The 72,089-nt window shown below is 47.2% G+C and overlaps 2 protein-coding genes across 3 annotated transcripts; one reads left to right on the plus strand and one right to left on the minus strand.

Moving 5' to 3' along the window:
* The first annotated feature begins 227 nt into the window (after positions 1–227).
* Positions 228–10,092, plus strand: LOC122921869 (palmitoyltransferase ZDHHC3-like). 2 transcript variants are annotated; one of them, XM_044272159.1, is made up of 9 exons: positions 228–462; positions 868–956; positions 3,034–3,107; positions 3,180–3,295; positions 3,371–3,432; positions 6,544–6,658; positions 6,728–6,800; positions 6,882–7,011; positions 8,804–10,092. In XM_044272159.1, the coding sequence occupies exons 1-9, from the start codon at positions 344–346 to the stop codon at positions 8,890–8,892; spliced, it is 867 nt and encodes a 288-aa protein (XP_044128094.1). In that variant the 5' UTR covers positions 228–343; the 3' UTR covers positions 8,893–10,092. The 2 variants fall into 2 exon arrangements, with proteins under 2 accessions (XP_044128094.1, XP_044128095.1); XM_044272160.1 differs by having other exon boundaries at positions 3,183–3,295.
* A 2,682-nt stretch (positions 10,093–12,774) lies between these two features.
* Positions 12,775–27,293, minus strand: ADAMTS4 (ADAM metallopeptidase with thrombospondin type 1 motif 4). Its single transcript, XM_044271904.1, has 9 exons — positions 26,147–27,293; positions 17,115–17,453; positions 16,735–16,867; positions 16,466–16,636; positions 16,036–16,322; positions 15,753–15,939; positions 15,466–15,641; positions 15,031–15,206; positions 12,775–14,904 (listed from the first exon to the last, which is right to left on the minus strand). The coding sequence occupies exons 1-9, from the start codon at positions 26,783–26,785 to the stop codon at positions 14,481–14,483; spliced, it is 2,532 nt and encodes an 843-aa protein (XP_044127839.1). The 5' UTR covers positions 26,786–27,293; the 3' UTR covers positions 12,775–14,480.
* Between the last annotated feature and the right edge of the window lie 44,796 nt (positions 27,294–72,089).

A 72,089-nucleotide genomic window follows, 5' to 3' on the forward strand; every position in this document is an offset into this window, starting at 1 on the left:
TTGTTACGTGCAGCGGCGGGAACGCCTCATTCCCGCCAAATTCTCCTCAGAGACACCCGCAGACCCCAACACTGCTGCTCGTGCGCCAAAAAACGACGCAGGACCCGAATATGGCGCAAGGATTTCTGTCAGAACACCGGCTATAAACCAACCCCAGAAATGACGCGCCTCAGACGGCTTCACGGTCTCCATAGCGACCACACACACCGGAAGTACGCCGCTCCTCGGTAACAGCTGGTCGCTCCTGTCAATCACCTGGGCGCGCAGCGCTCCCTGCGGCTCGTGATTGGAGCAGAGGCCGGCGGGGCGGAGCTTGGCACCCGGAAGTGTCTCCGCGCTGGCTATGGCGGGCTGTGTGCGGGACCCCTGCGGGCTCCTGTGTATCCTGCTCACCTACCTGAGCCTGGGCTACGCCGACTACGTCGTCCTGCGGCACATCCTGCTCCACAGCTTCTCCGGCAGGTGCGGGGAGGATGGGGGTTATGCATCCAGGCGTGTGAGGGTTATGATGAGGTATCCCAAGGGTGTGGTAGTCAGAGGGGGTCTCTGTTGTCAGGGCCCCCACCTGAGCTCTGTGGGATTAACAGGTGAGCGCTGCCCCCTCTGTGCTTCATTCATATGGGGGCCCGGGACCCCTGATCTGGTCATTGCTGGGGGCCCAGTGGTCAGGCACTTCATGAGAATGGGGGCAGCAAGTACCGCAGGGGACGTGAGGGGGGCACAAGGGGTTAATGTAGGGGGGGGGGGATTCTTGGGGGTGTAGATAGTTGGGGGTCATCAGGACGCTGGGAGATAACGGGAGGGTCATATAGACATTAGGGAGGGCGTGTCCTCTCACCGCATATTCTGTCCTTTATCTCTCCACAGCATTTGGTGTCCGCTCCACGCGGTCGGCTTCAATCTGGTGGTCTTCATTATGCTGGCCTGTCACACCCGCGCCGTCTTCTCAGACCCAGGTAACGCCCGCGCCCCTCCGCTGTGGTCAGACCCAGGTAACGCCCGCGCCTCTCCACTGTGGTCGGGCCGAGGGTGCCCGCACCCCTCCACTGTGGTCAGACCCAGGTAACGCCCGCGCCCCTCGGCTGTGGTCAGACCCAGGTAACGCCCGCGCCCCTCGGCTGTGGTCAGACCCAGGTAACGCCCGCGCCCCTCGGCTGTGGTCAGACCCAGGTAACGCCCGCGCCCCTCGGCTGTGGTCAGACCCAGGTAACGCCCGCGCCCCTCGGCTGTGGTCAGACCCAGGTAACGCCCGCGCCCCTCGGCTGTGGTCAGACCCAGGTAACGCCCGCGCCCCTCGGCTGTGGTCAGACCCAGGTAACGCCCGCGCCCCTCGGCTGTGGTCAGACCCAGGTAACGCCCGCGCCCCTCGGCTGTGGTCAGACCCAGGTAACGCCCGCGCCCCTCGGCTGTGGTCAGACCCAGGTAACGCCCGCGCCCCTCGGCTGTGGTCAGACCCAGGTAACGCCCGCGCCCCTCGGCTGTGGTCAGACCCAGGTAACGCCCGCGCCCCTCGGCTGTGGTCAGACCCAGGTAACGCCCGCGCCCCTCGGCTGTGGTCAGACCCAGGTAACGCCCGCGCCCCTCGGCTGTGGTCAGACCCAGGTAACGCCCGCGCCCCTCGGCTGTGGTCAGACCCAGGTAACGCCCGCGCCCCTCGGCTGTGGTCAGACCCAGGTAACGCCCGCGCCCCTCGGCTGTGGTCAGACCCAGGTAACGCCCGCGCCCCTCGGCTGTGGTCAGACCCAGGTAACGCCCGCGCCCCTCGGCTGTGGTCAGACCCAGGTAACGCCCGCGCCCCTCGGCTGTGGTCAGACCCAGGTAACGCCCGCGCCCCTCGGCTGTGGTCAGACCCAGGTAACGCCCGCGCCCCTCGGCTGTGGTCAGACCCAGGTAACGCCCGCGCCCCTCGGCTGTGGTCAGACCCAGGTAACGCCCGCGCCCCTCGGCTGTGGTCAGACCCAGGTAACGCCCGCGCCCCTCGGCTGTGGTCAGACCCAGGTAACGCCCGCGCCCCTCGGCTGTGGTCAGACCCAGGTAACGCCCGCGCCCCTCGGCTGTGGTCAGACCCAGGTAACGCCCGCGCCCCTCGGCTGTGGTCAGACCCAGGTAACGCCCGCGCCCCTCGGCTGTGGTCAGACCCAGGTAACGCCCGCGCCCCTCGGCTGTGGTCAGACCCAGGTAACGCCCGCGCCCCTCGGCTGTGGTCAGACCCAGGTAACGCCCGCGCCCCTCGGCTGTGGTCAGACCCAGGTAACGCCCGCGCCCCTCGGCTGTGGTCAGACCCAGGTAACGCCCGCGCCCCTCGGCTGTGGTCAGACCCAGGTAACGCCCGCGCCCCTCGGCTGTGGTCAGACCCAGGTAACGCCCGCGCCCCTCGGCTGTGGTCAGACCCAGGTAACGCCCGCGCCCCTCGGCTGTGGTCAGACCCAGGTAACGCCCGCGCCCCTCGGCTGTGGTCAGACCCAGGTAACGCCCGCGCCCCTCGGCTGTGGTCAGACCCAGGTAACGCCCGCGCCCCTCGGCTGTGGTCAGACCCAGGTAACGCCCGCGCCCCTCGGCTGTGGTCAGACCCAGGTAACGCCCGCGCCCCTCGGCTGTGGTCAGACCCAGGTAACGCCCGCGCCCCTCGGCTGTGGTCAGACCCAGGTAACGCCCGCGCCCCTCGGCTGTGGTCAGACCCAGGTAACGCCCGCGCCCCTCGGCTGTGGTCAGACCCAGGTAACGCCCGCGCCCCTCGGCTGTGGTCAGACCCAGGTAACGCCCGCGCCCCTCGGCTGTGGTCAGACCCAGGTAACGCCCGCGCCCCTCGGCTGTGGTCAGACCCAGGTAACGCCCGCGCCCCTCGGCTGTGGTCAGACCCAGGTAACGCCCGCGCCCCTCGGCTGTGGTCAGACCCAGGTAACGCCCGCGCCCCTCGGCTGTGGTCAGACCCAGGTATCGCCCGCGCCCCTCGGCTGTGGTCAGAGCCAGGTAACGCCCGCGCCCCACCGGGCGGAGAGCACTAATAACGCTGTGCATACTTTAATCTTCCAGGAATGGTCCCTTTACCGGAAACCGCCATTGACTTTTCAGACTTGCGCTCCAGCACGCCGCGCAAAAGTGACCGGGTGAGTATGAGAACGGGGGTGGTAACTCTGACCCCTGAGGATAGCCGTGTGATGACCAGTCCCCTCTCTCAGCAGGGTAACGAGGACTGGACCGTGTGCAACCGCTGCGAGACCTACCGCCCCCCGCGGGCTCACCACTGCCGCATCTGTCACCGCTGTGTGCGGAGGATGGACCACCACTGCCCCTGGTGCGCCCCCCGCACTGCTTGTTAGGGAATGTTATTCAGCTCCTCTTTTCTTATCATCTTTTATAATTTTTTTAGGATAAATAACTGTGTCGGGGAATTAAACCAGAAATATTTTATCCAGTTCCTGTTTTACACAGGTATGACCCCCTCCCCCGCAGTGAAGCCGCCATTATTACTATCCTTATATACTGAGGGATGCGCAACCGGTGCCGCCTGCAGGTGGTGCTGCCTCCATTAGTCCTGGTCTAGTATTATACACTAGTGATGGTATTACACGATGTGTCCAGCAGGTGGTGCTGCCCCCATTAGTCCTGGTCTAGTATTATACACTAGTGGTGGTATTACACGATGTGTCCAGCAGGTGGTGCTGCCCCCATTAGTCCTGGTCTAGTATTATACACTAGTGGTGGTATTACACCTTGTGTCCAGCAGGTGGTGCTGCCTCCATTAGTCTCCTGGTCTAGTATTATACACTAGTGGTGGTATTACACCTTGTGTCCAGCAGGTGGTGCTGCCTCCATTAGTCCTGGTCTAGTATTATACACTAGTGGAGGTATTACACGATGTGTCCAGCAGGTGGTGCTGCCCCCATTAGTCCTGGTCTAGTATTATACACTAGTAGTGGTATTACACGATGTGTCCAGCAGGTGGTGCTGCCCCCATTAGTCCTGGTCTAGTATTATACACTAGTGGTGGTATTACACCTTGTGTCCAGCAGGTGGTGCTGCCCCCATTAGTCCTGGTCTAGTGTCATACACTAGTGGAGGTATTACACGATGTGTCCAGCAGGTGGTGCTGCCCCCATTAGTCCTGGTCTAGTATTATACACTAGTGATGGTATTACACGATGTGTCCAGCAGGTGGTGCTGCCCCCATTAGTCCTGGTGTAGTATTATACACTAGTGGAGGTATTACACGATGTGTCCAGCAGGTGGTGCTGCCCCCATTAGTCCTGGTCTAGTGTCATACACTAGTGGAGGTATTACACGATGTGTCCAGCAGGTGGTGCTGCCCCTATTAGTCCTGGTCTAGTATTATACACTAGTGGAGGTATTACCCGTTGTGTCCGGCAGGTGGTGCTGCCTCCATTAGTCCTGGTCTAGTATTATACACTAGTGGTGGTATTACACGATGTGTCCAGCAGGTGGTGCTGCCTCCATTAGTCCTGGTCTAGTATTATACACTAGTGATGGTATTACACGATGTGTCCAGCAGGTGGTGCTGCCCCCATTAGTCCTGGTCTAATATTATACACTAGGTGTCCAGCAGGTGGTGCTGCCTCCATTAGTCCTGGTCTAGTATTATACACTAGTGATGGTATTACACGATGTGTCCAGCAGGTGGTGCTGCCCCCATTAGTCCTGGTCTAGTATTATACACTAGTGGAGGTATTACACGATGTGTCCAGCAGGTGGTGCTGCCCCCATTAGTCCTGGTCTAGTATTATACACTAGTGGAGGTATTACACGATGTGTCCAGCAGGTTGTGCTGCTCCCATTAGTCTCCTGGTCTAGTGTCATGCACTAGTGGAGGTATTACACGATGTGTCCTGCAGGTGGTGCTGCCCCCATTAGTCCTGGTCTAGTGTTATACACTAGTGATGGTATTACACGATGTGTCCAGCAGGTGGTGCTGCCCCCATTAGTCCTGGTGTAGTATTATACACTAGTGGAGGTATTACACGGTGTCCAGCAGGTGGTGCTGCCTCCATTAGTCCTGGTGTAGTATTATACACTAGTGGTGGTATTACACGATGTGTCCAGCAGGTGGTGCTGTCCCCATTAGTCATGGTGTAGTATTATACACTAGTGGAGGTATTACACGATGTGTCCAGCAGGTGGTGCTGCCCCCATTAGTCCTGGTCTAGTATTATACACTAGTGGAGGTATTACACCTTGTGTCCAGCAGGTGGTGCTGCCCCCATTAGTCCTGGTGTAGTATTATACACTAGTGGTGGTATTACACGGTGTCCAGCAGGTGGTGCTGTCCCCATTAGTCCTGGTGTAGTATTATACACTAGTGGAGGTATTACACGATGTGTCCAGCAGGTGGTGCTGCCCCCATTAGTCCTGGTGTAGTATTATACACTAGTGGTGGTATTACACCTTGTGTCCAGCAGGTGGTGCTGCCTCCATTAGTCCTGGTCTAGTGTCATGCACTAGTGGTGGTATTACACGATGTGTCCAGCAGGTGGTGCTGCCCCCATTAGTCTCCTGGTCTAGTGTCATGCACTAGTGGTGGTATTACACGATGTGTCCAGCAGGTGGTGCTGCCCCCATTAGTCCTGGTGTAGTATTATACACTAGTGGTGGTATTACACGGTGTCCAGCAGGTGGTGCTGCCCCCATTAGTCCTGATATAGTATTATACACTAGGTGTCCAGCAGGTGGTGCTGCCCCCATTAGTCCTGATCTAGTATTATACACTAGTGATGGTATTACATGATGTGTCCAGCAGGTGGTGCTGCCCCCATTAGTCTCCTGGTCTAGTGTCATGCACTAGTGGTGGTATTACACGGTGTCCAGCAGGTGGTGCTGACCCCATTAGTCCTGGTCTAGTATTATACACTAGTGGCGGTATTACACGATGTGTCCAGCAGGTGGTGCTGCCTCCATTAGTCCTGGTCTAGTATTATACACTAGTGGAGGTATTACACGATGTCCAGCAGGTGGTGCTGCCCCCATTAGTCCTGGTCTAGTATTATACACTAGTGATGGTATTACACGATGTGTCCAGCAGGTGGTGCTGCCCCCATTAGTCCTGGTCTAGTATTATACACTAGTGATGGTATTACACGATGTGTCCAGCAGGTGGTGCTGCCTCCATTAGTCCTGGTCTAGTATTATACACTAGTGATGGTATTACACGATGTCCAGCAGGTGGTGCTGTCCCCATTAGTCCTGGTCTAGTATTATACACTAGTGATGGTATTACACCTTGTGTCCAGCAGGTGGTGCTGCCCCCATTAGTCCTGGTCTAGTATTATACACTAGTGGAGGTATTACACGATGTCCAGCAGGTGGTGCTGCCCCCATTAGTCCTGGTGTAGTATTATACACTAGTGGTGGTATTACACGGTGTCCAGCAGGTGGTGCTGCCCCCATTAGTCCTGATATAGTATTATACACTAGGTGTCCAGCAGGTGGCGCTCCTCTCTATATAACGCTGTAGTTAGAGCTCATACTCGTCAGTGTTCCTCTCCTGCAGGAGGCGCTGTTCTGACTTCATTGTGTGATCGTTCTCTGCAGGGCTGACTAGTCTTTATGCTATGGGCTTAGTGCTGGCCACTTGGCTCCTGCCATCCAAGAAGGGATCAGTGGAGGATGCAGAGAAGGCGGCCCCTGCTCACAGCCACGTCCAGATGTAAGTTCCTGGTGGGAGGCTCAGTAGTCCACGGTTCTGCAGATCTTACATGAAATCTTCTCCCCTTAGAGTCCACTGCATCCTCCTCCTCGTGGAGTCCCTGCTGTTCGGCCTCTTTGTCACGGTGATCTTTTATGATCAGGTCAGTGTTATTGCGGCTGCCTCCAATCACAACGTGCTGTTGTCACAAGTGTGTTTCATACCCGGGTTGTTGTTTGTGCAGATTGTGTCGATCATCACAGACGAGACGCCCATCGAGCAGCTGAGGAACCGACTCCTGAAGGATGCAAACAAAGAGGTCCTGCACAGCCGCAAACCAAAGATGGCGCTGCTGAGGGAGGTGTTCGGCAGAGGTAGGTGACATCACCCAGATTCTGTCACTAGAGATCAGCGGTGGCATCACTGAGAATGCCGCCTATCCATCACTAGAGATCAGCGGTGACCTCACTGAGAATGGAGCCTATCCATCACTAGATATCAGCGGTGACATCACTGAGAATGCAGCCTATCCATCACTAGAGATCAGCGGTGACATCACTGAGAATGCAGCCTATCCATCACTAGAGAACAGCGGTGACATCACTGATAATGGAGCTTATCCATTCACTAGAGATCAGCGGTGACATCACTGAGAATGCAGCCTATCCATTCCTCTAGAGATCAGCGGTGACATCACTGAGAATGCAGCCTATCCATTCACTAGAGATCAGCGGTGACATCACTGAGAATGCAGCCTATCCATTCCTCTAGAGATCAGCAGTGACATCACTGAGAATGCAGCCTATCCATTCACTAGAGATCAGCGGTGACATCACTGAGAATGGAGCTTATCCATTCACTAGAGATCAGCGGTGACATCACTGAGAATGCAGCCTATCCATTCACTAGAGATCAGCGGTGACATCACTGAGAATGGAGCTTATCCATTCACTAGAGATCAGCGGTGACATCACTGAGAATGCAGCCTATCCATCAGTAGAGATCAGCGGTGACATCACTGAGAATGCCGCCTATCCATCACTAGAGATCAGCGGTGACATCTCTGAGAATGCCGCCTATCCATCACTAGAGATCAGCGGTGACATCACTGAGAATGCAGCCTATCCATTCACCAGAGATCAGCGGTGACATCACTGAGAATGCCGCCTATCCATCACTAGAGATCAGCGGTGACATCGCTGAGAATGCCGCCTATCCATCACTAGAGATCAGCAGTGACGTCACTGAGAATGCCGCTTATCCATCACTAGAGATCAGCGGTGACATCGCTGAGAATGCCGCCTATCCATCACTAGAGATCAGCGGTGACATCACTGAGAATGCAGCCTATCCATTCACCAGAGATCAGCAGTGACATCACTGAGAATGCCGCTTATCCATCACTAGAGATCAGCGCTGACATCACTGAGAATGCCGCCTATCCATCACTAGAGATCAGCGGTGACATCGCTGAGAATGCAGCCTATCCATCACTAGAGATCAGCGGTGACATCGCTGAGAATGCCGCTTATCCATCACTAGAGATCAGCGGTGACATCACTGAGAATGCAGCCTATCCATCACTAGAGATCAGCAGTGACATCACTGAGAATGGAGCCTATCCATCACTAGAGATCAGTGGTGACATCGCTGAGAATGCTGCCTATCCATCACTAGAGATCAGCAGTGACATCACTGAGAATGCAGCCTATCCATCACTAGAGATCAGCAGTGACATCACTGAGAATGCAGCCTATCCATCACTAGAGATCAGCGGTGACATCACTGAGAATGCAGCCTATCCATCACTAGAGATCAGCGGTGACATCACTGAGAATGCCGCTTATCCATCACTAGAGATCAGCGCTGACATCACTGAGAATGCCGCCTATCCATCACTAGAGATCAGCGGTGACATCGCTGAGAATGCAGCCTATCCATCACTAGAGATCAGCGGTGACATCGCTGAGAATGCCGCTTATCCATCACTAGAGATCAGCGGTGACATCACTGAGAATGCAGCCTATCCATCACTAGAGATCAGCAGTGACATCACTGAGAATGGAGCCTATCCATCACTAGAGATCAGCGGTGACATCTCTGAGAATGCCGCCTATCCATTCCTCCTTGGTCCCATGTAATGGTTCATTCCTTTCTCTCCCGCAGGGTATATGATCTGCTGGCTCTTCCCATGTAACACCCCCCCATCTCCCGGGGGTCCGGCGTACACCTACCTTCCTGACTATGACGTCTAGGTCTCTCTGGATGGAGTGTACCCTTTCTCTACATCTGAGGTTGTGTCCTGGGTTCTGTTGACCGGCGCCGCTGCTCTCCACACTTGGGGTTCAGAAGCTGCACTACGGATCATTGTTACATGTGCTCTGCTGCCCTCCTGTGGTCAGTGTGCAGAATGCACTGGTGACTTCTTTTATGACCTCCTGCTGTGGAGTGGATTTTCTACGTTTTCGGGCCTGACGGACGATTACTCGCTCATGCTTTCATTCTGTAATGACGACGCTCACCAGTAAGGGGCGCTCATATGCACTGGATTTTTTCTTTTTTATGTATGTGTTACTTCATTTTTCTAAATGTCCTCTGTTCGGACACATCTGTGGTCAGGTAGAGTCCAGGCGCCACCTTGTGGTTATTACAGGTCGGTGCTCTGTGCCTCCTCTATTCTTTACCCTGCAGCTCTGCTTTTTTTGCCCGTGAGGAGTAAAACAATAATTATGATCTGAGAGGAGGAGCCTTGTCAAGGGGGTGGGGCCTGGGCATGAGTTCGTATGGCAGTGCTATAATTATACGATGCCCTCCTTGATGCCAGGCTGCTTGGCCGGGTGTTATACTCTGTGGTCGCCTCTGTCCCCTTGGCTCTAACGGGTCATTAGGACCCTCCCCCGGTCTGTTTCTCCGGGTTCAGCCTGCAGGGTCTGATCTCTGCTGCCCCCTGCAGGCTCAGCGCTGTGGTGCAGTATTCTCTGCAGTGGCCAGCAGAGGGCGCTCCTTGTGCACTTTCACAATGCTGTAAGATTATCCCTTGTGAGAGCCACGTAACCCGTCTCCTGCGGGATAGATGAGGGGCAGGCCAGCCGCGCACTACAACTCCCACCCTCCTCTACCAACCACTACTGCACGTCCAATAGTCGTCTCTATATGTTATTTATGATTGAGGAGTTCATTGTTATGGGTGTGGCACCGGGCTCTTATTGTGCCAGTGCCATGTGGGGAATGGCACCGCATAGCAGAGCTGCTGCAGCGTTGTGACGATGTGGCAGTGAGGTGTTATCCCTTATGTTACTGCAGTATTACCAGCTTCTACACCAAAGTACCCCCATCATCCTCCTCGCTCGCTGTAAGATATATTTATTGCTGTCGTCTCTTTTTACACTGTACACCAGTAACGCCCCCACTGGAATTTTTGGGGTGATGTTAAATAAAACCAATGATCGTCTCTGTCTCCTGCTTCATGTCTCTCCGTCACTGTATGTAAGTGGAACTGCTCGAGACCTGGATTTAAAGGGCCAGTACATCAAATGTCAGGAGTATTACAAGAGGAGCTGCAGCACTGTGTATGATGTGTCTGCTTATGGAGGGTCTCCGCACCGGAGATGTGATGTAACTGTATTCATGTCACTGAACGACGCTACAGGGACCCTCTACTTGACTGATGGCGGGTTACAGGGAGCAATGCATTGTCTAGCCCTGTCCTATAGTATAATGAGGTAGGCACTGGTTGGCTGCTGGGGCCAATGGCTGGTCTCTGAGGCAGTTGTAGGACATTTGGGCTGCATATCATCAGATGGTTGTGTAGTTTAGGAGCGCTGGCCCTTTTATGGCCATTTCCAGGGAGTGGTGCGATGCATCTGTTTCCGTTATCTACAAGTCCAGATGTGAATCCTCATCATCCGCTCACATTTGTAAATAAGGAGAGATTTGGTTGTTTCCTGGCCCATCAGCCATTGCCCCCCAATGTGTGGCCCTATAGCGCTGAGCGGCCCCCGACCAGAACCTCCTGTGTACAGGCCGCCCATACCATATACTGCAGGACATGTGGAGGACATTACACAGCTAGTAACAACAACCCTCATTATGTACACACCAGCTGCAGCCGCACACATCGACAGCAGATTAACCCCGGCATTCCCAGAGCTGTAACTCCTCTCTACTGCGGATCAGCAAGTCTCGTATGTGACAACTCCCTGCCTGCAGGACTCTGGAGAGCTGGGTGACCTACTGGTAACCAGTCTGGATGTCACCACATCCCCAGACACTTAGAAGGTGTCATTGTTTGCCCCTTAGGTGATTCCCCACCGTCCTGTACTTTCCTGGCACTTGCACTATAGCTGCCGTCTAATTCTTCTCATTAATCCACAAAACAAAAGGAGCCCTGTCTGCCCTCTGTAACATCACTGGTCACGCCCGACAGGCCGCAGACACCGCAACTATCTACAGCGCATTCGGAAAGTCCTCAAACCCTTTCACTTTTTTCACATTTTATGTTCCTTGTGCTAAATTTTTTTGAAAAAATCCAGGGGCCGAAGACTTGTGTCCCCAGTGAAGGGGCCGAAGACTTGTGTCCCCAGTGAAGGGGCCGAAGACTTGTGTCCCCAGTGAAGGGGCCGAAGACTTGTGTCCCCAGTGAAGAGGCCGAAGACTTGTGTCCCCAGTGAAGGGGCCGAAGACTTGTGTCCCCAGTGAAGGGGCCGAAGACTTGTGTCCCCAGTGAAGGGGCCGAAGCCTTGTGTCCCCAGTGAAGGGGCCGAAGCCTTGTGTCCCCAGTGAAGGGGCCGAAGCCTTGTGTCCCCAGTGAAGGGGCCGAAGCCTTGTGTCCCCAGTGAAGGGGCCGAAGCCTTGTGTCCCCAGTGAAGGGGCCGAAGACTTGTGTCCCCAGTGAAGGGGCCGAAGCCTTGTGTCCCCAGTGAAGGGGCCGAAGCCCTGTGTCCCCAGTGAAGGGGCCGAAGCCCTGTGTCCCCAGTGAAGGGGCCGAAGCCCTGTGTCCCCAGTGAAGGGGCCGAAGCCCTGTGTCCCCAGTGAAGGGGCCGAAGCCCTGTGTCCCCAGTAAAGGGGCCGAAGCCCTGTGTCCCCAGTAAAGGGGCCGAAGCCCTGTGTCCCCAGTAAAGGGGCCGAAGCCCTGTGTCCCCAGTAAAGGGGCCGAAGCCCTGTGTCCCCAGTAAAGGGGCCGAAGCCCTGTGTCCCCAGTAAAGGGGCCGAAGCCCTGTGTCCCCAGTAAAGGGGCCGAAGCCCTGTGTCCCCAGTAAAGGGGCCGAAGCCCTGTGTCCCCAGTAAAGGGGCCGAAGCCCTGTGTCCCCAGTAAAGGGGCCGAAGCCCTGTGTCCCCAGTAAAGGGGCCGAAGCCCTGTGTCCCCAGTAAAGGGGCCGAAGCCCTGTGTCCCCAGTAAAGGGGCCGAAGCCCTGTGTCCCCAGTAAAGGGGCCGAAGCCCTGTGTCCCCAGTAAAGGGGCCGAAGCCCTGTGTCCCCAGTAAAGGGGCCGAAGCCCTGTGTCCCCAGTAAAGGGGCCGAAGCCCTGTGTCCCCAGTAAAGGGGCCGAAGCCCTGTGTCCCCAGTAAAGGGGCCGAAGCCCTGTGTCCCCAGTAAAGGGGCCGAAGCCCTGTGTCCCCAGTAAAGGGGCCGAAGCCCTGTGTCCCCAGTAAAGGGGCCGAAGCCCTGTGTCCCCAGTAAAGGGGCCGAAGCCCTGTGTCCCCAGTAAAGGGGCCGAAGCCCTGTGTCCCCAGTAAAGGGGCCGAAGCCCTGTGTCCCCAGTAAAGGGGCCGAAGCCCTGTGTCCCCAGTAAAGGGGCCGAAGCCCTGTGTCCCCAGTAAAGGGGCCGAAGCCCTGTGTCCCCAGTAAAGGGGCCGAAGACTTGTGTCCCCAGTAAAGGGGCCGAAGACTTTGTCAATGTGATATTTCAGTTTTCCCTTTTCAGAAAATTACTAAAGATTTCTCACCTTCTGTTCTCAATTTCTCATCATGGGGGATTGAGGCAGAATGATGGGGACTGATGGCACAAGAAGCGAGAGAACAAAATGTGAGGACAGTCGGAGGGTGTGAAGACTTTCTAAATGTACTGCATCTATCGATCGATCTCACATCTTTCCTCTATCTGAATAGGTACATTACATCACACAGGACACAATAAAGTGCGACTTTCTTATTTTATATAAATAGGTATTAAATAATTCTGTGCATTTTAACAATTAAAAAAAGTACGATAACAATTATATAAAAACATCATCACTATTAATCGCCGACTTGAGGATTGGTTTAACCCTTCCAGACCTGAGACTCCTAACTCTTTGATCGGAGGCTGTAATGTAGTCTGGTGGGCATTGGACCCACTAGGAGGGTTATGTCTGGACTGTGAATACTGACCATTGTGGGTCACTAAACCAAGACTTGTGATGGAGCATTTGTTGTGCAGAAGCCTTGGGGAGGAGATGGTGGTGGGCCTCTTTATTGTCATAGGTCATTTGTAAAATCCTAATTTTGGGCCAGGGCACTTTGTAAAACTTTATACTTCATTAGAGGAATGGTAATTGGTGGGTCCTATGGTTGAAAATATTCCATTAGGAGGTTGGTGTGTCCTTCATCACTATCTAGTTGACTGATGAGATCTAGGTTGGTTTCCAGAGCTCCTGGTTGGACCTGTAGCCATTAATACAATGTTTTGCAGTTTTCGGGCCATCTTGCACCATAAAAAGATAGCATAAGACAATAAATATATAAATACAATAGAATATTGTGCACAGGGGACTAAACTGTGCCAAGAGTCCATAAAAGAGGTCATGTTTTCCCCACTAGGGAGCCCTAGTTGGAGACACCCGTTTATACAGACATTTGGCTAAGTTGTGTGCCATTATGTGAATTCAGACCTTTCTAGCTACATACTGTGGTAATGATAGCACCATTGCAAGGCTTGGTGTTCCAAGGAGCAGGTTTGAACTGTATCCAGCTCTAGTCTTGATTACATAAAATTCTGTGCCCTCTCATGGGCTGGGATTGTGGTACAGGCATGCCCTATAGCACCAGAAAAGGCAATCTACAGTCTAATGGACACCTTCAGTGTGACCACCGCTATGTTTACTATGGTAGACATCATGAAGTCGGATGCTACAGTAGCAAAGCTTCTATCAAAATCTTTCTTGAAAGTTCACCTTCCATTGACCTATCACTGTTACCGCTTGACTAGGCACCTCCTAGGTTCCTCAAATCAACACCTTCCAGAGACCTGGCTGCACCTGCCTCAGTACTGTGTTTGCAGGGATAGCTACTTGCGCTGTCTGGGTTTTCCTCAAGATTTTGATATCAACATATTTATTATATATATTTAATGTTCATATTAAATAATTTCGGGTATCCAGACCCTACTTCTTAGTCCTGGATGGGAAATCATCTCCTCAAAAACAGCCATCATAGGTCTCCTCATTCTTTTGACCTTTAGAGTTCATAGAAGATGTAAGGAAATGTCCAGAAAAAGTAAAAGGCCAAGAGAAAGACGTTTCCGGAGATGCCACCAGTGGTGGACCAGCCATCATCACTGGCTTTTATTGTAGAAGTCTTTCTGTACAAAGCTCTTTCGAGATGTCCACTGTGAAGGGTCCGTACCACTGCTCATCACCCATTATTATAAGTCTTTGGATGATTAGGTGCTCTGTGAGCCAACAAGGTAGATGTAAGAATGACCATTACATGGCCAAGTTGCCTTCAGTTTGGACCAGGATACTTACGAAAACAAAGTTTATGTTTCCAGCTTGAAGACTGTCTCCATAACACCTTCATATCCAGCCAAAATAATAAGGCTAAAGTAAGTTTGTTTGGTTTTTCTCTGTCCTGTTCTTAAGTGTTTACTATTTTTGGTTATTTCTTGTTCTCAGAATCTCGAGAATCTGTGCTCTTCGTTTCATCCAGTCTTCTGCTGGTTTCTTTGATTGGCTTCTTTGTTTGGGAACAAAGAAAGTGTACTTGAGACGTGGGGCTCTCTGGTCACTTACGACCAAAGCTTGAATGGTCAAGGACTCTTTCAGGGGTCCTCGTCCTGCGATGGTCTCCATGGCCTTGGTGGCTCCGCTGTACCGCAAGGTCATCCCTCCTCCAACATTGACATCTATTTCGGATGGCACCAAGATGTAATTGCCATTAAGAGCAAAGGATCCATCCTGACGTTTTAAAGCCAGGTAGACTCCGTCACTGGTGGAGGATGAACCGCTGTTCTGACGAATCAGGATATTAGTTGCGCCAGCCGGGATGGTAACCACATCATTGTATCCATACCTGAAAATTTTATAATGAGGATAATTAATAAAACTTTGAAGGTGACCATAGGGTGCCCCATAAGTCCCTACGTAGCCATGACAAAAAAATTGGAGTAGTAGAGAAGACAGCAGCAGTAGTTCTTACCGGGGTTTTGTAAAAGATCCATAAGTCTTTGTACAGGCCGAATCATTTCCTCCACACACCATGCACTTGTCGAATTTCTTCTTGGACCCAATCATGCGGTCACACCCGGCATGGACACAGCGCCCCTGAACGCACACAGAGGTTGAGTCTGGAGAACATGGGGTACCATCTGCCACCTGGACAACAATCAGAAGCGTTAAAATTAAGGCGTGGTAATTTTGCAAATACATTTTTATGCCATGTCTTATTCTCCAGTTGCATCCATCGCAGCATTCACAGTTCTGCTTTCCAGTAGGTTAAGGATAAAGCTAAGCTATTAGTGTTGTGTCTGGAAGCTCAGGACTGACAGATTCTGAGCTGTGAATGCATCTCTGGATGATGTGGAAGAATACCTAATGTAGTAAAGAAAACTTTGTTCTTAGTCTTGGTACTCACTCTTGGCTCTAGGACATAGTAGTATCCCAATGGCCGGGACTGGCAGGTAAGTTTGCACTGATCTTTCTCAGCAATTCCGTTGTATCGTGGTACCCAGTCCATGGGGGAGGGGAAACCCTTGAAGAGGTCAACTCTGTGGTTGTATATGGCACACTGCTGCTCTCTGTAAGTCATAGCTGGAAGAAAAGATCGTTCACATTACCATCAATGGCTTGAAGTTTGGCACCATCTACATCGATGGATCTTGTGTTTTACCAAAGTCGTTGGGTAAGATAGGTTTGACTTACCGTTCCCAGTAGGGCATTCTTGGGTATTGCAGGATCGATACTGCGTCCTCTTCCCCTCACAATATTTGCCTCCATTCCGTGGAACGGGCTTGTTGCACTCTCTGTGAGAAAATTGCACTCCGCCCCCACATGTCCTGGAGCATTGTCCATAGGGCGCCCAAGATCCCCAACCTCCATTAACAGGTGTCTGTCGGGAGGAAACGGCAAATGTTTAGAGTTTGGTTTTGGACACTGTTGTTGATCATCACGTGACACTTGCTTACTAGGAGCCCAAAGAACTTACATCATAAGCTTTCATCTCCACCCGGTTGATACAGCGCCCATTCATGCAGGTCTTGCCCACTCCACATTGGGTACCATCTGCCCAAGGGAAGTGCTTTGTTTGGCACATGAAGTGACCATCTATCCTGCCAGTGCACCATAGAGATGAGCAGGGGGTGTGCAGGTTGGGGCAATGCTTAGAGTCTGGCCCAAAGGTCAACTGGCACTGACGATCAGAGTCGTAATCGTTACCCGGGAATGGGACTGGTAGACGGAGCGGAGCATGCGGTTTATCCAGAAGACAGTGACCTGGAGGAGGAGAATGTGTGTCAGCAATTGCCTCGGTAGATGTTTCACTATTTTAAGGTGATTGGGACCATAGAATCCCACAATTTGAGGAGAAACACCATGGATCATAGGCATTTGTGTACCTATGGTGTCATCGAACCTACCATTTCCATTGTCCAAGAAGTCTGTGATGAACTTGGCGCTGCAAGGTGACCACAGCTCCTCTGGGTCTACAAAGGACATGACCGGTGCCATCATGTGTCTAGTGTTGCTTGCCGGCCGGTTGAGATCAACACATGGTTTGGAGTTGTCATGAAGCATGTTAAACACGTGTCCTATGGCGAATAAGAGATGGTGTGTTACTATGGTGGCTCCTTAGAAGAAAATAGGATTTGGCAAACGTGTTACAAGTGACTGATCTTCATGAACTTACCAAGCTCGTGTGCAGCGGTAAACGCAGACTGCAAGCCGTCATCCTCCACGATAGAACAGCTGCGTGATGGATCACAAACCGTCCCGACATCGGCCATCCCCAGTGTATCGCAGGTAGACACTCCACAGAGGTTCTGTTAACACAACATGCAGTCAGTATCCATATGGGTCACAACCAGAGCTGCATTCACAATTCTGCTAATTTTGTACTAGCTCTCAGCCTGCAGGAGCTTCTCACTACTGCCCTCTGCTGGTTAAGGATGCACTGTGGAAGTAGTTGTGTCTGTTAGGGGTGTGACTGCTCAACCCCAAGTGGGAATCAGTAAAAATGAGACTGCAGCTTTGAGTGTAACTGGAGAATAAGACATGAGAACCGCTTACCTGTCTGGTGAAGAGTATGGCTGTGTCAAAGTGTTCAGAGTCAGAGTCATTCGGCTTGTTCAGACCTTTCTGCCACTCACAGAAGTTCCTCAGCATCTCGGCAGCATTGGTGGTCATCTTCAGCCCCCCGTAGGTTTTGGATTTCTCTGCCCGGCCTATTACCACGAGCCTCGTCACGACAACATTCACTGGGTTCTTCAAGCTTGGGTGGCGAAAGAATTTGGCTGCAGCTGCCATGACTGTCATCAGGTACCGTTTGAGGCCTGCACCGTGGAATGTCGCCATTTTCTCATCTGCCACCACCAGGGTCTCCACATAACGAGGGACAGATGCGAAACGCTACGGAAGACAAGAGAAAAAGAAAACCAATTAATGAAGTAACAACTGCGAGAAAAGAATGGGATCTTTATATGTATGATCTGTGGGATAGCTAGGTGACAACCTGGGGTAGACCTCCACGTGCCCCATACCAATACAAAGAAGACGGAATATCCCCAAAGATACGCCACAGAAAACCTCAACCTCAGACAGCAGAAACCTTGAGCTGGCCTCCCTTGTGCCTCTCCAGCAAGTCAAGGGTTGCAAGAACTTGGAAAATAGACAGATATTTAGAGAGCAGATAATAGGAACACAGTGTCGCAACGGAGAACACATGAGTTATGATTGTAGAAAGGCCTTAATCCCAAGAACTTGGGGGGAGGGGGTTCTCAGATTTACGATTGTCCTTTACATCTCCATCTGTAAGGATTACGTCACCGCTGACGTGTATCTGCTGATTCTCCGACATTGTGTAAGTCGTCACCAACGCTCAGCAGACACCCAAATAACAGCGGGCCGGGGTCTCCTAATACCAAATTATTCCCAATGTTTTTTTTACGATGACAGCTTCCTGGAAAAAGCTTCCGAACACTGCCTGCTGCTTATATCCACGTCTCTATGAGACTTGCGCAAATCCAGCGTTAATGGGATGTCCTCGCCATGCGTTACATAAACACTGCGTAATGTGTGGGATGGGAGGACAACTGATGGGTACGGGGTGTACTGGTCCTGCTGTAATCCCCAAAAATCTGCCTCTGGACGTTGCTGCTTTGATTTATAAGGCTATTTCTTGGAAGGAGACGTGTTTTGATACAGCCATTACCTGGAATGATCAGACGTCTCCTTTCAAGCTACAGCCAAGATTAAACGTAGACTGAGAAAATGTCGAAGACGCTGAAAGAAGCTTTGAGCGGCTGAGCTGGAGATCTTATCGATATGGTACGGTTACCTAGACAAAAGCCTAACAGGGACTTATTTCCTCTCCGACTCTCTTTCATTTCCTTGAAGGCTCCTTATCCCACTTATGCCCCATTGTCGCTCATCACAGGATTTTATGGGTCATTGGCCCTGGATGCTGTTCACCTATTGAGCATTGTACGGTAACCCTACCCCTTCCCTCAAGACATACAAAGAAAACATTCATTCATTCATCTTCTGGAGTGGAGGGGTATAGATTGACTGACTAAGCAATCATACATCGGAGCCTCATGTTTGGACCCCGTGATGAATGATGGCTGGCAAATCCCCCCTTGTTGTCTATATGCTCCCGTGTCAACACAAAAGAAAGTTCTACCATCATGCCGCCATGTCATGGAGCCCGTAGATGTGCCTGATCGTCATAAGCCTAACTCCTCTGCCATAGCTCCATTCACAAGATGTATGTTTATTACGACCCTTAATTTGTCTGTTCCTTGTGGTGCCTAGAAATGTTTTGTTTCGATGACCATTATTATACATGGGGCTACGTGTTCTGTCAGCTGTCCAAGTCACTGCCACTTCATGCCGTTCAGGCCTGGTTTATTCACTATACAGGAGACTGCCTCCTTGTATTACACAGACTTGTTATCTCTGCTCAATAGGAGACTGCTTCTTCATATTACCCAGGCATGTTCCCTGTGCTCTATAGGAGACTGCCTCTTCATATAACACAGACTTGTTATCTCTGCTATATAGGAGACTGCCTCTTCATATTACACAGACTTGTTATCTCTGCTATACAGGAGACTGCCTCTTCATATTACACAGACTTGTTATCTCTGCTATACAGGAGACTGCCTCTTTATATTACACAGACTTGTTTTCTCTGCTCAATAGGAGACTGCCTTTTCATGCCGTATAGGCTTGGTTTATACACTATACAGGAGACTCCCTCCTTATATTACACATACTTGTTATCTCTGCTATATAGGAGACTGCCTCTTCATGTTACACAGACTTGTTATCTCTGCTATATAGGAGACTGCCTCTTCATGTTACACAGACTTGTTATCTCTGCTATATAGGAGACTGCCTCTTCATGTTACACAGACTTGTTATCTCTGCTATATAGGAGACTGCCTCTTCATGTTACACAGACTTGTTATCTCTGCTATATAGGAGACTGCCTCTTCATGTTACACAGACTTGTTATCTCTGCTATATAGGAGACTGCCTCTTCATGTTACACAGACTTGTTATCTCTGCTATATAGGAGACTGCCTCTTCATATAACACAGACTTGTTATCTCTGCTATATAGGAGACTGCCTCTTCATATTACACAGACTTGTTATCTCTGCTATACAGGAGACTGCCTCTTCATATTACACAGACTTGTTATCTCTGCTATACAGGAGACTGCCTCTTTATATTACACAGACTTGTTTTCTCTGCTCAATAGGAGACTGCCTTTTCATGCCGTATAGGCTTGGTTTATACACTATACAGGAGACTCCCTCCTTATATTACACATACTTGTTATCTCTGCTATATAGGAGACTGCCTCTTCATGTTACACAGACTTGTTATCTCTGCTATATAGGAGACTGCCTCTTCATGTTACACAGACTTGTTATCTCTGCTATATAGGAGACTGCCTCTTCATGTTACACAGACTTGTTATCTCTGCTATATAGGAGACTGCCTCTTCATGTTACACAGACTTGTTATCTCTGCTATATAGGAGACTGCCTCTTCATGTTACACAGACTTGTTATCTCTGCTATATAGGAGACTGCCTCTTCATGTTACACAGACTTGTTATCTCTGCTATATAGGAGACTGCCTCTTCATGTTACACAGACTTGTTATCTCTGCTATATAGGAGACTGCCTCTTCATGTTACACAGACTTGTTATCTCTGCTATATAGGAGACTGCCTCTTCATGTTACACAGACATGTTTCCTGTACTATATAGGAGACTGCCTTTTCATGTTAAACGGTTTAATCTTTTGCACAAAAAGTCCTACTAATCAAGCAACTTGAAGTATGTCACACAAAAAAACTCAATGGAGCTTGATAAGGAGGAAAAACAGCATAAGCCATGTGTGGGAGTACTGAGAAGGAGGCACGAGGTAGAGATGGACCTTGACAGCCACCACTTTCTCAACCTGGATGAACTTCAAACCTCAAATAATAAGGAGAATTTGAAGAACCAGCTTTGGTTTGTAGCAGACAGGAAGAAGATGGGTAACTTGGCTCCAGTTAGTTTTATTTTTTGGAATTGCTCCGGCAGTGCCAAGAGTTCCCCTTCACATTGCCAGGTTATTGGGAGACGACAAGCAAAGTACAACATTGGTAGTGTATCCGATCTCATGGTGGTGGAACTGCCAAGGCTGGCAAGCTACGGGTGGGGCTGACTGTGCTGTTCTGCCCGGCACCAGAGAGTCGGGAAGACGATTGCTTTCTGATTCAGGGACTGTTTCCAAAAATCTCATGTCTAGAACACTAGGAAAAAGGGGAAGGGGCTGTATTCTTACAAGTATCTGCAAGGTGCAGGGAGGAGAGAGATTTGAACTGGGTGGATGAAGCTCTAGATCCCTTCCAGTGCGGCAGTCCTACACATGTATATGTATAGCCTACTGGTCTGGGAGCATGCTAGGCGTTGTAGTTTTGCAACAGCCGGAGAGCTGCTCCAGTTAAAGCATTTGAAGCAAGGCAAGCTTTCTGCAATGTATGACTCTTCAGCTGTTGGAGAACCACAACTCTCATGAAGTGAGGATATAACAGCAAGGAAAATCCCTCTTAGAACAAATGTGTCTGTAATAAGGTTTTCCGTTTTTACTCGTATATCTGGGTTAAGATGGAAAAAACTTCTTGGTAGAGTCTTGCTGGAAAACGGATGATTGTAGGAAAACTAGGTTTGTGGTAAAGGCATTAACCAACGTAACCTTACATTCCTTGGCTCATGCCCAGACAACCAGAGTCTCTTCAAAGCTCCTGGAGATGCGGACATGTCAGTTTTCCATATATCGGCCCCCACAGTAGGCCCAGACAGAAATCAGTGGGAGACTTCAATGAACGTTAATAGCCTTCTTTATTGACCGTTCCTTCCTTCCTTGCTCGAGTGGGATGTCTACTGCTGTCCTTCCGTCTGTATCAATCACCCCAGGAAGCTGCCATATTTCTTCTTCCAAAAGACAAAACGTCCAACCTTCCATGTTATACAGAGAAACCATCTGGTCTCTACACCCTCTGATATAGTAATTCAGAAGTCGCCAATCTAAAACTGTTCCCAAAGGAAGGAGTGTACTTTTCATAATTTTCTGGGAGGAACTCCCTCCGGTACTTACTATGACTTACCATGGCCCACCGCTGAGTAGTTAACTGAGTAATATAAATACTGTATCCTATATAACCACTGACTAATATAACTATATAATAATATAACTACTATAATACTGCTTATATGTACAAGAATATAACTACTATAATACTGCTCCTATGTACAAGAATATAACTACTATAATACTGCTCCTATGTACAAGAATATAACTACTATAATACTGCTCCTATGTACAAGAATATAACTACTATAATACTGCTCCTATGTACAAGAATATAACTACTATAATACTGCCTCCTATGTCCAAGAATATAACTACTATAATACTTCTCCTATGTACAAGAATACAACTACTATAATACTGCTCCTATGTACAAGGATATAACTACTATAATACTGCTCCTATGTACAAGAATATTACTGCTATAATACTGCTCCTATGTACAAGAATATACCTACTATAATACTGCCCCTATGTACAAGAATATAACTACTATAATACTGCCTCCTATGTACAAGAATATAACTACTATAATACTGCTCCTATGTACAAGAATATTACTACTATAATACTGCCTCCTATGTACAAGACTATAACTACTATAATACTGCTCCTATGTACAGGAATATAACTACTATAATACTGCTCCTATGTACAAGAATATAACTACTATAATACTGCTCCTATGTACAAGAATATAACTACTATAATACTGCTCCTATGTACAAGAATATTACTGCTATAATACTGCTCCTATGTACAAGAATATAACTACTATAATACTGCTCCTATGTACAGGAATATAACTACTATAATACTGCCTCCTATGTACAGGAATATAACTACTATAATACTGCTCCTATGTACAAGAATATAACTACTATAATACTGCTCCTATGTACAGGAATATAACTACTATAATACTGCTCCTATGTACAAGAATATAACTACTATAATACTGCTCCTATGTACAGGAATATAACTACTATAATACTGCTCCTATGTACAAGAATATAACTACTATAATACTGCTCCTATGTACAAGAATATAACTACTATAATACTGCTCCTATGTACAGGAATATAACTACTATAATACTGCTCCTATGTACAGGAATATAACTACTATAATACTGCCTCCTATGTACAAGAATATAACTGCTATAATACTGCTCCTATGAACAGGAATATAACTACTATAATACTGCTCCTATGTACAAGAATATAACTACTATAATACTACCTCCTATGTACAAGAATATAACTACTATAATACTGCTCCTATGTACAGGAATATAACTACTATAATACTGCCTCCTATGTACAAGAATATAACTACTATAATACTGCCTCCTATGTACAAGAATATAACTACTATAATACTGCCTCCTATGTACAAGAATATATCTACTATAATACTACCTCCTATGTACAAGAATATAACTACTATAATACTGCTCCTATGTACAAGAATATAACTACTATAATACTGCTCCTACGTACAAGAATATAACTGCTATAATACCGCCTCCTATGTACAAGAATATAACTGCTATAATACTGCTCCTATGTACAAGAATATAACTGCTATAATACCGCCTCCTATGTACAAGAATATAACTACTATAATACCGCTTCTATGTACAAGTATATAACTACTATAATACTGCTCCTATGTACAGGAATATAACTACTATAATACTGCTCCTATGTACAGGAATATAACTACTATAATACTGCTCCTATGTACAAGAATATAACTACTATAATACTGCCTCCTATGTACAAGAATATAACTACTATAATACTGCCTCCTATGTACAAGAATATAACTACTATAATACTGCTCCTATGTACAAGAATATAACTACTATAATACTGCTCCTATGTACAAGACTATAACTACTATAATACTGCCTCCTATGTACAAGAATATAACTACTATAATACTGCCTCCTATGTACAAGAATATAACTACTATAATACTGCTCCTTTGTACAGGAATATAACTACTATAATACCGTCCCCTTTGTACAGTGATATAACTGCTATAATACCGTCCCCTTTGTACAGTGATATAACTGCTTTGTAGGGCTATTATTCCGATGGGTGTAGTATAGATTTGACATCACCTGGGGAGATCTTCATTCAGCCTGACTCTTATTCCGCTCTGACATGAGCTTGTATGTATACAGTCATCTGGAGCTGTGAGAAGCGCTCTGTGACGTATGCCGATAGATCATCTTCCAGATTGGCCCTTTCTAGTCTACGATGTTATTCCTGTCATCAGACATTCAGCTGAACTTCTTATCTGAAGACATGTTCTCATTTTGACCACATACACCTGTACAAGCATAAGATGTTTGCCTGGCGCTGGACCCTCGACAAGCTGGCTAAGAAAGAAAGGAAGGCATGATCCAAACGCTAGACAAAGCATGACGAATATGTCAGCCGTCCAGCCACCCGTCGGAGTAGCCGGGCCAAATGGTATTGTATTGATGGGAGCTTGAATGAGGCTCAAAGCAAATGTTTCTTGGAACTTTGAGAGGAATGTGGAACAGGTTGGGACAAGGAGCAGAGAGGATCTTAAGATAATCAGCATTAGATACGTGTTACTTATCCCTCTAATAACCTGAACAGGATATAAGAATAAAGAAACCTCAAGCCGATTGTACCTCTGCTACCTGTCATCCCCTCCTCCCCAGTGGAGGCCTCTTATCTTCACATCATCAGATGGTAACATTTATATGATGACCCTAGAATAACATCCAGATCTTATCTTCAGCACTTGCCCTCCATTAAAATTTTTATTTCTGGGTAAAATACTGATCTGAGTTTTGTTCGAGGGCCTCAATCAGCCTCTCTAAACCACGAAACAGTACATTCCTGCAAAGAAGAGCCACCACTCGGCTTTACATGGCGCTCTGTAAGTTCTCCATGATTAATACAACTGCCTGGTTCTCCTTATTTGTAGATTTCATACTTGTTACGGGCAGTGGGTATGGAACCACAGCACCAATCAACTAGTTTGACGTTGGGCTAGACCTATGGGCGTTATCCTGGCAGTCCCCAGGTTTTCACCCATTAACCCATGTACAGGGATATGGCCTTCGCTGTAGGAGAGCCACCAGACCGCTACCTCTTGGAATAGTCCTGATGTGATTAGTTGCTGACCCACAAGAGTCAGAGACACCGGTGCCAGACAGTGAGCGGTCAGGCAATACTTGTAGTCAGGAAACAGGCAGAGCTCAGGGCAGGCAGCGTTTGTCCAAGGTCCGGGCAGGCAGAGGAGGGTCAGAGTCAGTAAACAGGCAGTGGTCAGTACACCGGTAGACAAGGAAATTTAAAGCTCAGGCAAAGGTGCCTTAAATTTCCTCAAGTTACCAGCCATTGACTGGAGGAAACTAGGGTGCGTGCTGGCCCTTAAGAGTCGGGAAGCGCTCACCCTAGAGGCCTTCACTGGGAATCGCAGACTGCAGTCTACCCATGTGGGATGCCAGCAGCCAGACCCGCTGCTGAACGCATGTGGGTTGCCGGCAGGGAAGGAGATGAGTCACATGTAACCCGTGCCCACCCAAAGGAGCAGGACGCCAGCAGGCACAGGCCATCATAGCAACAATACTGTATGTTAATGGCCACTTTTTGACATCAGTCATTTGGCTCGAACATTATATTTTCCCCTAGTCTCTTGTCTACACGTGTACATGCAAAAGCCTTTCTATTCAACCTTCTGACCCACTTCTCAGCCTTTTCCATTTTTCCATAGATTAGTAGAGAAGTAGAAATTACTGTAAGCGGGCCACAACTTGCTTCCTACATCTTCAGATACCAGTAAGACAATGCATTTGACCCAATATATGGAAACTGGTGCCCATTGAAGGTCATACAGTGACAATACTTAGACTCGAGTTGTACCCAGCCTCTCCGTGTGTCATGACTGACGCCCTTCAAGAAGTCCACCAATAGCAATCTGTGGATGATGCTGGTTCAACTTTATCTGCTTGAGTAACATTTTTAGATATGACCGAGGCACAATTGGCACAGTTGGCTTGCATTATTGGCATCATGGGTTTCAAACCCACAAAGATTTGGCAGAATCTCATGTTCTTTCCCACAGTTAAAGTATATGCTGACAGGTCAACTAATCTATGCATGTATGTGAGGTCTGTGGGTACATGGACCTCTCTGAGTGCAATATCATTGGTCTACATTCTACAAGATAGGCTTTAGGGCGAACAGCCAAGGTCATTCATGGTTTGATCCTAAATAATAAAGACCCTAAACCCATCAATCTTCTATACTAGACATTGGTGTTTGACTTCTAGTAACTTGATGTCTTCCAAAGCACCATGCTCAATTGAAGTATCTATTCAATACAGTATCTATTGTAGGATATGTGATAACTAATGTTATACGGGTAATTTGTGGGTAGTATTGGAATGATCTTACCTTTGATCTCTTTGATGAGGGTGTTTTGTGTTTCCCATGGTGATTGTTGTCATCAGGCTCTCCTGGCATTTTCGTGGACACTTGAGGACCAACATTGCACATCGGTCCATTGCCTTTCTCTGGCACCTTCCTCCGTATGACGTGAGCTCCAGCACCCTCAACGCTGTTTTGTCCTCCACCTTCCAATGGTTCAATGTGGTATTCTGCTCCTCTGAACTGGAGAACGCCCAAGAGGGATGCTCCATTGTAATTCACTGCAGCGATAGATTCTGGGTCTGAATTTACAGCACCAGTAAAGTAACTGCCAGATTCAGAGAGACCATTGGCATCTGGCTGTCCAGTTCTGCCAACATACTGTACCGTCAAGTCCTCCGAGAGAAAGCTGGGATCTCTCTCCAAATCTAGAACCAATTCTTCGCCGAAAGCACGGAATCGGAAAATTAGGCGACTTTCAGAGGATACCTCAAATCCATTTACAGGCCAGTCTGGCCGTTCTTGGCGGAAGCTGGAGTTTAATCTTTCCGGAAACACAATTTCCTCCTTGTAACCGGCTAGAGGTCTCTCTCCAAGAGCAAGAACCACGTGTACCCAAGCAGCAGTAACAACACTGAGGCAGAAAATTAACGTAGTGCAGGACATCTTCACCGTTACCCTGAGGGCCTACAAAGAACCTTAATCTGCGAAGAAAAATCTATGAACCTAAAATTGTTACTAAAAGAATGTAGCACCAAAGATGAACCTGGACTGAGTCCTGAATTGAAGACGACAATTCTGTACTCCTACTGAGAAGAGATATTGAAATAGTTCTCTTAAAGTCCAAAAACTTTTCTCATTGGAAGACTATCCATCTTTCCAGCCTTGGAGTCAATTTCTGGGCGTTTTTTCTTTTAGAATTTCCTTTTCTTAGAAATTCAAGGTTTGCTGATTTTGTTCCACCGCAAATTTTCAAGCAAAAAATAAATAAAATAATTTTAAAGTTTCAAAAACCTGAGCTGGAATCCAGGGAAGGAATAAATCTGATAAGATCTGGACGTGAGAATGAATTTTCTTTGCCCAAAAAGAAAAAGTTGGAGAATCTTGTGAATTATCTTGGCTGCGCTCCTTGCAGTTCTCTTGTGCGCTCTCCTTCCCCTTCCCCTCTTGTTCTGTGGACTGACTGATCATTTAGCAGCGGGCTGTATTTAACAGCTGTCTCAGCCAAGCCCAGATTGGCTGAAAGTTTTTTTTTTTTTTTTTCTTCTCTCTCTCTCTAAACAAAAATTGATGTAGTTGAGACTCAGGGGACACGGAGATTTTCTTTTTTCATAAATGATGATTAATATCCTGCCACCCCCCCCCCCCCCAACCATCCCCCTAAACAAAGGAAAAAAAGAACCCCCGAAAAGGAAGTAATTTAGCTTGGAAAGAGTTAATTGAGCAACGATGGAGCCTTCCAAGTTCAGAAGGCTGCAGGCTTCAGAGAACAAAGATTGAGGCTCGGTTCCAACTTCTGACACAGCTGTTTTAATGTATGTCTGTATTGCTCGCCCCTCTCCCAGCTTAGTACTACACTGAGCTCCGTCCGCCCGTCTCTCCTCTTCTGATGGAGCGTTAATCTTTGGATTATTTTAGTTTTTTATTGTTCCATTAATTTTCTTTTTTACTTACTAGTTCTTAACTTGTCTGCTGATAACATAAGGTCGGTCTACCTGGAAGCTCAAGTAAGACTGGAAATGAGACTGACATAGCTTTGTTAAACATGGTGGCAAGTGAAGGCCTTGAGATCATGAGCTATGACATCACCATACTGACACCAGCTGCTGTCACTAAAAACATGGCGGCAAGTGAAGGCCTTGAGATCATGAGCTATGACATCACCATACCGACACCAGCTGCTGTCACTAAAAACATGGCGGCAAGTGAAGGCCTAGAGATCATGAGCTATGACATCACCATACCGACACCAGCTGCTGTCACTAAAAACATGGCGGCAAGTGAAGGCCTTGAGATCATGAGCTATGACATCACCATACCGACACCAGCTGTTGTCACTAAAAACATGGCGGCAAGTGAAGGCCTTAAGATCATGAGCTATGACATCACCATACCGACATCACCTGCTGTCACTAAAAACATGGCGGCAAGTGAAGGCCTTGAGATCATGAGCTATGACATCACCATACCGACACCAGCTGTTGTCACTAAAAACATGGCGGCAAGTGAAGGCCTTAAGATCATGAGCTATGACATCACCATACCGACATCACCTGCTGTCACTAAAAACATGGCGGCAAGTGAAGGCCTTGAGATCATGAGCTATGACATCACCATACCGACACCAGCTGCTGTCACTAAAAACATGGCGGCAAGTGAAGGCCTTGAGACAATGACCAGTGATCACAGCATGACATCACCACACTGATGCCAACTACTATCACTAAAACATGGTAGCAAGTGAAGGCCTTGAGATCATGAGCTATGACATCACCATAACGACACCAGCTGCTGTCACTAAAAACATGGCGGCAAGTGAAGGCCTTGAGATCATGAGCTATAACATCACCATACCGACACCAGCTGCTGTTACTAAAAACATGGTGGCAAGTGAAGGCCTTGAGATCATGAGCTATGACATCACCATAACGACACCAGCTAAATTCACTAAAAACATGGCGGCAAGTGAAGGCCTTGAGATCATGAGCTATGACATCACCATACCGAAACCAGCTGCTGTTACTAAAAACATGGCGGCAAGTGAAGGCCTTGAGATCATGAGCTATGACATCACCATACCGACACCAGCTAAATTCACTAAAAACATGGCGGCAAGTGAAGGCCTTGAGATCATGAGCTATGACATCACCATGTCAAATCCAGCTAAATTCACTAAATACATGGAGTCAAGTGAACAACTTGATGTCATGAGATGTGATCATGCCATGACATCACAGCCATTAGGTTATTGCTAGGAAGTCCTGACACTTGGGTACAGGAGATCCTAGATACCCACCTAATGTGACTAAACATGGTGACTAGACCTTGTTTACCATTTGACAAAATTATCATGTTAACAATATTTGGTAGAACCGTAGCCTGTAAAGAGTTGGGATGAGTTGTTTATTAGCATTCTCCACTTATAAAGAACTACTTTGGGTCATGTTGCACTGATGTGTCTACTCCAACTCTTAACGACCGCCGTTACTTATATGACCCGGTCTAGTTTTCTTCATGCTTCTGTCTCCTTCATGACCTTTGTGCCCTGTGCTTTGGTAAATCAGCAGCTTGTTCATTTTGCCCTGGGCCTCTTTCATGACCTCCATGACCAAAGCCCATTACAGTGTCTACTCAGTGTCCTATGTAACTACTTTATCGAGCCCTCCTCGTTTTACTACGAGCCCTGTCTTCCCTAGGATGGTCTTCAGGATAAAATGTCAAGATGAACCATCATCTTTCTTAAGACACTTCCTCTTCTAAAAGTCTTCTAATGCTGGTCTACTCCATACCTGTAGACAGATCTGTGTCTACAGTTCTTGACCCTACTTTTCAGCGCTCATGACAATGTCATGTCCATGTCCACCAAAAGTCAACAAATGGCCCCAAAATCTTAACTTTGTCTCATCTGAACTCTGTCGACCATGTCTAGCCGTCTACCATAAAGATGCCCCTGCTGGTTGTACTTCTGTTTCCTACACAACCTGAATAATGGTCCATCAAAGCTGAAGCAGACAGTTCAGTCGCACCACTAAATGACCCTCAAACGTCTAGCTTTGATCCGTTGACTTCATAAATGGGCTTCAAGTCAAAGAGCTATGGGAAGGTCACAGGACTGTTTATACCCCCCACCCCAGCTGGGCCCTATAGTGCTATTAGGCCATATAATACTTGATGACCTTGCAGTTGACCTCCTGGTAGCCTTCCTCAGTCTGGTCCTCTCCTCTCATGTCTCCTTCCTCTGACGCACCAGGAAGATGCGGTTTATGGATTTTATAAAAAAAACAAACCAGAATCTCCGTCTATGAAAGATTTTCCTGGGAAGAGCAATGAAATAAGAGGGAGCAGATAATATTTACATGCCCGGGGGTTCACTTACTTATCATCTGAATGTTTATTTATCCTGAGATTCTGCACAGCTGATGTCTGAGCCTCACGCCGAAGACCGTGGCAGGGCTGGGAATTATTAACAATCGGGGCGTCACTTGGGGCATCCGACTGTTCTTGGCACCAGAGATATCATGGGAAGAATTAGGCATATTATAGAATGGTCACGTTGTGTGGGGTGGACCTGAGTCGTCAGACCCGGACCAAGGGCCCGGCAGCTGAGTGACACTATGCCGCTGCCTGAGGCTGTTGATTGGCTGGCTATCTCATTCAGTGACATCATCACTCAGGGTCTAGTGATGTCACTTGGTCCGGGATGCGCTAGATCTTCCCAGAAAATCTTGTTCTACTGTATTTAGCTTATAACACAGTGAGATACTGAAATGTAAACCACAGAGCTTGCAATCTAGTAGTTACTGTATATGAGATCCCACCTCTCGTGAGGAGCTTACATTATACGCTGGGCAGTAAATGCAATGTTGCGGTAGTATTAAGACATATGCCACATCCAGGTAGTGGCTTCTGTGTGTAATGTCCGGTGATGGGAGAAGGACGCAGGCACCATGACATCACATAACCTGCTGCACGCTATCTTAGTAATTACTGGCCCACCACCGATGACATCACTACATAATACCAAGGAAACTCAGGAAGACAGGAGTATTGTCATTGTACTTCCCTAGAATAGATGACTTGTATAATGTCGTCATAAGGATGTGAACCACAACCACAATCATCAGTGAGCCCACAAATAATGGTCCTGTACCCCAAGTGTCAGTATCATAGTATCATTATCCTGTACCCCGAGTGTCGATATCATTATCCTGTACCCCGAGTGTCAGTGTCATTATCCTGTACCCCAAGTGTCAGCGTCATTATCCTGTACCCTCAGTGTCAGTGTCATTATCCTGTACCCCAAGTGTCAGCGTCATTATCCTGTACCCCGAGTGTCAGCGTCATTATCCTGTACCCCAAGTGTCAGCGTCATTATCCTGTACCCCGAGTGTCAGTGTCATTATCCTGTACCCCAAGTGTCAGCGTCATTATCCTGTACCCCGAGTGTCAGTGTCATTATCCTGTACCCCGAGTGTCAGCGTCATTATCCTGTACCCCGAGTGTCAGCGTCATTATCCTGTACTCCCAGTGTCATTATCCTGTACCCCGAGTGTCAGTGTCATTATCCTGTACCCCAAGTGTCATCGTCATTATCCTGTACCCCCAGTGTCATTATCCTGTACCCCGAGTGTCAGTATCATTATCCTGGACCCCAAGTGTCAGTGTCATTATCCTGTACCCCGAGTGTCAGTGTCATTATCCTGTACCCCAAGTGTCATTATCCTGTACCCCCAGTGTCATTATCCTGTACCCCGAGTGTCAGTATCATTATCCTGTACCCCGAGTGTCAGCGTCATTATCCTGTACCCCAAGTGTCAGCGTCATTATCCTGTACCCCGAGTGTCAGTGTCATTATCCTGTACCCCGAGTGTCAGCGTCATTATCCTGTACCCCAAGTGTCAGCGTCATTATCCTGTACCCCAAGTGTCAGCGTCATTATCCTGTACCCCGAGTGTCAGTGTCATTATCCTGTACCCCAAGTGTCAGCGTCATTATCCTGTACCCCAAGTGTCAGCGTCATTATCCTGTACCCCGAGTGTCAGCGTCATTATCCTGTACCCCGAGTGTCAGCGTCATTATCCTGTACTCCCAGTGTCATTATCCTGTACCCCGAGTGTCAGTGTCATTATCCTGTACCCCAAGTGTCATCGTCATTATCCTGTACCCCCAGTGTCATTGTCCTGTACCCCGAGTGTCAGTATCATTATCCTGGACCCCAAGTGTCAGTGTCATTATCCTGTACCCCGAGTGTCAGTGTCATTATCCTGTACCCCAAGTGTCATTATCCTGTACCCCCAGTGTCATTATCCTGTACCCCGAGTGTCAGTATCATTATCCTGTACCCCGAGTGTCAGCGTCATTATCCTGTACCCCGAGTGTCAGTGTCATTATCCTGTACCCCCAGTGTCATTATCCTGTACCCCCAGTGTCATTATCCTGTACCCCCAGTGTCATTATCCTGTACCCCCAGTGTCATTATCCTGTATCCCCAGTGTCAGTGTCATTATCCTGTACCCCCAGTGTCAGTGTCATTATCCTGTACCCCCAGTGTCATTATCCTGTACCCCAAGTATCAGCGTCATTATCCTGTACCCCGAGTGTCAGTGTCATTATCCTGTACCCCAAGTGTCAGCATCATTATCCTGTACCCCCAGTGTCAGTGTCCTTATCCTGTACCCCGAGTGTCAGCATCATTATCCTGTACCCCAAGTGTCAGCATCATTATCCTGTACCCCCAGTGTCAGTGTCCTTATCCTGTACCCCGAGTGTCAGCATCATTATCCTGTACTCCCAGTGTCATTATCCTGTACCCCCAGTGTCATTATCCTGTACCCCAAGTGTCATCGTCATTATCCTGTACCCCAAGTGTCATCGTCATTATCCTGTACCCCCAGTGTCAGTGTCATTATCCTGTACCCCGAGTGTCAGTATCATTATCCTGGACCCCAAGTGTCAGTGTCATTATCCTGTACCCCGAGTGTCAGCATCATTATTTTGTACCCCGAGTGTCGGTATCATTATCCTTTACCCCGAGTGTCAGCGTCATTATCCTGTACCCCAAGTGTCAGCATCATTATCCTGTACCCCCAGTGTCAGTGTCCTTATCCTGTACCCCGAGTGTCAGCGTCATTATCCTGTACCCCCAGTGTCATTGTCCTGTACCCCCAGTGTCAGCGTCATGATCCTGTACCCCGAGTGTCAGTGTCATTATCCTGTACCCCGAGTGTCAGTGTCATTATCCTGTACCCCCAGTGTCAGTGTCACTATCCTGTACCCCGAGTGTCAGTGTCCTGTACTCCCAGTGTCATTGTCCTGTACCCCCAGTGTCAGTATCCTGTACCCCCAGTGTCATTGTCCTGTACCCCCAGTGTCATTATCCTGTACCCCCAGTGTCAGTGTCATTATCCTGTACCCCCAGTGTCAGTGTCATTATCCTGTACCCCCAGTGTCAGTGTCATTATCCTGTACCCCCAGTGTCAGCGTCATTATCCTGTACCCCCAGTGTCAGCGTCATTATCCTGTACCCCCAGTGTCAGTGTCATTATCCTGTACCCCCAGTGTCAGTGTCATTATCCTGTACCCCCAGTGTCAGTGTCATTTTCCTGTACCCCCTGTGTCAGTGTCATTATCCTGTACCCCCAATGTCAGTGTCATTATCCTGTACCCCCAGTGTCAGTGTCATTATCCTGTACCCCCAGTGTCAGTGTCATTATCCTGTACCCCCAGTGTCAGTGTCATTATCCTGTACCCCCAGTGTCAGTGTCATTATCCTGTACCCCCAGTGTCAGTGTCATTATCCTGTACCCCCAGTGTCAGCGTCATTATCCTGTACCCCCAGTGTCAGCGTCATTATCCTGTACCCCGAGTGTCAGCGTCATTATCCTGTACCCCCAGTGTCAGCGTCATTATCCTGTACCCCGAGTGTCAGCGTCATTATCCTGTACCCCCAGTGTCAGTGTCATTATCCTGTACCCCGCGTGACAGTGTGATTATCCTTTACCCCCAGTGTCAGTGTCATTATCCTGTACCCCGAGTGTCAGTGTCATTATCCTGTACCCCGAGTGTCAGCGTCATTATCCTGTACCCCCAGTGTCAGTGTCATTATCCTGTACCCCCAGTGTCAGCGTCATTATCCTGTACCCCCAGTGTCAGTATCATTATCCTGTACCCCGCGTGACAGTGTCATTATCCTTTACCCCCAGTGTCAGTGTCATTATCCTGTACCCCAAGTGTCAGTGTCATTATCCTGTACCCCGAGTGTCAGTGTCATTATCCTGTACCCCCAGTGTCAGTGTCATTATCCTGTACCCCCAGTGTCAGCGTCATTATCCTGTACCCCCAGTGTCAGTGTCATTATCCTGTACCCCCAGTGTCAGCGTCATTATCCTGTACCCCAGTGTCAGCATCATGATCCTGTACCCCCAGTGTCAGCATCATGATCCTGTACCCCCAGTGTCAGTGTCATTATCCTGTACCCCCAGTGTCAGTGTCATTACCCTGTACCCCCAGTGTCAGTGTCATGATCCTGTACCCCCAGTGTCAGTGTCAGTATCCTGTACCCCCAGTGTCAGTGTCATGATCCTGTACCCCCAGTGTCAGTGTCATTATCCTGTACCCCGAGTGTCATTATCCTGTACCCCCAGTGTCAGTATCCTGTACCCCGAGTGTCAGTGTCATTATCCTGTACCCCCAGTGTCAGTGTCATTATCCTGTACCCCGAGTGTCATTATCCTGTACCCCCAGTGTCATTATCCTGTACCCCGAGTGTCAGTGTCATTATCCTGTACCCCCAGTGTCAGTGTCAGTATCCTGTACCCCAAGTGTCAGTGTTATTATCCTGTACCCCCAGTATCAGTGTCATTATCCTGTACCCCCAGTGTCAGTGTCATTATCCTGTACCCCCAGTGTCATTATCCTGTACCCCAAGTGTCAGTGTTATTATCCTGTACCCCCAGTGTCAGTGTCATTACCCTGTACCCCCAGAGTCAGTGTCATTACCCTGTACCCCCAGTGTCAGTGTCATTATCCTGTACCCCGAGTGTCAGTGTCAGTATCCTGTACCCCCAGTGTCAGTGTCCTTATCCTGTACCCCCAGTGTCAGTGTGTCCCTGTGATCCCCTGTATGGTGGTAGTGCACACGTATGTGCTGTACAGCCTTGCAGTGTTGTGTAAGTGATGTGTGTTGCACACATGACGTGGGCTCCATGACACACGCCGTGCTCCACACGTCACGCGGCTCCGTGACTCAGACGTCAGCACGGCCTGTTCTCATCCTCCCAGAGCTCCTGACATGCAGACGGGATTCCCTGTCCTGGATTGTGCAATCGGGAAGCTGCGTCCTGTCCGGGTGAGAGGGGGGGGGGGGGGGTCGGGGGCAGCGCAGATTTATCATTAGCTCAAGTCAGAATAAAGGCGTAAAAAAATGACTAATTATTACGCAATCGCTTAAACTGCGCAAAAATGTGTGACTTTTATTGGTTTTACAATTGGTCGCCAGTTTTCTGAAAGTGGGCGTGTTTTCTTATGTAAATGAATCACTAGACAGATTTACTATTGCGACAATTCAAAAGTCGCTAAAAAATGCGCAAATCACTCCAGTGCGGACCATGCTTATCTTATGCGACTTTTGTAAAGCCGCTTACTGACGGATAAACTGCTGCCGGCAAACCACACTTATCACAGTCTTAAAGGGCCGGTCATAAATCTGACTTCAGCCTCATGTGAAAGTGGGGCGAGCCGTCCTCACGAATGACAACTCACCTCCTAAAACAGCCGGGTGGGCGGCTTTCCTCCACCCCTCAAAATGGCAGATCTGCCCCATCATCCCCAGATATTTGCGACAGAAAAGTATGGCGTCACTCCTGAAGGCTCTGGTAATCCGGCCTAAAGTGACAGAGCGGCTTCCACTGGCCAATAAGAGCACAGCTTTCATCTCTGTGCCGCACTGCAAAAATGACAGCTGCAATCTGATTGGCCGCTACCTGAACAACGACGTCGGCCATAGCAACCAATAAGATGTCTGCTTTTCTTCTTCAGATGGCCTCTGATTGGTTGCTATGGGTAACAGCGCCACTGATCCCCACAGTGGAGGTCGGTGAGATCTCCACCATGGCTGCGAGACGTGTACTCGAGGAGGGAACACCGCAGCCGATCCATGACGCACACAAGGCCCCGCCCCCTACATACATGTGCGTCACCTCATGTCCCTGACGCAAGCTGCAGCTACTACAAATCACTGCGAGACATGCACACCACTGTATCTAAGCCTGTCCTGTGTGATACAGTCTGCTGAGATACGTATCTAAGCCTATCCTGTGTGATACAGTCTGCTGAGCTGTGTATCTAAGCCTATCCTGTGTGATACAGTCTGCTGAGCTGTGTATCTAGTCCTATCCTGTGTGATACTGACTGCTGAGCTGTGTATCTAAGCCTATCCTGTGTGATACTGTCTGCTGAGCTGTGTATCTAATCCTATCCTGTGTGATACTGTCTGCTGAGCTGTGTATCTAATCCTATCCTGTGTGATACTGTCTGCTGAGCTGTGTATCTAATCCTATCCTGTGTGATACTGTCTGCTGAGCTGTGTATCTAATCCTATCCTGTGTGATACTGTCTGCTGAGCTGTGTATCTAAGCCTATCCTGTGTGATACTGTCTAATGAGCTGTGTATCTAAGCCTATCCTGTGTGATACTGTCTAATGAGCTGTGTATCTAAGCCTATCCTGTGTGATACTGTCTGCTGAGCTGTGTATCTAATCCTATCCTGTGTGATACTGTCTGCTGAGCTGTGTATCTAATCCTATCCTGTGTGATACTGACTGCTGAGCTGTGTATCTAATCCTATCCTGTGTGATACTGTACTGCTGAGCTGTGTATCTAATCCTATCCTGTGTGATACTGTCTGCTGAGCTGTGTATCTAATCCTATCCTGTGTGATACTGTCTGCTGAGCTGTGTATCTAATCCTATCCTGTGTGATACTGTCTGCTGAGCTGTGTATCTAATCCTATCCTGTGTGATACTGTCTGCTGAGCTGTGTATCTAATCCTATCCTGTGTGATACTGTCTGCTGAGCTGTGTATCTAATCCTATCCTGTGTGATACTGTCTGCTGAGCTGTGTATCTAATCCTATCCTGTGTGATACTGTCTGCTGAGCTGTGTATCTAATCCTATCCTGTGTGATACTGTCTGCTGAGCTGTGTATCTAATCCTATCCTGTGTGATACTGTCTGCTGAGCTGTGTATCTAATCCTATCCTGTGTGATACTGTCTGCTGAGCTGTGTATCTAATCCTATCCTGTGTGATACTGTCTGCTGAGCTGTGTATCTAATCCTATCCTGTGTGATACTGTCTGCTGAGCTGTGTATCTAATCCTATCCTGTGTGATACTGTCTGCTGAGCTGTGTATCTAATCCTATCCTGTGTGATACTGTCTGCTGAGCTGTGTATCTAATCCTATCCTGTGTGATACTGTCTGCTGAGCTGTGTATCTAATCCTATCCTGTGTGATACTGTCTGCTGAGCTGTGTATCTAATCCTATCCTGTGTGATACTGTCTGCTGAGCTGTGTATCTAATCCTATCCTGTGTGATACTGTCTGCTGAGCTGTGTATCTAATCCTATCCTGTGTGATACTGTCTGCTGAGCTGTGTATCTAATCCTATCCTGTGTGATACTGTCTGCTGAGCTGTGTATCTAATCCTATCCTGTGTGATACTGTCTGCTGAGCTGTGTATCTAATCCTATCCTGTGTGATACTGTCTGCTGAGCTGTGTATCTAATCCTATCCTGTGTGATACTGTCTGCTGAGCTGTGTATCTAATCCTATCCTGTGTGATACTGACTGCTGAGCTGTGTATCTAATCCTATCCTGTGTGATACTGTCTGCTGAGCTGTGTATCTAATCCTATCCTGTGTGATACTGTCTGCTGAGCTGTGTATCTAATCCTATCCTGTGTGATACTGACTGCTGAGCTGTGTATCTAATCCTATCCTGTGTGATACTGTCTGCTGAGCTGTGTATCTAATCCTATCCTGTGTGATACTGTCTGCTGAGCTGTGTATCTAATCCTATCCTGTGTGATACTGTCTGCTGAGCTGTGTATCTAATCCTATCCTGTGTGATACTGTCTGCTGAGCTGTGTATCTAATCCTATCCTGTGTGATACTGTCTGCTGAGCTGTGTATCTAATCCTATCCTGTGTGATACTGTCTGCTGAGCTGTGTATCTAATTCCTATCCTGTGTGATACTGTACTGCTGAGCTGTGTATCTAATCCTATCCTGTGTGATACTGTCTGCTGAGCTGTGTATCTAATCCTATCCTGTGTGATACTGTCTGCTGAGCTGTGTATCTAATCCTATCCTGTGTGATACTGACTGCTGAGCTGTGTATCTAATCCTATCCTGTGTGATACTGTCTGCTGAGCTGTGTATCTAATCCTATCCTGTGTGATACTGTCTGCTGAGCTGTGTATCTAATCCTATCCTGTGTGATACTGTCTGCTGAGCTGTGTATCTAATCCTATCCTGTGTGATACTGTCTGCTGAGCTGTGTATCTAATCCTATCCTGTGTGATACTGACTGCTGAGCTGTGTATCTAATCCTATCCTGTGTGATACTGTCTGCTGAGCTGTGTATCTAATCCTATCCTGTGTGATACTGACTGCTGAGCTGTGTATCTAATCCTATCCTGTGTGATACTGCTGCTGAGCTGTGTATCTAATCCTATCCTGTGTGATACTGTCTGCTGAGCTGTGTATCTAATCCTATCCTGTGTGATACTGTACTGCTGAGCTGTGTATCTAATCCTATCCTGTGTGATACTGTCTGCTGAGCTGTGTATCTAATCCTATCCTGTGTGATACTGACTGCTGAGCTGTGTATCTAATCCTATCCTGTGTGATACTGACTGCTGAGCTGTGTATCTAATCCTATCCTGTGTGATACTGACTGCTGAGCTGTGTATCTAATCCTATCCTGTGTGATACTGACTGCTGAGCTGTGTATCTAATCCTATCCTGTGTGATACTGTCTGCTGAGCTGTGTATCTAATCCTATCCTGTGTGATACTGTCTGCTGAGCTGTGTATCTAATCCTATCCTGTGTGATACTGTCTGCTGAGCTGTGTATCTAATCCTATCCTGTGTGATACTGTCTGCTGAGCTGTGTATCTAATCCTATCCTGTGTGATACTGACTGCTGAGCTGTGTATCTAATCCTATCCTGTGTGATACTGACTGCTGAGCTGTGTATCTAATCCTATCCTGTGTGATACTGACTGCTGAGCTGTGTATCTAATCCTATCCTGTGTGATACTGACTGCTGAGCTGTGTATCTAATCCTATCCTGTGTGATACTGTCTGCTGAGCTGTGTATCTAATCCTATCCTGTGTGATACTGTCCTGCTGAGCTGTGTATCTAATCCTATCCTGTGTGATACTGTCCTGCTGAGCTGTGTATCTAATCCTATCCTGTGTGATACTGACTGCTGAGCTGTGTATCTAATCCTATCCTGTGTGATACTGACTGCTGAGCTGTGTATCTAATCCTATCCTGTGTGATACATGTACTGCTGAGCTGTGTATCTAATCCTATCCTGTGTGATACTGACTGCTGAGCTGTGTATCTAATCCTATCCTGTGTGATACTGTACTGCTGAGCTGTGTATCTAATCCTATCCTGTGTGATACTGTCTGCTGAGCTGTGTATCTAATCCTATCCTGTGTGATACTGACTGCTGAGCTGTGTATCTAATCCTATCCTGTGTGATACTGATCTGCTGAGCTGTGTATCTAATCCTATCCTGTGTGATACTGACTGCTGAGCTGTGTATCTAATCCTATCCTGTGTGATACTGTCTGCTGAGCTGTGTATCTAATCCTATCCTGTGTGATACTGTACTGCTGAGCTGTGTATCTAATCCTATCCTGTGTGATTACTGTCTGCTGAGCTGTGTATCTAATCCTATCCTGTGTGATACTGTCTGCTGAGCTGTGTATCTAATCCTATCCTGTGTGATACTGTCTGCTGAGCTGTGTATCTAATCCTATCCTGTGTGATACAGTCTGCTGAGCTGTGTATCTAATCCTATCCTGTGTGATACTGTCCTGCTGAGCTGTGTATCTAATCCTATCCTGTGTGATACATGTCTGCTGAGCTGTGTATCTAATCCTATCCTGTGTGATACTGTCTGCTGAGCTGTGTATCTAAGCCTATCCTGTGTGATACTGTCTGCTGAGCTGTGTATCTAATCCTATCCTGTGTGATACTGTCTGCTGAGCTGTGTATCTAATCCTATCCTGTGTGATACTGTCTGCTGAGCTGTGTATCTAATCCTATCCTGTGTGATACTGTCTGCTGAGCTGTGTATCTAATCCTATCCTGTGTGATACTGTCTGCTGAGCTGTGTATCTAATCCTATCCTGTGTGATACTGTCTGCTGAGCTGTGTATCTAATCCTATCCTGTGTGATACTGTCTGCTGAGCTGTGTATCTAATCCTGAGCCTGTGTATCTAATCCTTCCTGTGTGATACTGACTGCTGAGCCGTGTATCTAATCCTATCATGTGTGATACTGTCTGCTGAGGCCGTGTATCTAATCCTATCCTGTGTGATACTGGACGTGCGGAGCCTGTGTATCTAATCCTATCATGTGTGATACTGTCTGCTGAGCCTGTGTATCTAATCCTATTCCTGTGTGATACTGTCTGCTGAGCTGTGTATCTAATCCTATACTGTGTGATACTGTCTGCTGAGCTGTGTATCTAATCCTATCCTGTGTGATACATGTCTGCTGAGCTGTGTATCTAATCCTATCCTGTGTGATACTGACTGCTGAGCTGTGTATCTAATCCTATCCTGTGTGATACTGTCTGCTGAGCTGTGTATCTAATCCTATCCTGTGTGGATACTGTACTGCTGAGCGGTGTATCTAATCCTCTCCTGTGTGATACTGTCTGCTGAGCTGTGTATCTAATCCTATCCTGTGTGATACAGTCTGCTGAGCTGTGTATCTAATCCTCTCTGTGTGATACTGTACTGCTGAGCTGTGTATCTATCCTATCCATGTGTGATACTGCCTGCTGAGCTGTGTATCTAATCCTATACTGTGTGTAATACTGTCTGCTGAGCTGTGTATCTAATCCTATCCTGTGTGATACTGCCTGCTGAGCTGTGTATCTAATCCTATCCTGTGTAATACTGTCTGCTGAGCTGTGTATCTAATCCTATCCTGTGTGATACTGTCTGCTGAGCTGTGTATCTAATCCTATCCTGTGTGATACTGTCTGCTGAGCTGTGTATCTAATCCTATCCTGTGTGATACTGTCTGCTGAGCTGTGTATCTAATCCTATCCTGTGTGATACAGTCTGCTGAGCGGTGTATCTAATCCTCTCCTGTGTGATACTGACTGCTGAGCTGTGTATCTAATCCTATCATGTGTGGTACTGACTGCTGAGCGGTGTATCTAATCCTCTCCTGTGGTACGGCCTGGGGGAGGCACTCCGCTGAGCGCGCGCTCTGGTTTCCCGCCCGGCACGCACTCACTTCCACTACTCCATTATTCCCTGCAGCAGAACGGAAACAAAGGAAGCAGCCGGAGCGGAGCAGGGTTTCCTCGCCGCGGCCCTGACAACTGTGGCGACTCCTCCTGTGTGACCTGAGGCAGCGTCATCCCCGGCCCCTCCGCACACGAGGCGATTACCGGACGCCGAGCGGAAGAGCGCTCACACCCAGCGGCCGAACTACTAATTGTCTATAGGAAGCCACATCACACTGTATGAGGAGTCTCATCTGCAGGGGTGTAATACTCTGCAGGATCTATCACTGTGTATGTCAGGAGGTAGAGAGGACAAAGCGATGTGCTGCAGATCTCTAGAGAGGTCAGAGGTGTAATAATCTGCAGGATATATCACTATGTATCTGTCAGGAGGTGGAGAGGACAGAGCGATGTTCTGCAGATCTCTAGAGAGGTCAGAGGTGTAATAATCTGCAGGATATATCACTATGTATCTGTCAGGAGGTGGAGAGGACAAAGCGATGTTCTGCAGATCTCTAGAGAGGTCAGAGGTGTAATAATCTGCAGGATATAACACTATGTATCTGTCAGGAGGTGGAGAGGACAGAGCGATGTTCTGCAGATCTTTAGACAGGTGTAATACTCTGCAGGATCTATCACTGTGTATGTCAGGAAGTAGAGAGGACAGAGCGATGTTCTGCAGATCTCTAGAGAGGTCAGTGGTGTAATACTCTGCAGAATATATCACTATGTATCTGTCAGGAGGTAGAGGGAACAGAGCGATGTTCTGCAGATCTCTAGAGAGGTCAGTGGTGTAATACTCTGCAGGATATATCACTGTGTATCTGTCAGGAGGTGGAGAGGACAGAGCGATGTTCTGCAGATCTCTAGAGAGGTCAGTGGTGTAATACTCTGCAGGATATATCACTGTGTATCTGTCAGGAGGTGGAGAGGACAGAGCGATGTTCTGCAGATCTCTAGAGAGGTCAGTGGTGTAATACTCTGCAGGATATATCACTATGTATCTGTCAGGAGGTAGAGGGAACAGAGCGATGTTCTGCAGATCTCTATAGAGGTCAGAGGTGTAATAATCTGCAGGATCTATCACTGTGTATCTGTCAGGAGGTAGAGAGGACAGAGCGATGTTCTGCAGATCTCTACAGGTCAGAGGTGTAATAATCTGCAGGATATATCACTATGTATCTGTCAGGAGGTAGAGAGGACAGAGCAATGTTCTGCAGATCTCTAGAGAGGTCAGTGGTGTAATACTCTGCAGGATCTATCACTGTGTATCTGTCAGGAGGTAGAGAGGACAGAGCGATGTTCTGCAGATCTCTAGAGAGGTCAGTGGTGTAATACTCTGCAGGATATATCACTATGTATCTGTCAGGAGGTAGAGGGAACAGAGCGATGTTCTGCAGATCTCTAGAGAGGTCAGTGGTGTAATAATCTGCAGGATATATCACTGTGTGTCTGTCAGGAGGTAGAGAGGACATAGCGATGTTCTGCAGATCTCTAGAGAGGTCAGAGGTGTAATAATCTGCAGGATATATCACTGTGTATCTGTCAGGAGGTAGAGGGAACAGAGCGATGTTCTGCAGATCTCTAGAGAGGTCAGTGGTGTAATAATCTGCAGGATCTATCACTGTGTATCTGTCAGGAGGTAGAGAGGACAGAGCGATGTTCTGCAGATCTCTAGAGAGGTCAGAGGTGTAATAATCTGCAGGATCTATCACTGTGTATGTCAGGGGGTAGCGGGAGAGATGCTCTGCAGCGGTCTGTGCTTGCGGTGCCGGCAGGACTCAGTGTTTCCATCGCTCGGCTCCTCATTTCCATTATTTTTTTCCTGTGCAGCTGTAAGGGTTTTGTCTGTGAGAATTAACCCCGCGGGATCCTCTCACCGGCCGCCATCCATGCAGCCGGGGTTTCTGTGCGACTTTGTCCCATTAAAGGGGAACTCCTCTGAACTGTAACATTTAGTGAGAGTCCTCAGCTGCGCTCACAGTCAGCAAGCGTCTCCTCAGACCAACCCCTGACAGCTGTAATAATGCAGGAGACAGCCGGAGGATGCCAGAAGAGTTCAGCTCTGAAGCCTCCACAACTGTGAATACAGCTCTGGAGTATAATACAGGATGTAACTCAGGATCAGTACAGGATAAGTAATGTATGTACACAGTGACTGCACCAGCAGAATAGTGAGCGCAGCTCTGGAGTATAATACAGGATGTAACTCAGGATCAGTACAGGATAAGTAATGTAGGTACACAGTTACTGCACCAGCAGAATAGTGAGTGCAGCTCTGGAGTATAATACAGGATGTAACTCAGCATCTGTACAGGATAAGTAATGTAATGTACACAGTGACTGCACCAGCAGAATAGTGAGTGCAGCTCTGGAGTATAATACAGGATGTAACTCAGGACCAGTACAGGATAAGTAATGTATGTACACAGTGACTGCACCAGCAGAATAGTGAGTGCAGCTCTGGAGTATAATACAGGATGTAACTCAGGACCAGTACAGGATAAGTAATGTAGGTACACAGTTACTGCACCAGCAGAATAGTGAGTGCAGCTCTGGAGTATCCGCTGGGGACGTCCTCTGCTCTCTACACTTATTTATACCGGCACAGAGTTCCCTAGTAGCCCCCTTTTACACAGGCAGTGTTTGCTCAGTGTTTGATTCCACCTGATCTGTATTTGCTCTATACTAAGTTTTGACTCCCAGTCACTGCTAGAAATCACTGACCAAACACTGAGCAGACACTGACTGTGAATGCAGTTTAAACCCCCCTCTTTTTTTGTGCTGGTAAGGGGTTAATCGGTGCATGCGCAGTCCTCATGAGAGAATGTGCTGTGTGTGCGGCCCCCCGCTGCAGACCTCTGTCCCAGTAACCTACATCCGCCATTCTGAGCATGTCTGCGCGCCAGGCTCTCCCCGCAACCTCCAAAAATAACAGAGTCTCCACTGTAACCCACGGAGGGGACTGAGCAGCCGGAGCGCCGCCCTACTGACAGCACCCGGGGGGACGTCCCCACAGCTTCCCCGGCCGAAATCACACAGCTCAGAGACTGTATCACACAGGACGGGATTAGATACACGGCTCAGAGACTGTATCACACGTCATAGGATTAGATACACAGCTCAGAGACAGTATCACACGTAATAGGATTAGATACACGGCTCAGAGACTGTATCACACGTCATAGGATTAGATACACGGCTCAGAGACTATCACACGTCATAGGATTAGATACACGGCTCAGAGACTGTATCACACGTCATAGGATTAGATACACGGCTCAGAGACTGTATCACACGTCATAGGATTAGATACACGGCTCAGAGACTGTATCACACGTCATAGGATTAGATACACGGCTCAGAGACTGTATCACACGTCATAGGATTAGATACACGGCTCAGAGACTATCACACGTCATAGGATTAGATACACGGCTCAGAGACTGTATCACACGTCATAGGATTAGATACACGGCTCAGAGACTGTATCACACGTCATAGGATTAGATACACGGCTCAGAGACTGTATCACACGTCATAGGATTAGATACACGGCTCAGAGACTGTATCACACGTCATAGGATTAGATACACGGCTCAGAGACAGTATCACACAGGACAGGATTAGATACATAGCTCAGCAGACAGTATCACACAGGATAGGATTAGATACACAGCTCAGCAGACAGTATCACACAGGATAGGATTAGATACACGGCTCAGAGACAGTATCACACAGGACAGGATTAGATACACAGCTCAGCAGTCAGTATCACACAGGATAGGATTAGATACACGGCTCAGAGACAGTATCACACAGGACAGGATTAGATACACAGCTCAGCAGTCAGTATCACACAGGATAGGATTAGATACATAGCTCAGCAGACAGTATCACACAGGATAGGATTAGATACACAGCTCAGCAGACAGTATCACACAGGAGAGGATTAGATACACAGCCCACAGACTGTATCACACAGGATAGGATTAGATACACAGCTCAGCAGACAGTATCACACAGGATAGGATTAGATACACAGCTCAGCAGACAGTATCACACAGGATAGGATTAGATACACAGCTCAGCAGACAGTATCACACAGGAAAGGATTAGATACACAGCTCAGCAGACAGTATCACACAGGATAGGATTAGATACACGGCTCAGAGACAGTATCACACAGGACAGGATTAGATACACAGCTCAGCAGTCAGTATCACACAGGATAGGATTAGATACACAGCTCAGCAGACAGTATCACACAGGATAGGATTAGATACACAGCTCAGCAGACAGTATCACACAGGATAGGATTAGATACACAGCTCAGCAGGCAGTATCACACAGGATAGGATTAGATACACAGCTCAGCAGACAGTATCACACAGGATAGGATTAGATACACAGCTCAGCAGACAGTATCACACAGGATAGGGTTAGATACACAGCTCAGCAGTCAGTATCACACAGGATAGAATTAGATACACAGCTCAGCAGACAGTATCACACAGGATAGGATTAGATACACAGCTCAGCAGGCAGTATCACACAGGGTAGGATTAGATACACAGCTCAGCAGTCAGTATCACACAGTATAGGGTTAGATACATAGATCAGCAGACAGTATCACACAGGATAGGATTAGATACACAGCTCAGCAGGCAGTATCACACAGGATAGGATTAGATACACAGCTCAGCAGACAGTATCACACAGGATAGGATTAGATACACAGCTCAGCAGGCAGTATCAGACAGGATAGGATTAGATACACAGCTCAGCAGTCAGTATCACACAGGATAGGATTAGATACACAGCTCAGCAGTCAGTATCACACAGGATAGGATTAGATACACAGCTCAGCAGACAGTATCACACAGGAGAGGATTAGATACACAGCTCAGCAGTCAGTATCACACAGGATAGGATTAGATACACAGCTCAGCAGACAGTATCACACAGGATAGGATTAGATACACAGCTCAGCAGTCAGTATCACACAGGATAGGATTAGATACACGGCTCAGCAGTCAGTATCACACAAGATAGGATTAGATACACAGCTCAGCAGACTGTATCACACAGGATAGGATTAGATACACAGCTCAGCAGGCAGTATCACACAGGATAGGATTAGATACACAGCTCAGCAGACAGTATCACACAGGATAGGATTAGATACACAGCTCAGCAGTCAGTATCACACAGGATAGGATTAGATACACGGCTCAGCAGACTGTATCACACAGGATAGGATTAGATACACAGCTCAGCAGACTGTATCACACAGGATAGGATTAGATACACCGCTCATCAGACAGTATCACACAGGAGAGGATTAGATACAGTATCTCAGCAGCAGTATCACACAGGATAGGATTAGATACAGTATCTCAGCAGCAGTATCACACAGGTGGGGGCTTTATATGCGCTGTTACCAGGACGTGCAGATTAACCCTTTGTCTGACGTGTCTCTCTGCATCCTATCAGTATGTCTGTGGAGTGTGGGAGGATACTACCATACTGTCCACAAATAATAGTACCACGCAGTACTCGTATCATAGTGCCATACTGTCCACATATAATAGTACCACACAGTACTCGTATCATAGTACCATACTGTCCACATATAATAGTACCACACAATACTCGTATCATAGTGCCATACTGTCCACATATAATAGTACCACGCAGTACTCGTATCATAGTGCCATACTGTCCACATATAATAGTACCACGCAGTACTCGTATCATAGTGCCATATTGTCCACATATAATAGTACCACGCAGTACTCGTATCATAGTGCCATACTGTCCACATATAATAGTACCACGCAGTACTCGTATCATAGTGCCATACTGTCCACAAATAATAGTACCACGCAGTACTCGTATCATAGTACCATACTGTCCACAAATAATAGTACCACACAGTACTCGAATCATAGTGCCATACTGTCCACATATAATAGTACCACGCAGTACTCGTATCATAGTGCCATATTGTCCACATATAATAGTACCACGCAGTACTCGTATCATAGTGCCATACTGTCCACATATAATAGTACCACGCAGTACTCGTATCATAGTGCCATACTGTCCACAAATAATAGTACCACGCAGTACTCGTATCATAGTACCATACTGTCCACATATAATAGTACCACACAGTACTCGAATCATAGTGCCATACTGTCCACATATAATAGTACCACGCAGTACTCGTATCATAGTGCCATACTGTCCACATATAATAGTACCAAGCAGTACTCGTATCATAGTGCCATACTGTCCACATATAATAGTACCACACAGTACTCGTATCATAGTGCCATACTGTCCACATATAATAGTACCACACAGTACTCGTATCATAGTGCCATACTGTCCACATAAAATAGTACCACACAGTACTCGTATCATAGTGCCATACTGTCCACATATAATAGTACCACACAGTACTCGTATCATAGTGCCATACTGTCCACATATAATAGTACCACGCACTACACGTATCATAGTGCCATACTGTCCACATATAATAGTACCACACAGTACTCGTATCATAGTGCCATACTGTCCACATATAATAGTACCACACAGTACTCGTATCATAGTGCCATACTGTCCACATATAATAGTACCACGCACTACACGTATCATAGTGCCATACTGTCCACATATAATAGTACCACACAGTACTCGTATCATAGTGCCATACTGTCCACATATAATAGTGCCACGCAGTAACAAAGTAATAGCGCCATGTAGGCCACGCAAATTCAGGCCTAGTCCCTATGATCCACATAAAACGTATACTTTATGCTGCCATATACTGCCACATTAACTCCAATATACCAGCTCTAGCCATATGTGTAATAGCGCCCGCCATACTGCCCATATACTATAGTGCCCCCTTCAGTGCCACCCAGACTGGCTATCTGGTAGTACCTGCCGCCACGCCGTGTCCAGGTGACGTGTGCTATGAATGTGGGCGGATGCGCTGTGTGCTGACCAGAAGGCCTGGGCCGTGGACGAGCACCGTGTATCTGTGGTCAGACAGTGAGTCAGCCAGTCCAGTATGGATTCCAGTAAGAGCTCTGGAGGCAGCGCCCTCAGGAATGTCCACGGACATCGCTCCCAGGATCCCGCTATACACATGTCTTTAACCCTTCCCTGTGGGGCTCAGAGATCACATCACCGGGGTACAGCTTTCCTGTACAAATGTGGGCACTGAGTGGTTGAAGGACGGCAGTGCTGTGGGGGCCACAGGAGGTGGGTTGTCCTGACAATACAGTGACCAACCGCACAGTACAGTGCCATCCTGCACCACGTGGCATGTGAGACTGCGGTAACACTGTGCTGAGTCATTAAAGGGGTCTGCACTTTGTTTTACCTGATGATCTATCTTCTGGATAGATCATCAGCATCTGATCGGCGGGGGTCCGACACCCTGAGGAGGCAGTAGTATAGCAGTTATATTCTTGTACATAGGAGCAGTATTATAGTAGTTATATTCCTGTACATAGGAGGCAGTATTATAGTAGTTATATTCTTGTACATAGGGGGCAGTATTATAGTAGTTATATTCTTGTACATAGGAGCAGTATTATAGTAGTTATATTCTTGTACATAGGAGCAGTATTATAGTAGTTATATTCTTGTACATAGGAGGCAGTATTATAGTAGTTATATTCTTGTACATAGCAGCAGTATTATAGTAGTTATATTCTTGTACATAGCAGCAGTATTATAGTAGTTATATTCTTGTACATAGGAGGCAGTATTATAGTAGTTATATTCTTGTACATAGGAGCAGTATTATAGCAGTTATATTCTTGTACATAGGAGCAGTATTATAGTAGTTATATTCTTGTACATAGGAGCAGTATTATAGCAGTTATATTCTTGTACATAGGAGCAGTATTATAGTAGTTATATTCTTGTACATAGGAGGCAGTATTATAGTAGTTATATTCTTGTACATAGGAGGCAGTATTATAGTAGTTATATTCTTGTACATAGGAGGCAGTATTATAGTAGTTATATTCCTGTACATAGGAGCAGTATTATAGTAGTTATATTCCTGTACATAGGAGCAGTATTATAGTAGTTATATTCTTGTACATAGGGGCAGTATTATAGTAGTTATATTCTTGTACATAGCAGCAGTATTATAGTAGTTATATTCTTGTACATAGCAGCAGTATTATAGTAGTTATATTCTTGTACATAGGGGCAGTATTATAGTAGTTATATTCTTGTACATAGGAGCAGTATTATAGTAGTTATATTCTTGTACATAGGAGCAGTATTATAGTAGTTATATTCTTGTACATAGGAGCAGTATTATAGTAGTTATATTCTTGTACATAGGAGCAGTATTATAGTAGTTATATTCCTGTACATAGGAGCAGTATTATAGTAGTTATATCCTTGTACATAGGAGGCAGTATTATAGTAGTTATATTCTTCTACATAGGAGCAGTATTATAGTAGTTATATTCTTGTACATAGGAGCAGTATTATAGTAGTTATATTCTTGTACATAGGAGCAGTATTATAGTAGTTATATCCTTGTACATAGGAGGCAGTATTATAGTAGTTATATTCCTGTACATAGGAGGCAGTATTATAGTAGTTATATTCTTGTACATAAGAGCAGTATTATAGTAGTTATATTCCTTGTACATAGGAGACAGTATTATAGTAGTTATATTCCTTGTACATAGGAGGCAGTATTATAGTAGTTATATTCTTGTACATAGGAGCAGTATTATAGTAGTTATATTCTTGTACATAGGAGGCAGTATTATAGTAGTTATATTCTTGTACATAGGAGCAGTATTATAGTAGTTTATATTCCTGTACATAGAGCAGTATTATAGTAGTTATATTCCTGTACATAGGAGCAGTATTATAGTAGTTATATTCCTGTACATAGGAGGCAGTATTATAGTAGTATATTCTTGTACATAGGAGCAGTATTATAGTAGTTATATTCTTGTACATAGGAGGCAGTATTATAGTAGTTATATTCTGTACATAGGAGCAGTATTATAGTAGTTATATTCCTTGTACATAGGAGCAGTATTATAGTAGTTATTATTCTTGTACATAGGAGCAGTATTATAGTAGTTATATTCCTTGTACATAGGAGCAGTATTATAGTAGTTATATTCTTGTACATAGGAGCAGTATTATAGTAGTAATATTCTTGTACATAGGAGCAGTATTATAGTAGTTATATTCTTGTACATAGGAGCAGTATTATAGTAGTTATATTCTTGTACATAGGAGCAGTATTATAGTAGTTATATTCCTGTACATAGGAGCAGTATTATAGTAGTTATATTCTTGTACATAGGCGCAGTATTATAGTAGTTATATTCTTGTACATAGGAGGCAGTATTATAGCAGTTATATTCTTGTACATAGGAGCAGTATTATAGTAGTAATATTCTTGTACATAGGAGCAGTATTATAGTAGTTATATTCTTGTACATAGGAGCAGTATTATAGTAGTTATATTCTTGAACATAGGAGCAGTATTATAGTAGTTATATTCCTGTACATAGGAGCAGTATTATAGTAGTTATATTCCTGTACATAGGAGCAGTATTATAGTAGTTATATTCTTGTACATAGGAGCAGTATTATAGTAGTTATATTCTTGTACATAGGAGGCAGTATTATAGTAGTTATATTCTTGTACATAGGAGCAGTATTATAGTAGTTATATTCTTGTACATTGGAGCAGTATTATAGTAGTTATATTCTTGTACATAGGAGGCAGTATTATAGTAGTTATATTTTTGTACATAGGCGGCAGTATTATAGTAGTTATATTCTTGTACATAGGAGCAGTATTATAGTAGTTATATTCTTGTACATAGGAGCAGTATTATAGTAGTTAAATTCTTGTACATAGGAGGCAGTATTATAGTAGTTATATTCCTGTACATAGGAGGCAGTATTATAGTAGTTATATTCTTGTACATAGGAGCAGTATTATAGTAGTTATATTCTTGTACATAGGAGCAGTATTATAGTAGTTATATTCTTGTACATAGGAGGCAGTATTATAGTAGTTATATTCTTGTACATAGGAGCAGTATTATAGTAGTTATATCCTTGTACATAGGAGGCAGTATTATAGTAGTTATATTCCTGTACATAGGAGCAGTATTATAGTAGTTATATTCCTGTACATAGGAGGCAGTATTATAGTAGTTATATTCTTGTACATAGGAGCAGTATTATAGTAGTTATATTCTTGTACATTGGAGCAGTATTATAGTAGTTATATTCTTGTACATAGGAGGCAGTATTATAGCAGTTATATTCTTGTACATAGGAGCAGTATTATAGTAGTTATATTCCTGTACATAGGAGGCAGTATTATAGTAGTTATATTCTTGTACATAGGAGCAGTATTATAGTAGTTATATTCCTGTACATAGGAGGCAGTATTATAGCAGTTATATTCTTGTACATAGGAGCAGTATTATAGTAGTTATAGTCTTGTACATAGGAGCAGTATTATAGTAGTTATATTCTTGTACATAGGAGCAGTATTATAGTAGTTATATTCCTGTACATAGGAGGCAGTATTATAGTAGTTATATTCTTGTACATAGGAGCAGTATTATAGTAGTTATATTCTTGTACATAGGAGCAGTATTATAGTAGTTATATTCCTGTACATAGGAGCAGTATTATAGTAGTTATAGTCTTGTACATAGGAGCAGTATTATAGTAGTTATACTCTTGTACATAGGAGCAGTATTATAGCAGTTATATTCTTGTACATATGAGCAGTATTATAGTAGTTATATTCTTGTACATAGGAGCAGTATTATAGTAGTTATATTCTTGTACATAGGAGGCGGTATTATAGTAGTTATATTCTTGTACATAGGAGCAGTATTATAGTAGTTATATTCTTGTACATAGGAGGCAGTATTATAGTAGTTATATTCTTGTACATAGGAGCAGTATTATAGTAGTTATATTCCTGTACATAGGAGCAGTATTATAGTAGTTATATTCTTGTACATAGGAGCAGTATTATAGTAGTTATATTCTTGTACATAGGAGCAGTATTATAGTAGTTATATTCTTGTACATAGGAGGCAGTATTATAGTAGTTATATTCTTGTACATAGGAGGCAGTATTATAGTAGTTATATTCCTGTACATAGGAGGCAGTATTATAGTAGTTATATTCCTGTACATAGGAGCAGTATTATAGTAGTTATAGTCTTGTACATAGGAGCAGTATTATAGTAGTTATATTCCTGTACATAGGAGGCAGTATTATAGTAGTTATATTCCTGTACATAGGAGCAGTATTATAGTAGTTATATTCTTGTACATAGGAGGCAGTATTATAGTAGGTATATTCTTGTACATAGGAGCAGTATTATAGTAGTTATATTCTTGTACATAGGAGCAGTATTATAGTAGTTATATTCTTGTACATAGGAGCAGTATTATAGTAGTTATATTCTTGTACATAGGAGCAGTATTATAGTAGTTATATTCTTGTACATATGAGCAGTATTATAGTAGTTATATTCTTGTACATAGGAGCAGTATTATAGTAGTTATATTCTTGTACATAGGAGCAGTATTATAGTAGTTATATTCTTGTACATAGGAGGCGGTATTATAGTAGTTATATTCTTGTACATAGGAGGCGGTATTATAGTAGTTATATTCCTGTACATAGGAGCAGTATTATAGTAGTTATATTCTTGCACATAGGGGCAGTATTATAGTAAAGTGTTTATATTAAAGTATGTTTCTTTGTGTTTCTGGGATGATTTCTATATCAGTTGTGATTTCTTTACCTAATGTTAGAGTCCCCCTTTAACCACAGATTGGGGTTACACTTTGTGTAGCACCTGCAGCTTCTCCTCCTGCTGTTCGGGACGTGTTCGGTTGTGACAAGTGTCACTGTGCTGCTGTGAGGGGTCGGGGTTGGTACCGATCGGGACATCTCTGTGTTGTGGTGATGAATCCGCCGCTCGGGATGAGATCATAACGGTTTATTTCAGCCGCAACAAAGAGCTGAAATAAGTAACAGGAAAGTGAGACGCTCGCCAGTAATGGACAATGGGCCCCGTGTGACCGGGAAGAGCCTCAATCACATCTTTGTTTTCAGGAAACCATTTATCACCAAGGACTTCATGTCATACATAGAAATCAAAAGCCTTAAAGGGGTCCTCTGCTTCCGAGCCTCTCACCGCCACTTAATTCCCCTGGTTCAGTGTCTGTACATGAAAATTAGAGTGCAATGATTGTAGTATTACCCCATCAGGGGTGAGATGAAATCAGGTATCAGAACTGTGGATGCAGCTTTGGATGTGACTGGAGTATAAGATAGGACACCATTGAGAATCAGTGCTAGATATGTTTCTGGATCCTGGATGTCACTTAAAGTGACGGTTCCCTTCTTGTGAACGCTCTCAGTGGCAGTATATTGCGGTAATCCACCATGTCTGGCGGTATAAGGCCTATGTCATCTGCAGAGATGGATATCCTATCAGAACAAGGGGGCACTGTGAGGCCGGGGCCGCGTCTGCCGCCCAGACTCTCCGAGGAACCATTTAGATGATGTTTTCCGAGAAGGGAAGTAGTTTATTACGATCCTGATGCAATTCAGTGGAAGGAAAACCCGAGATTATGAAGAAATGGGAAAGTCGTGGAACGGGGAACAGCCGGAGAAATCATCGCAGATTCCGGCACTAGGAGCAGGAGCCCCACAGTGACCCGCTGGTGGCGGCCATCTTGTTTGCATGTCGACCTCCAGTCAGGTGACTCCTGGACCAACTGGGAGCAAACTGCAAGCAGCAGAGTTGTTGATGCAGCTCTGGGTGTGAGTGGAGTATGAGCGAGGGCCCCTTCTGAGTGTCACATTATTGTGAGTGTATGAGAATCCTAAAGATGTGGAGCGCTGCGCCTGAATGAGGCTTGTTAGGGACCCCAATACTGAGAGCTCGTGACCTCCGAAAACATCACACAGGAGAGGTCATCTGAGCGCAACGGCGGCAAAACACGACATACAGGCAGCTGTGCTTGTAGGTGGTGTGTGTAGTGTGGCCATGTATGTATGTAAAAGGTTGCAAGTATGTATTTGTGTGATGTGTATTTATATGTGTGATGTGTATGTATAATGTGCTGTGTGTATTGAAGAAGGAATCATCGTGGATGATAGGTACGTGTCACTGAGGTTCCTGGCTAGTAATTGCTTATCCGGGACGGCTCTTACTGGGAGTAGTCAAAGTGCTGGGTGGGTGACTACTCCCCACGGTCCAGGCCGGGTTCTGTCAGCCAGCAGTGTCAGGTGGGCGGAATTACCTCTCTCTGACATTGGAGCGCTGGCAATCTCTGTGCCAGGATGTGAGCCTTGTGCCAGGCTGGAGGCCTGAGTCCGGGAGGACTGCTGTGCTCCGAGCTATGCCGGTCAACTAACCCCAATACTGCAGAGGAACCGTCGTGCTGTGTGAATAAACACTGACGTTTTTGAGTTATAAACTGGTGTGAGCCTCAGCGGGAGGATACCCCGCCAGTGCAGGCACTGATCTCTATCCGTAAGATACGGTGAAAGGTCTTTTATAAAGGCAGAGTAATGGTAGTGTACGGAAACTTTGGAGTTTGCAGAAAGTGATAAAAATGCCTTAAAACATTTTCTGTCTCATTATTCTGGCATTTGGCAAATAATAATAATTCTGGAAATCCTGACCGACCAGAAGCAGGGAAGGGTCACTCTGGTTTCATGTCAGATATTGGGAAAAACATGTAGATGTGTCTTCTTATACAGTGTATGTATGATGTGTATGTATGATGTGTATGATGTGTATGCAAGTATAGTATGTATTATGTGTATGTATGATGTATATGTATGATGTGTATGCAAGTATAGTATGTATTATGTGTATGTATGATGTATATGTATGATGTGTATGCAAGTATAGTATGTATGATGTGTATGTATGATGTGTATGCAATTATAGTATGCATGATGTGTATGTGTGATGTATATGTATGATGTGTATGCAAGTATAGTATGTATGATGTGTATGTGTGATGTGTATGTATGATGTGTATGCAAGTATAGTATGTATGATGTGTATGTGTGATGTGTATGTATGATGTGTATGCAAGTATAGTATGTATGATGTGTGTGTGTGATGTGTATGTATGATGTGTATGCAAGTATAGTATGTATGATGTGTGTGTGTGATGTGTATGTATGATGTGTATGCAAGTATAGTATGTATGATGTGTATGTGTGATGTGTATGTATGATGTGTATGCAAGTATAGTATGTATGATGTGTGTGTGTGATGTGTATGTATGATGTGTATGCAAGTATAGTATGTATGATGTGTGTGTGTGATGTGTATGTATGATGTGTATGCAAGTATAGTATGTATGATGTGTGTGTGTGATGTGTATGTATGATGTGTATGCAAGTATAGTATGTATGATGTGTGTGTGTGATGTGTATGTATGATGTGTATGCAAGTATAGTATGTATGATGTGTATGTGTGATGTATATGTATGATGTGTATGCAAGTATAGTATGTATGATGTGTATGTGTGATGTATATGTATGATGTGTATGCAAGTATAGTATGTATGATGTGTGTGTGTGATGTGTATGTATGATGTGTATGCAATTATAGTATGCATGATGTGTATGTGTGATGTATATGTATGATGTGTATGCAAGTATAGTATGTATGATGTGTGTGTGTGATGTGTATGTATGATGTGTATGCAATTATAGTATGCATGATGTGTATGTGTGATGTATATGTATGATGTGTATGCAAGTATAGTATGTATGATGCACTTTGTGTATTTATGATGCGCTATGTGCAGGTACTCGGCTGGTGGCACCCATATTCTACATGGAGGGTCCCGGTGATATCTGTGAAGGCTCCGGTGCAGGCATCCTCCATTGCAGCCTGTAGGTGGCGCTGCCTGCGTAGATGCCAGGGAGAGGAGGACCGGCGGGGACCTGCCCCTGTCACACATTTATAGAATACCCCTGCGTGTGGCCTAGTACTGCACCATGTTCCCTGGTGATCGGTGGCAATGCCAGGTGCAGGACCCCCACCCACCCATGCCTTAGTCCTGGAAAACTCCTTGTGGCACCAATGGAGACAGCTGGATGATGGTGGTTAGAATACTTGGCCACATAATCTGATGCCAGTCTTATCCATTCCCACAGTGGGCGAGGAGTGCTGGTGGCACGAAACATATTTGGGGTGATGGCCCTTATACAGTGGGGCCCACCGTCTGGGTGGATCAGCACAGGGCTTCCACCCATAGCCCAAGGGTCACAGCGCCCTCCTCAGGGATGAGAATGGAAGAAGCATCAGGAGTTCCAGGATGAGCATAGATATAGTAGGCCTTCTGAGTAAGGATGCTGCCATCTCCTGCAGGAGCAGATATTCCTAGAAGATCCCAGGAGCCACCAGCTTGTTCTTGTCCCAGGCCGTGTGACATCATGGCCTCCACACGTTGCGTAACCGTCACCCTGGCGCTGATCCCTCCAAGCTGTCATCTGCTGCTCCTCATTTCCAGGATTCTGCTCCGGTTCCCTGGTGTTGGTGGAGGTGACGGAGTAAGATGTCGCAGCCGCTCCGATGTCACCGTCATGTCGTCCATGCCGTGACGCAGAGCATCCTCTCTTCCTGCAAATAGTACTTATGGGAAGGGGGAAAATCAGGACGGGCGCCGATCCAGACTCCTCGTCTCCCGGGACCAGACCTGGATCAGGACCAACCGCCTGATAGCCGCACACACGGGCCTCACATCCAAATGTGCCTGAGAATCTGTGTGACGAGAAACATGTCCGACCCCACTGTCATTATACCAGTGATGTCATCAGCAGGGGGCGGGGCTGTGACTACCTCTCAGACAGGATATACAGGCAGGTTCTCAGCAGTAATAGCTGTTCCTGTAGTATAAGGTGTGGGTCACATGTCATTATATCAGTGATGTCATCAGCAGGGGGCGGGGCTGTGACTACCTCTCAGGCAGGATATACAGGCAGGTTCTCAGCAGTAATAGATGTTCCTGTAGTATAAGGTGTGGATCACATGTCATTATATCAGTGATGTCATCAGCAGGGGGCGGGGCTGTGACTACCTCTCAGACAGGATATACAGGCAGGTTGTCAGCAGTAATAGATGTTCCTGTAGTATAAGGTGTGGATCACATGTCATTATATCAGTGATGTCATCAGCAGGGGGCGGGGCTGTGACTACCTCTCAGACAGGATATACAGGCAGGTTCTCAGCAGTAATAGCTGTTCCTGTAGTATAAGGTGTGGGTCACATGTCATTATATCAGTGATGTCATCAGCAGGGGGCGGGGCTGTGACTACCTCTCAGGCAGGATATACAGGCAGGTTCTCAGCAGTAATAGATGTTCCTGTAGTATAAGGTGTGGGTCACATGTCATTATATCAGTGATGTCATCAGCAGGGGGCGGGGCTGTGACTACCTCTCAGGCAGGATATACAGGCAGGTTGTCAGCAGTAATAGATGTTCCTGTAGTATAAGGTGTGGATCACATGTCATTATATCAGTGATGTCATCAGCAGGGGGCGGGGCTGTGACTACCTCTCAGACAGGACGTACAGGCAGGTTGTCAGCAGTAATAGATGTTCCTGTAGTATAAGGTGTGGATCACATGTCATTATATCAGTGATGTCATCAGCAGGGGGCGGGGCTGTGACAACCTCTCAGACAGGATATACAGGCAGGTTCTCAGCAGTAATAGATGTTCCTGTAGTATAAGGTGTGTATTATATCAGTGATGTCATCAGCAGGGGGCGGGGCTGTGACTACCTCTCAGACAGGATATACAGGCAGGTTGTCAGTAATAGCTGTTCCTGTAGTATAAGGTGTGGATCGCATGTCATTATATCAGTGATGTCATCAGCAGGGGGCGGGGCTGTGACTACCTCTCAGGCAGGATATACAGGCAGGTTGTCAGCAGTAATAGATGTTCCTGTAGTATAAGGTGTGGAGCACATGTCATTATACCAGTGATGTCATCAGCAGGGGGCGGGGCTGTGACTACCTCTCAGGCAGGTTGTACAGGCAGGTTCTCAGCAGTAATAGATGTTCCTGTAGTATAAGGTGTGGATCACATGTCATTATATCAGTGATGTCATCAGCAGGGGGCGGGGCTGTGACTACCTCTCAGACAGGATATACAGGCAGGTTGTCAGCAGTAATAGATGTTCCTGTAGTATAAGGTGTGGATCACATGTCATTATATCAGTGATGTCATCAGCAGGGGGCGGGGCTGTGACTACCTCTCAGACAGGATGTACAGGCAGGTTGTCAGCAGTAATAGATGTTCCTGTAGTATAAGGTGTGTATTATACCAGTGATGTCATCAGCAGGGGGCGGGGCTGTGACTACCTCTCAGACAGGATGTACAGGCAGGTTGTCAGCAGTAATAGATGTTCCTGTAGTATAAGGTGCGGATCACATGTCATTATATCAGTGATGTCAGCAGGGGGCGGGGCTGTGACTACCTCTCAGACAGGATATACAGGCAGGTTGTCAGCAGTAATAGATGTTCCTGTAGTATAAGGTGTGGATCACATGTCATTATATCAGTGATGTCATCAGCAGGGGGCGGGGCTGTGACTACCTCTCAGGCAGGATGTACAGGCAGGTTGTCAACAGTAATAGATGTTCCTGTGTTATAAGGTATGGATCACATGTCATTATATCAGTGATGTCATCAGCAGGGGGCGGGGCTGTGACTACCTCTCAGACAGGATATACAGGCAGGTTGTCAGCAGTAATAGATGCTCCTGTAGTATAAGGTGTGGCTCACATGTCATTATATCAGTGATGTCATCAGCAGGGGGCGGGGCTGTGACTACCTCTCAGGCAGGATGTACAGGCAGGTTGTCAGCAGTAATAGATGTTCCTGTAGTATAAGGTGTGTATTATATCAGTGATGTCATCAGCAGGGGGCGGGGCTGTGACTACCTCTCAGACAGGATATACAGGCAGGTTGTCAGCAGTAATAGATGCTCCTGTAGTATAAGGTGTGGCTCACATGTCATTATATCAGTGATGTCATCAGCAGGGGGCGGGGCTGTGACTACCTCTCAGGCAGGATGTACAGGCAGGTTGTCAGCAGTAATAGATGTTCCTGTAGTATAAGGTGTGTATTATATCAGTGATGTCATCAGCAGGGGGCGGGGCTGTGACTACCTCTCAGACAGGATATACAGGCAGGTTGTCAGCAGTAATAGATGCTCCTGTAGTATAAGGTGTGGCTCACATGTCATTATATCAGTGATGTCATCAGCAGGGGGCGGGGCTGTGACTACCTCTCAGACAGGATATACAGGCAGGTTGTCAGCAGTAATAGATGTTCCTGTAGTATAAGGTGTGGATCACATGTCATTATATCAGTGATGTCATCAGCAGGGGGCGGGGCTGTGACAACCCCTCAGACAGGATGTACAGGCAGGTTGTCAGCAGTAATAGATGTTCCTGTAGTATAAGGTGTGGATCACATGTCATTATATCAGTGATGTCATCAGCAGGGGGCGGGGCTGTGACTACCTCTCAGACAGGATATACAGGCAGGTTGTCAGCAGTAATAGATGTTCCTGTAGTATAAGGTGTGGCTCACATGTCATATCAGTGATGTCATCAGCAGGGGGCGGGGCTGTGACTACCTCTCAGACATGATGTACAGGCAGGTTGTCGGATGTTCCTGTAGAGTAAGCGGTGTGGACCTCAGAGAGGTTATGAGATGTCCGGGGTCTCATCCTGCTTACGTTATGGGGGGACACCACATCCCGTCCATTATCAGCTGGGGGAGCGGGGGTCTTCTCCTCAGCTCTTCCACCAGCTGTTTTCACAATTTGCAGCCAGGAGCGCCCTGCCCCCTCCCAGACTTTTCCCACATCCTCTCGCTCCACATGGGGTTCTGATTAAGACGCTCCCTGGTTCACTTCCAACTACGACCGGGCGAGTGGGCTGCGGGCGGGGGAGGGGATGACAAATTGTGAATTTCAGATTTAAACTTATTTTGCAATTTAAAAAATACGAATAATAATAAATTGTAACAAGATAATAAATAATAAAAGGATGATACGAAGGCGATGGCCGCGTTCACACTGTGGCAGAGCATGTTACATGTCATAGTCCAGCAGGGCTAGAGCTGCCATGGTGCGGCTTCAATAACCACCAGGTGTATTCGGGGGCTATTGGTGGCACAATTAACGCCATTGGACCTGTACTGGTAACACTGAGTAACTGACTGGGGGCTATATTTACGGCTGCCAGAGGGGGAAGGAAACATCTGAGTAACTGACTGGGGGCTATATTTACAGCTGCCAGAGGGGGAAGGAAACATCTGAGTAACTGACTGGGGGCTATATTTACAGCTGCCAGAGGGGGAAGGAAACATCTGAGTAACTGACTGGGGGCTATATTTACAGCTGCCAGAGGGGGAAGGAGACTATCTGAGTAACTGACTGGGAGCTATATTTACAGCTGCCAGATATCTGAGTAACTGACTGGGGGCTGTATTTACAGCTGCCAGAGGGGGAAGGAAACGATCTGAGTAACTCACTGGGGGCTATATTTACAGCTGCCAGAGGGGGAAGGAGACTATCTGAGTAACTGACTGGGGGCTATATTTACAGCTGCCAGAGGGGAAAGGAGACTATCTGAGTAACTGACTGGGGGCTATATTTACAGCTGCCACAGGGGAAAGGAGATGAGTAACTGACTGGGGGCTATATTTACAGCTGCCAGGTATCTGAGTAACTGACTGGGGGCTAGATTTACAGCTGCCAGATATCTGAGTAACTGACTGGGGGCTATATTTACAGCTGCCAGAGGGGGAAGGAGACTATCTGAGTAACTGACTGGGGGCTATATTTACAGCTACCAGATATCTGAGTAACTGACTGGGGGCTATATTTACAGCTGCCAGAGGGGAAAGGAGACTATCTGAGTAACTGACTGGGGGCTATATTTACAGCTGCCAGATATCTGAGTAACTGACTGGGGGCTATATTTACAGCTGCCAGAGGGGAAAGGAAACTCTGAGTAACTGACTGGGGGCTATATTTACAGCTGCCAGAGGGGGAAGGAGACTATCTGAGTAACTGACTGGGGGCTATATTTACAGCTGCCAGAGGGGAAAGGAAACTATCTGAGTAACTGACTGGGGGCTATATTTACAGCTGCCAGAGGGGGAAGGAGACTATCTGAGTAACTGACTGGGGGCTATATTTACAGCTGCCAGATATCTGAGTAACTGACTGGGGGCTGTATTTACAGCTGCCAGAGGGGGAAGGAAACGATCTGAGTAACTCACTGGGGGCTATATTTACAGATGCCAGAGGGGGAAGGAGACTATCTGAGTAACTGACTGGGGCTATATTTACAGCTGCCAGAGGGGGAAGGAGACTATCTGAGTAACTGACTGGGGGCTATATTTACAGCTGCCAGAGGGGGAAGGAGACTATCTGAGTAACTGACTGGGGGCTATATTTACAGCTGCCAGAGGGGAAAGGAGACTATCTGAGTAACTGACTGGGGGCTATATTTACAGCTACCAGAGGGGGAAGGAAACAATCTGAGTAACTGACTGGGGGCTATATTTACAGTTGCCATAGAGGGAAGGAAACTATCTGAGTAACTGACTGGGGGCTACATTTACAGATGCCAGAGGGCAAAGGAGACTATCTGAGAAACTGACTGGGGGCTATATTTACAGCTGCCAGATATCTGAGTAACTGACTGGGGGCTATATTTACAGCTGCCAGAGGGGGAAGGAGACTATCTGAGTAACTGACTGGGGGCTATATTTACAGCTGCCAGAGGGGGAAGGAAACTATCTGAGTAACTGACTGGGGGCTATATTTACAGCTGCCAGAGGGGAAAGGAAACTATCTGAGTAACTGACTGGGGGCTATATTTACAGCTGCCAGAGGGGGAAGGAGACTATCTGAGTAACTGACTGGGGGCTATATTTACAGCTGCCAGATATCTGAGTAACTGACTGGGGGCTGTATTTACAGCTGCCAGAGGGGGAAGGAAACGATCTGAGTAACTCACTGGGGGCTATATTTACAGCTGCCAGAGGGGGAAGGAGACTATCTGAGTAACTGACTGGGGGCTATATTTACAGCTGCCAGAGGGGAAAGGAGACTATCTGAGTAACTGACTGGGGGCTATATTTACAGCTGCCACAGGGGAAAGGAGATGAGTAACTGACTGGGGGCTATATTTACAGCTGCCAGGTATCTGAGTAACTGACTGGGGGCTAGATTTACAGCTGCCAGATATCTGAGTAACTGACTGGGGGCTATATTTACAGCTGCCAGAGGGGGAAGGAGACTATCTGAGTAACTGACTGGGGGCTATATTTACAGCTACCAGATATCTGAGTAACTGACTGGGGGCTATATTTACAGCTGCCAGAGGGGAAAGGAGACTATCTGAGTAACTGACTGGGGGCTATATTTACAGCTGCCAGATATCTGAGTAACTGACTGGGGGCTATATTTACAGCTGCCAGAGGGGAAAGGAAACTCTGAGTAACTGACTGGGGGCTATATTTACAGCTGCCAGAGGGGGAAGGAGACTATCTGAGTAACTGACTGGGGGCTATATTTACAGCTGCCAGAGGGGAAAGGAAACTATCTGAGTAACTGACTGGGGGCTATATTTACAGCTGCCAGAGGGGGAAGGAGACTATCTGAGTAACTGACTGGGGGCTATATTTACAGCTGCCAGATATCTGAGTAACTGACTGGGGGCTGTATTTACAGCTGCCAGAGGGGGAAGGAAACGATCTGAGTAACTCACTGGGGGCTATATTTACAGATGCCAGAGGGGGAAGGAGACTATCTGAGTAACTGACTGGGGCTATATTTACAGCTGCCAGAGGGGGAAGGAGACTATCTGAGTAACTGACTGGGGGCTATATTTACAGCTGCCAGAGGGGGAAGGAGACTATCTGAGTAACTGACTGGGGGCTATATTTACAGCTGCCAGAGGGGAAAGGAGACTATCTGAGTAACTGACTGGGGGCTATATTTACAGCTACCAGAGGGGGAAGGAAACAATCTGAGTAACTGACTGGGGGCTATATTTACAGTTGCCATAGAGGGAAGGAAACTATCTGAGTAACTGACTGGGGGCTACATTTACAGATGCCAGAGGGCAAAGGAGACTATCTGAGAAACTGACTGGGGGCTATATTTACAGCTGCCAGATATCTGAGTAACTGACTGGGGGCTATATTTACAGCTGCCAGAGGGGGAAGGAGACTATCTGAGTAACTGACTGGGGGCTATATTTACAGCTGCCAGAGGGGGAAGGAAACTATCTGAGTAACTGACTGGGGGCTAGATTTACAGCTGCCAGAGGGGAAAGGAAACTATCTGAGTAACTGACTGGGGGCTATATTTACAGCTGCCAGAGGGGAAAGGAAACTATCTGAGTAACTGACTGGGGGCTATATTTACAGCTGCCAGAGGGGGAAGGAGACTATCTGAGTAACTGACTGGGGGCTATATTTACAGCTGCCAGATATCTGAGTAACTGACTGGGGGCTGTATTTACAGCTGCCAGAGGGGGAAGGAAACGATCTGAGTAACTCACTGGGGGCTATATTTACAGATGCCAGAGGGGGAAGAAGACTATCTGAGTAACTGACTGGGGGCTATATTTACAGCTGCCAGAGGGGGAAGGAGACTATCTGAGTAACTGACTGGGGGCTATATTTACAGCTGCCAGAGGGGGAAGGAGACTATCTGAGTAACTGACTGGGGGCTATATTTACAGCTACCAGAGGGGAAAGGAGACTATCTAAGTAACTAACTGGGGGCTATATTTACAGCTGCCAGAGGGGGAAGGAAACGATCTGAGTAACTGACTGGGGGCTATATTTACAGTTGCCATAGAGGGAAGGAAACTATCTGAGTAACTGACTGGGGGCTACATTTACAGATGCCAGAGGGGAAAGGAGACTATCTGAGAAACTGACTGGGGGCTATATTTACAGCTGCCAGATATCTGAGTAACTGACTGGGAGCTATATTTACAGCTGCCAGAGGGGAAAGGAGACTATCTGAGTAACTGACTGGGGGCTATATTTACAGATGCCAGAGGGGAAAGGAGACTATCGAAGTAACTAACTGGGGGCTATATTTACAGCTGCCAGAGGGGAAAGGAAACTATCTGAGTAACTGACTGGGGGCTATATTTACAGCTGCCAGAGGGGGAAGAAAACTATCTGAGTAACTGACTGGGGGCTATATTTACAGCTGCCAGATATCTGAGTAACTGACTGGGGGCTATATTTACAGCTGCCAGAGGAGAAAGGAGACTATCTGAGTAACTAACTGGGGGCTATATTTACAGCTGCCAGAGGGGAAAGGAGACTACCTAAGTAACTGACTAGGGCTATATTTACAGCTGCCAGAGGGGAAAGGAGACTATCTAAGTAACTAACTGGGGGCTATATTTACAGCTACCAGAGGGGGAAGGAGACTATCTGAGTAACTGACTGGGGGCTATATTTACAGCTGCCACAGGGGAAAGGAGATGAGTAACTGACTGGGGGCTATATTTACAGCTGCCATAGAGGGAAGGAACTATCTGAGCAACTGACTGGGGGCTATATTTACAGCTGCCAGATATCTGAGTAACTGACTGGGGGCTAGATTTACAGCTGCCAGAGCGGAAAGGAGACTATCTGAGTAACTCACTGGGGGCTATATTTACAGCTGCCAGAGGGGGAAGGAAACTGTCTGAGTAACTGACTGGGGGCTATATTTACAGCTGCCAGAGGGGAAAGGAGACTATCTGACTAACTGACTGGGGCTATATTTACAGCTGCCAGAGGGGAAAGGAAACTATCTGAGTAACTGACTGGGGGTTGTATTTACAGCTTTCAGAGGGGGAAGGAAACTATCTGAGTAACTCACTGGGAGCTATATTTACAGCTGCCAGAGGGGGAAGGAAACTATGTGAGTAACTAACTGGGGGCTATACTTACAGCTGCCAGAGGGGGAAGGAGATGGGTAACTTACTGGGGACTATATTTATTGCTATTGGAAGGGGAAAGGGATGGGCTAAGTATCTATTTACAGATGCCAGAAGCAGAGACAGACTGAGTTGCTTACTGGGATTTTTTTTTACAGCTGCTAGAGGGGTAAATAGATGGACTGGAGAAGTTACTGGGGCTATATTTACAGCTGCCAGAGGAGGTAGGAGACTGACTGGCTTGATTTGGAGCAAGAGCAGAGATATACAAGAGGTTTTGGGAGTTAGAAAATATAGAAAATAGTCATGTGACACTGCCTAGAAGCCCCCCACAGATTAGAGGGGGTGCTGAGGGGGATGCAGAGAAGAAAAAAGAGGCAAAGCTATATTTTTAGGTGCAGGCTGAGCGATGTCATCTAGTGTAGGGGTTAAAACCCTTTGGAACTTCATATGCATTTTGTGTAATGACAGGTGAGGTCAGACGCTGGGTGCGAGTGGGTGGGCCAACCCCCCTGCTGTCAGGTGGTCTTATCTTACGCTCTGTCTCCGTTATAATGGACGGCTCCTGTTATTATAGGTGCGTCACCTCCTGGGTGGCCACATCTCCCACCATTATGACGGCTGTCAGACCCTCCAGCGTGCCTGCCGTGTACTGCGCCGGGCCCATGCCGACTCGTCCCTCTGATCAGGATAATCCAGTCATTAGCGTCACGCGGTGATGACGGCGCAGTCATCCCGACCGGTGATTACAACCTGCGCAGAGATGAGAGGGAACACGCACCGGACGCTAGAATCGTCTACTATTAGGCGAGTACCGTGAGGTGACGCAACCGCAGTGCCGTGCTGCTACATCGCATCCAATGAATGTGCTCGTGCTGCGACTCGCGATAATCGGTAGAAATCCAAACCTGCAGGATTCTATCCCGACCACGTGGACTGTAAACAGCTGTGATGTGGCGGCACGACAGGGCGGTCATATATCAGCGTGCCGCCATGTAGGGGCACAGGAGGCACCTGGTGAATGGCCCCGGGGTCAGGAGAGCACGTGGGCAGCCGACTGTAAACATCCTGTTACCACCCGCGTCTCCATGTGTGTACACGGATATGATGTAGTGACAGCCGCCATTAACCCCGCGCTCTCTGCTTGCGGTAAAATAGAGAAATCCTCATGTGACGGTCGCCAAACCATTATACCGCCCTGTACACACCTGCAGTTGGTGCATCTGGAGTGTCTGGTACTGTTATGGGGGCACTGCGGCTGGTACTGTTATGGGGGCACTGAGGCTAGTACTGTTATGGGGGACTGCGGCTGGTACTGTTATGGGGGCACTGAGCCTGGTACTGTTATGGGGGGACTGCGGCTGGTACTGTTATGGGGGCACTGAGGCTGGTACTGTTATGGGGGCACTGCGGCTGGTACTGTTATGGGGGCACTGAGGCTGGTACTGTTATGGGGGCACTGCGGCTGGTACTGTTATGGGGGCACTGAGGCTGGTACTGTTATGGGGGCACTGAGCCTGGTACTGTTATGGGGGCACTGAACCTGGTACTGTTATGGGGGCACTGAGCCTGGTACTGTTATGGGGGCACTGAGCCTGGTACTGTTATGGGGGGACTGCGGCTGGTACTGTTATGGGGGCACTGCAGCTGGTACTGTTATGGGGGCACTGCGGCTGGTACTGTTATGGGGGCACTGCGGCTGGAACTGTTATGGGGCACTGAGGCTGGTACTGTTATGGGGGCACTGTGGCTGGTACTGTTATGGGGGACTGCGGCTGGTACTGTTATGGGGGCACTGTGGCTGGTACTGTTATGGGGGACTGCGGCTGGTACTGTTATGGGGGCACTGAGCCTGGTACTGTTATGGGGGCACTGCGGCTGGTACTGTTATGGGGGCACTGCGGCTGGTACTGTTATGGGGGCACTGAGCCTGGTACTGTTATGGGGGCACTGAGGCTGGTACTGTTATGGGGGCACTGAGGCTGGTACTGTTATGGGGGCACTGCGGCTGGTACTGTTATGGGGGCACTGAGGCTGGTACTGTTATGGGGGCACTGAGCCTGGTACTGTTATGGGGGCACTGCGGCTGGTACTGTTATGGGGGCACTGTGGCTGGTACTGTTATGGGGGACTGCGGCTGGTACTGTTATGGGGGCACTGCGGCTGGTACTGTTATGGGGGACTGCGGCTGGTACTGTTATGGGGGCACTGAGCCTGGTACTGTTATGGGGGCACTGCGGCTGGTACTGTTATGGGGGCACTGCGGCTGGTACTGTTATGGGGGCACTGAGCCTGGTACTGTTATGGGGGCACTGCGGCTGGTACTGTTATGGGGGCACTGCGGCTGGTACTGTTATGGGGGCACTGAGGCTGGTACTGTTATGGGGGCACTGAGCCTGGTACTGTTATGGGGGCACTGAGCCTGGTACTGTTATGGGGGCACTGAGCCTGGTACTGTTATGGGGGCACTGAGCCTGGTACTGTTATGGGGGCACTGAGCCTGGTACTGTTATGGGGGCACTGCGGCTGGTACTGTTATGGGGGCACTGCGGCTGGTACTGTTATGGGGGCACTGAGCCTGGTACTGTTATGGGGGCACTGAGCCTGGTACTGTTATGGGGGCACTGAGCCTGGTACTGTTATGGGGGCACTGAGCCTGGTACTGTTATGGGGGCACTGAGCCTGGTACTGTTATGGGGGGACTGCGGCTGGTACTGTTATGGGGGCACTGAGGCTGGTACTGTTATGGGTGCACTGAGGCTGGTACTGTTATGGGGGCACTGCGGCTGGTACTGTTATGGGGGCACTGAGCCTTGTACTGTTATGGGGGCACTGAGCCTGGTACTGTTATGGGGGCACTGAGCCTGGTACTGTTATGGGGGCACTGAGCCTGGTACTGTTATGGGGGGACTGCGGCTGGTACTGTTATGGGGGCACTGAGGCTGGTACTGTTATGGGTGCACTGAGGCTGGTACTGTTATGGGTGCACTGAGGCTGGTACTGTTATGGGGGCACTGCGGCTGGTACTGTTATGGGGGCACTGAGCCTGGTACTGTTATGGGGGGACTGCGGCTGGTACTGTTATGGGGGCACTGAGCCTGGTACTGTTATGGGGCACTGAGGCTGGTACTGTTATGGGGGCACTGAGGCTGGTACTGTTATGGGTGCACTGCGGCTGGTACTGTTATGGGGCACTACAGCTAGTACTGTTAAGGGGGGACTGCGGCTCGTACTGTTATGGGGGGACTGCGGCTCGTACTGTTATGGGGGCACTGCGGCTGGTACTGTTATGGGGGCACTGCGGTTGGTACTATTATGGGGACACTGAGGCTGGTACTGTTATGGGTGCACTGCGGCTGGTACTGTTATGGGTGCACTGCGGCTAGTACTGTTATGGGGGGACTGCGGCTGGTACTGTTATGGGGCCACTGCGGCTGGTACTGTTATGGGGGCACTGCGGCTGGTACTGTTATGGGGGCACTGAGCCTGGTACTGTTATGGGGGGACTGCGACTGGTACTGTTATGGGGGCACTGAGCCTGGTACTGTTATGGGGCACTGAGGCTGGTACTGTTATGGGGGCACTGAGGCTGGTACTGTTATGGGGGCACTGAGGCTGGTACTGTTATGGGTGCACTGCGGCTGGTACTGTTATGGGGGCACTGCAGCTAGTACTGTTATGGGGGGACTGCGGCTGGTACTGTTATGGGGGCACTGAGCCTGGTACTGTTATGGGGCACTGAGGCTGGTACTGTTATGGGGGCACTGCGGCTGGTACTGTTATGGGGGCACTGAGGCTGGTACTGTTATGGGTGCACTGCGGCTGGTACTGTTATGGGGGCACTGCGGCTAGTACTGTTATGGGGGCACTGCGGCTGGTACTGTTATGGGGGCACTGCGGCTGATACTGTTATGGGGGCACTGAGGCTGGTACTGTTATGGGGGCACTGCGGCTAGTACTGTTATGGGGGGACTGCGGCTGGTACTGTTATGGGGGCACTGCGGCTGATACTGTTATGGGGGCACTGAGGCTGGTACTGTTATGGGGGCACTGCGGCTGGTACTGTTATGGGGGGACTGCAGCTGGTAGAAGTCTTGTTCTCTCAGACAGTTTTCAGGATGGTGCCATGCAGTCTTGTCTGTTTCAGCCCTGGGCACCAGACTCATGGCTGTTATACCCGGAGGATGCGTGCCAGGAAGCATCAGATAATCGTCTACACCCCTGTAATAACCGCACTGCAGAGGCTGAGATACACAACCCACAGACTGTATCACACAGGATAGGATTAGATACACAACCCACAGACTGTATCACACCGGATAGGATTAGATACACAACCCACAGACTGTATCACACATGATAGGATTAGATACACAGCTCAGCAGACAGTATCACACAGGATAGGATTAGATACACAGCTCAGCAGTCAGTATCACACAGGATAGGATTAGATACACAGCTCAGCAGTCACACAGGATAGGATTAGATACACAGCTCAGCAGTCAGTATCACACAGGATAGGATTAGATACACAGCTCAGCAGTCAGTATCACACAGGATAGGATTAGATACACAGCTCAGCAGTCAGTATCACACAGGATAGGATTAGATACACAGCTCAGCAGACATGTATCACACAGGATAGGATTAGATACACAGCTCAGCAGTACAGTATCACACAGGATAGGATTAGATACACAGCTCAGCAGACAGTATCACACAGGATAGGATTAGATACACAGCTCAGCAGACAGTATCACACAGGATAGGATTAGATACACAGCTCAGCAGTCAGTATCACACAGGATAGGATTAGATACACAGCTCAGCAGACAGTATCACACAGGATAGGATTAGATACACAAGCTCAGCAGACAGTATCACACAGGATAGGATTAGATACACAGCTCAGCAGACAGTATCACACAGGAAGGATTAGATACACAGCTCAGCAGACAGTATCACACAGGATAGGATTAGATACACAGCTCAGCAGACAGTATCACACAGGATAGGATTAGATACACAGCTCAGCAGACAGTATCACACAGGATAGGATTAGATACACAGCCACAGTCAGTATCACACAGGATAGGATTAGATACACAGCTCAGCAGGACAGTATCACACAGGATAGGATTAGATACACAGCTCAGCAGTCAGTATCACACAGGATAGGATTAGATACACAGCTCAGCAGACAGTATCACACAGGATAGGATTAGATACACAGCTCAGCAGTACAGTATCACACAGGATAGGATTAGATACACAAGCTCAGCAGACAGTATCACACAGGATAGGATTAGATACACAGCTCAGCAGCCAGTATCACACAGGATAGGATTAGATACACAGCTCAGCAGACAGTATCACACAGGATAGGATTAGATACACAGCTCAGCAGACAGTATCACACAGGATAGGATTAGATACACAGCTCAGCAGTCAGTATCACACAGGATAGGATTAGATACACAGCTCAGCAGACAGTATCACACAGGAAGGATTAGATACACAGCTCAGCAGACAGTATCACACAGGATAGGATTAGATACACAGCTCAGCAGACAGTATCACACAGGATAGGATTAGATACACAGCTCAGCAAGTCAGTATCACACAGGATAGGATTAGAATCCACAGCTCAGCAGACAGTATCACACAGGATAGGATTAGATACACAGCTCAGCAGACAGTATCACACAGGACAGGATAGAATACACAGCTCAGCAGACAGTATCACACAGGATAGGATTAGATACACGGCTCAGCAGTCAGTATCACACAGGATAGGAATTAGATACACAGCTCAGCAGCAGTATCACACAGGATAGGATTAGATACACAGCTCAGCAGTACAGTATCACACAGGACTAGGATTAGATACACAGCTCAGCAGTACAGTATCACACAGGATAGGATTAGATACACAGCTCAGCAGTCAGTATCACACAGGATAGGATTAGATACACAGCTCAGCAGACTGTATCACACAGGATAGGATAGATACACAGCTCAGCAGACAGTATCACACAGGATAGGATTAGATACACAGCTCAGCAGACAGTATCACACAGGATAGGATTAGATACACAGCTCAGCAGACGTATCCCACAGGCCAGGATTAGATACACAGCTCAGCAGACAGTATCACACAGGATAGGATTAGATCACAGCTCAGCAGACAGTATCACACAGGATAGGATTAGATACACAGCTCAGCAGCAGTATCACACAGGATAGGATTAGATACACAGCTCAGCAGACAGTATCACACAGGATAGGATTAGATACACAGCTCAGCAGACAGTATCACACAGGATAGGATTAGATACACAGCTCAGCAGCAGTATCACACAGGATAGGATTAGATACACAGCTCAGCAGACAGTATCACACAGGATAGGATTAGATACACAGCTCAGCAGACAGTATCACACAGGATAGGATTAGATACACAGCTCAGCAGACAGTATCACACAGGATAGGATTAGATACACAGCTCAGCAGACAGTATCACACAGGACTAGGATTAGATACACCCAGACAGTCTCACACGGATAGGATTAGATACACAGCAGACAGTATCACACAGGATAGGATTAGATACACAGCTCAGCAG

The sequence above is a fragment of the Bufo gargarizans genome, chromosome 11 (genome assembly GCF_014858855.1).
Source record: "Bufo gargarizans isolate SCDJY-AF-19 chromosome 11, ASM1485885v1, whole genome shotgun sequence".
Taxonomy (NCBI): domain Eukaryota; kingdom Metazoa; phylum Chordata; class Amphibia; order Anura; family Bufonidae; genus Bufo; species Bufo gargarizans.

Coding starts and splice junctions, on each gene's coding strand:
- LOC122921869 (XM_044272159.1), top strand. CDS start 344: ATGGCGGGCTGTGTGCGGGACCCCTGCGGGCTCCTGTGTATCCTGCTC. Junction 957..3,033: donor CGCCGTCTTCTCAGACCCAG/GTAACGCCCGCG, acceptor TTAATCTTCCAG/GAATGGTCCCTTTACCGGAA. Junction 3,433..6,543: donor CCAGTTCCTGTTTTACACAG/GTATGACCCCCT, acceptor CGTTCTCTGCAG/GGCTGACTAGTCTTTATGCT.
- ADAMTS4 (XM_044271904.1), bottom strand. CDS start 26,785: ATGTCCTGCACTACGTTAATTTTCTGCCTCAGTGTTGTTACTGCTGCT. Junction 15,940..16,035: donor TGGAGATGAAAGCTTATGAT/GTAAGTTCTTTG, acceptor TCCTCCCGACAG/ACACCTGTTAATGGAGGTTG. Junction 15,207..15,465: donor ACTATGTCCTAGAGCCAAGA/GTGAGTACCAAG, acceptor ATTGTTGTCCAG/GTGGCAGATGGTACCCCATG.